The sequence below is a fragment of the Jatropha curcas genome, chromosome 1 (genome assembly GCF_041381405.1).
Source record: "Jatropha curcas cultivar XTBG-Jc1 chromosome 1, XTBG_Jcur_1.0, whole genome shotgun sequence".
Taxonomy (NCBI): Eukaryota; Viridiplantae; Streptophyta; class Magnoliopsida; order Malpighiales; family Euphorbiaceae; genus Jatropha; species Jatropha curcas.
In genome coordinates, this window is record NC_143151.1 from 22,213,908 (window position 1) to 22,285,996 (window position 72,089).

Sequence of the window (72,089 nt, forward strand, 5' to 3'; positions counted from 1 at the left end):
AGATTCTAATGTCTTGAATTGAGTTTCTGTATTCTGCCAAAAACAGAAAGGGTTGAGGTTAACTAGAACCTTTGGAAAATGTAGTGGGATAAAGGGTAAATCTAGGTATTGATCTATTGCCTTGTACTGTTGGTTTGTCTCTTACCCTTGAAAAGAGATAACATAGTTGAGGATCTCAAGATGAGTCTTGGGGAGTGGATGTAGGCGAGTTAGTGCCGAACCACTATAAATCTCTGTGTTGATCTTTTAATTTCTGAAGTTTGCTTGATACTGCTTTTATTCACACTTCTGTTTATATTTTAGAAATGCTAAAGTTGTTAATGTTTCTGATGTTCTAAAACTGGAATAAGCCTTATCTTTTCAGAATATTAGAACTCTAGATTTTTGATAAGTGAATATACCAAGTTCTAATTGCTCTTCTATTCACAATATATTTCACTACTTGGGTTTCTAATTTATTTTCTAAACTTTATAAGGAAGTTCTAATCACAATAGCTTTCCATCATAAAGCAGTTCTGATACTGAATAAGACGTTGTGAAGCAGTTCTAATTTCAATAACTGTCTCTCAAACAGTCTTATATGATTTTCTAAACTTTATGAGGACGTTCTAATTACAATAGCTTTCCGTCATAAAGATGTTCTAATATTGAATAAGACATTGTGAAGCAGTTCTAATCAATAGCTGCACTTTGCATAGTCTTTCTATCTTTTATGAATAGAACTTTGTGAGGTGATTCTAATCCATAATCTATTCTCATAAGTTCTATATTTTTCCGCTGCACTTAGAATTCTATATTCGGTTTTTAAATTCTAAAAGATTTTTAGAAAACCCAATTCACCTCCCCTCTTGGGTTGTGCCATATATATTCAGGACCCACACTTAATGTACATTAATTATTTAATATAGTATTTATAGCATTTTTGGATGGAGTTAAATTAATAATTGTTTTTCGCCAAATACATATAGTACCCCCATGAACTTTTAAAAAAACCCTACGACACCCTTAACTTTGCGGGGGACCAGTTATACATCTCAAATTCATGTTTTGTACCATTTAAGCACTTCTCTACCCTAGCAAATGAGAGCGTGGATACAATCGCCTATTGGAGTGTGAAGTGAATTTAAGAAGACCAACGTCAAGAAATCTAGTCTAGCACGGTATTTTAGTGTAAAAATCTTTCTCTCTGTGTTGTTTAAAGCCATGGCATTGTTGGAGAATCCCCTCAAAATCCGAAAGCTTTACGAGACTCGATTGGAAACACCACCATAGGAGAAACCACTGGAAACCCAGTGCATAGCATCGTAGCTCCACCACCAAGTGAATTCTCTCATCAAAATTCTCATCCTTGTAAAATTCTCTCTTACTTTGAAGTCTCATCTTTTTATAATTCTTTCGTCTAAGTCATTTTTTTCTCTAGCTATTTAATTTAAACTCTACTTCTCCATCTAGCCACTTCCCTTTCTTTCATTAATTATACCCCTTAAAGCTACCTTTGAATGCAACTCTTGATTTGTGTATACATGCTCTGTTTTTTCAATTTTTTTTGTTTGATTCTCTTTCTTAAATATTTTAAGAAAACAATCTGTTTTGAGTTTCTGTTATTGAATCTTTAGACTGTTTCTTGAACAAGCTTATCTCTCTCTCGTTACTAGTTCAAGAGGCAGACCATTTCATTTTAGTTTTTATTTTTTATTTTGACAATTTTCATCATTTTACTTCCATATGTTGAAAATTTTCTATTTTTTGATATGTGCATTATAATTGGTTGACTTGTATACGAGTTTGTAATTGCATCTAATTATTGGCACGATGTAGTGCTTATTTTCATTATTGAGCAACTTAAAAAACTCGTAGATACAAATTTTCGGATTGATATTGATAGTGAAATATTGTTGAACAAATCTTGTATACAAAAGGTGTTCTCTTTCACTTCCCTCTTTCAATTTTCTCTTTTTCAATGTTGCTATTATTGATAGCTAAATTCGCACGATGACAGACAAGCCTTTTCTCCTAGCTCAAAAAGAGAATGTTGGCTGATTCATTTAAGTGAGAGAAATTTTCTCTTCTATGGCTTAAAACGACCCGGAAAATCTTTTTTCAAAAAATTTTCATTCATAAATTTAATTATCAATTCTAAACTAAAGGCATTATAGAACATTGTTATATTTAAAATGAAGTAAATTAACACCCAATGAATTTATTTCAAAAATTAAATGCAAATATATACTTTATATAGTTAAACGAAATAAATAAAAAAAAACTAAACCAATTGGAAATTAATGAACCAATTGAAAACCAAGTAAAATCCTTGATTTGGACCAAAACCAAATTTAATCAAACCCAAATCAGCCTTGGAACCAATTAGAAGGTCTTGGAAAACTTGAAAATTATTGTTTTGTCCCATTTTCTCTCTCTTCTCCCCCATTCCAGTGACCGCCACGTTCCCCCCTCCCCTCGATTTTCGTTCACCGGAGCCCAAGCTACGCCGACTAGACCTTTTCCACATCGCCTCTTCGCCATACTCTCCTCTCCATCATCGTTTTCCAGCTGGCGCAGCGATTGCAAGATGCTGCGATTGTGTTCTGATCGGGAAAGTCGCGTCTCCAACCTTTCCCTCATTTTTCTGGCGACACCAGCCCTTACTGGTCAGTCCACCTTGTCCCCAGCACCTCCGACCACCGCTGCTCCACCTCCGGTCACCTATAGCTCGCAATTTAGTGAGAAAGAGAAGGAACAGCGAGCTACACTTCGTTTTTCTAATCGACAGCCTCCTTCAGCGCTCTCTCTCTATCTCTCTCGCTTTTCCGGCAAGACCAGCTACCATCCAGCGAAACCGGCTCTTCTCTCGTCACCAGCACCTCCCCGTCCTCCATTGCTCTCTCCTCCGGCCAAGCTAGCGTTGATAGAAATGGTCTTTGTGCAAGGGAGATGCTTCCAGTCACTTTAACTAGAAAATCTCAATCTCCAGTGCGTTTTACAGCTGGGCAAGCGGAAATTCAACCTTCTTTGATACATTTAGTGGATTCTTTAAATAATAGTATAGAATTTGATGCATAAATCAAGTTGGATAGAGTTTAAATCCCTAAATTAGCTGCTGCTTATGTGTGAATAATTAGAAACTTCAATTTTACTCTTTAAATTGATATATAAACTGAATTCATACATAGAAGAGGTTAGATTATTGCTTTCATTATAAATTTTTATGAAGAGTCAAGGATTCGTTAGATTGATAGTAGCTAGTTAGTCATATGCTTGATTTTTTTTAGGGAAAATTATTATTTAGTTCCTCAGGTTTTACATAATTAACCAACTAATCCCAAGTTTTGCGCAAATATCTAACTAGTCTCTTAGGTTTAACTCCATCTAATTAAAAGGTCCTTCCATCCGAAAAGTTGGTTTTTTTTTCGTTAATTGAAGAGTAAAAGACTAAAACACCCCTCCCTAACTGACGTGGACCAGTATGACCTTCCAAGCGAGGGAAACGAAAGGTCAGACTGTCCTAGACACCCAACTCTCTCACGCAAAAACGTCTTCATCTCCAGTGGTTTTGTTGAAGAATTTTTTTAGAAAATGATGTTTATTGACAAAACGAAATGAGTGGTCGTAGCATGTAGTGCTTCGTTTGCGTGGAATCACAGTCTTAAAGCTTCGTTTTGAGGTAAATACCACATACTCAGACCCACTTCATTTTTTGCTTGAAAAAAAATTGAAAATCAATATTATTGAGGATGTTTATGATGATGATTTTTGGTATATTGAAATGCTTAAGCATCGTTATGAGTTGTTTTGTGTGTAATGATAATGTATTGAGGGTTTTTGCAGACGGTAATGCCTTTTTTGTAACACATGTGTTAAATTACAATGTAGGAAAACTTGAATTTGATGGCTTTGCCTGAAAGTTACACCATTGGGGTCATATATGAAGGGGATATAGTGTATTTGTATGATGCACAACCTGACAGAATGAGTTACATTGTTGTCTTACAAAACGTATGCAAAGTTCACAAGATAAAAGATGGGAATGTGGATATTACATGTTCTGAAAATTATAGAATAGAGAATGATGCAGATGTTACTCTAATGTTTGAAAGATTCAAGGACACTGATTATATTAAACTGAATTTGGTTAGAAGGCAAGGTGAACCGAGTGTTGTTATGCCAAATGTGTTCCACAGTCAGGTGGCAGATAATATGAGTTTACATAATGAAAATTTACAGCCTAATAGGGAAGTTCCAGGCAATGGTGTTGGGGAGGCAGAAAGTAATATTGGGTCACAAACTGAGATAATTGGGGATGTTGGAGATGTGACCATTATTGAGCAAGAAAATGTAGGTGCTGGGATTGGAAATACAGAGGGTACAGGTAGTGGTAAGGGGAAGGGGGCAGAAATGTTGATAGGATCACAGATGTGGGATATTGTGCTGGCTGACAACACTGAGTATTCAGGCTATGTAAACCAGTTAGGTAGGGGAAAAGGGAGGGGGAGAGGGCGATGTAGAGGCAGGGCAAATGTTCATGAGGCCAATGTGAATAGGGACAATAGGAAGGGGAAAAGAGCAATTGCAGTTGGAGCCTCTTACAGCTTTAGAGATAGAGTACAACAACAACAACCATTGGAGTGGGAGGGGGGGAGAAACAGAAACTGTTGTTGATAGTCAGTCCACAGATGATGACTATGTCTTTTCTGATACTGAAGATGAGAGTAGTGAAGCTGAAACACCTGAGGGAATGGAAACAGACCCAGAAGAGGAAGTTGACTTCAATGATGATGTTGATGATGGTCCCAGTGATGTTGATACTGACAAGGAACAGTCAGCTGAAAGTAGTGACATGGAGGTTGATGCACCAAGAAGGAGAAGACCTAAAAAGAAAGCACGAGATCCTTGGAAGAAAATATATGACAATATATTTGAAACACCAGTTGAAGGTGATATTGAATTCAGAGTTGGGCATGCATTCTTAAGTGTTGATAGTTGTAGGGAAGCTTTAAGGGATTATGCTGTTAGGGGAGGGTTCATACTAAGGATGATCAAGAATGATAGTAGAAGAGTGACAGCAAAATGTAAGGGGGAGGGCTGCACTTTTAGGTTCCATGCTAGTGTGGCTCCAGACTTAGTGAGTTTTGTAGTAAAAACCCTACAACCTGAGCATACATGCACGAGGCCATTAAACAACAAGAATCCCAATGCAACAACAAAGTGGCTGAAGAAGAAACTGGAATCTCAATTGGCTGCTGATCCAGGAATGAGCTATGCTTTAATGCAAGTTGAGTTAAAGGCAAAATGGGGCATTGAGCTTGAATATTGGCAGCTTCATAGGGCAAGGACAGCTGCTAGAGAGCAAGTTGCAGGTTCACACGTTGAGAGCTACAATAAGTTGCATGAATACATTGCACAAGTTCAAATGTAAAACCTTAGAACTTTTATAAAATTTGAATCAATGCCAAGGAATAATTTGGATGAGCGACTTGTCTTTAGCTCCATTTTCATATGTTTTGAACCAATGAAAGTGGGAGTTTTGGAGGGATGTAGGCCTCTCATTGGATTGGATGGATGCTTCCTGAAGGGCCCTTTTGGAGGATGTTTACTGAGTGCTGTTACACTAGATGGGAATAAGGGGGTGTTCCCACTAGCTTTTGCAATTGTTCAAAATGAATGCACTGAAACATGGACCTTCTTCCTTGACTGTCTTAGACAATGCATTGGACCGGGATATGATTCAAAGCCATGGACATTCATTTCAGACAGACAAAAGGTAACTTCCTCCAAAGTATTTCATATTTCACTTTCAACTATTTAGCTAATGATGTTGAATTCTTTTTGAACATAGGGATTGCTTGAGGCTGTGAGGACACAGTTTGAAGGTTCAATCCACAGATATTGTTGTCAATATTTGTTAATGAACTTCAAGAAGCGCTTTCCAGGGGTGATGTTGAGGAAGGAATTTTGGATGGCAGCTAAGTCTAGCCATAGTTATGCATTTAAGCAGCATATGAAGAATGTTGAGGCTAAGAATGAGGGAAGGGCTGCAAAATGGTTACTGGATATTCCTATTTCACATTGGAGTAGACATGCCTTTCATCCAGCAGCTAAAAGCGTTGATGTGACAAATAACATGACAGAGAGTTTCAACAGCTGGCTTGGAAACTTGAGGAACAAACCTATTGTTGAGCTAATAGACTCTATTAGGCAGAAATGCATGGTTATGTTTCATAAAAGGTTTGTAGTGGCTACTGCTTGGGAAGGGAGAGTAACTCCAATATGCAAGAGTGCATTGAACAGATTGATAAAAGAATCTAGACAATGCAAGATACTACCAACTAACAATAATGAGTTTGAGGTGAGAGAGGGGCCTGTGGCTTTTGCTGTTGACATTGGGAAAAGGACATGCACCTGCAATTATTGGGACATTTCAGGTCTTCCATGTAAACATGCTTGCATTGCACTTGGATACATGAGACTAAATCTTAAAGACTTTTGTCACGAGTATTTCATAGTAGAGAAGTATGTAAAGGCCTACAAAGGAGTCATTCATCCAATTCCAAATTACAACATCCCACCACAAACTGACTTTCCATTCCTAAAGCATCCAACCGTTAAAAGGAAGCCTGGCAGACCAAGAGAAAGGAGAAAACTTCAAGAGGAAGAAGCAAATCCAAGCACAGCTAAAAGATCTTGCACAGTTAGGTGTGTGACATGCAAGCAACTAGGCCATAATAAGAGAACATGCGAGCAAGCCCCACTAGCCATATCTCAGGTCAGATTCACTTTTGCAATCTCAATAATTACTATGATGTTTTATAGTATGTGAATACTTACTACGTACCATTTGTTTTGTTAGAGGAACAAACAACTTGTGCAAAGAGGAGGAAAAAATTCATCTGGATCTGATGCTATTGTGGAAAGAGGTGTTGCTGCTGCTATGGGAAGAGGTGTTATTGCAACAAGAGGGAGAGGTGTTGCTGCAACAAGAGACAGAGGTGCTTCTGCTTTGAGAGGGAGAGGTGCTTCTGGTTTGAGAGGGAGAGGTCCTTTTGGTTTGAGAGGGAGAGGAGCATCTGGTTTGAGAGGGAGAGGACATCTTATATCGTGAATATATATATTTTGCTCTATGTTAAGAATGATAGCAGATTTGGTTTTTTGGTTCAAATGTTGAAGATGGTTTTTTTGTGAACTAATATGATGCGGATGTTCTTTTGGGTTGTTGAGGTGTTGCAGATGGTATTTTGGGCTTCACATCTTGCAGTATGGATATCCTGCTATGTGCATTTTGTGTGAAGAGGTGCTGCTGCTGACAACAGATCGCAAAGTTAGGGAGAGCAAGGAATCTTTTGATTTTCTAGCTAGCACAGGAACAAATGTGTAACTTTTTTTTTTCCATTGTGTTTGTCTTTTTCTTGACAGCAAACACGCAAGTGTGGACCAAGTTTGATTTGAGTAGGGTTTTTGTGATGCACATTATGTAAATATGGTGTTTTTGTCTTTTGTGAATTGCAAACATTTGACTAATGACAATGGCACTATTTCTAACCACTCTTCTGCATGGGAGCCAAGTTTGAATTAATATTTTTGCTTTGTAGTTGCTATACTTAAGAAAAAGTTCACATTTCATTGCAGAACGTATATTACATTCAAGTCATCTTCAAATTGATTGTGCCCAGCTGAGCTACTAACATTCAACAACTAACCCACCACATTAACACAGCCAACTACAAAAACAACATAAACTACAAAAAACTAACCAAACTACCCTAAATACATAAAAAAAAAATTTATTATTCACAATCCTCTGTTACCCTTGAATAGCAACATTACAAGTAAGGTGAAAAGCATCATGATAGCCATAAAGCATATGAAAATCAACTTCTTCAAGCTACCAATCTCCGACTCCAAGCACTTCCTTTTTCCACCAATGGTCACAATCTCACTGTACATTTTCATCATCTCCCCCTTCATGTACAACATCTCTTCCTTAAATTCAAACAAGTCAGTAGCTACATTTCTTTGCCTCACTTCGAATTCGCTTCCTTGAGATCGATCTGATGAATCTATAGCTTTACACCAACCAAGAAAAGACCCGCATGCATTTTCAATACAGTAATAATACAGTCGATTTTTGTTTTTTTGTGTCTCTAAGATCCTAATGCCTGCTTTTTTCCCACACTTGCAATACATATTCACATACCTTCCTTCCCATGCTCCATCGGTTGCGCTTGAAGAAGACATGTAGGCTGTCGCTTGTTACCTGCAAATGAAATGGAGATGAGCTTTTGTTTTTTCCCTTTCTTCCTTTCTCTGCGTTTTGTGAGAATGAAATTTCGTCAAACCTTATTCATAGTCATGCACTGTTCAGTAAGGGCATTCTTGGTCATTATAAAATGTCTACCTTTGTTTTGTACTGATTTTAACGGAAAAAAACCAACTTTTCGGATGGAAGGACCTTTTAATTAGACGGAGTTAAACCTGAGGGACTAGTTAGATATTTGTGCAAAACTTGGGATTAGTTGGTTAATTATGTAAAACTTGAGGGACTAAATAATAATTTTCCCTTTTTTTATCATTTCAATTGAACTATCAACTGAAATCATACATATATGAATCAATTATTTAGTTTACAGCAGATTTTGGTGAAAGAAATTAGAAACATTGGATGACAGTAGCCATTTAGCTTTTCCCTTGAACTGTTGCTTTGATATGAATTGTATGATGTTGTAAATTTAAGTTTTTATGAGAAATGAGTTAATTTGTGTATAGTATACAAGTTTAAGTCAAGAAGAATCTATTTCTCTTGGTGGGCAGCATCTAGGTCAGGTAATGGGTGTCCTTTTAGATAAACTAACATAGAAATAGATATATTTTCAATAATTTTTTATGTTGGTTATTATCGATTATTGCTTGATAGCCTTGTTAGTACTAAATAAATGGTTCGATTGTAGACCTTTTCATAATTAGAAATTATATTTCTATGTTAAGATGGAGGAAATTTATGAAGCCTTAGTTGATATATGTTTAAGAGTGAATTAAGTTACTTAGTAGATGTATATGTTGAATTTTTATTTAGCTTAGCATTGGTTCTTAGTGGCTAATTTAGAATTTTAGCAAATGCATAAATATATGTGGTTTATACCTCAATCAAGTGTGATGAAGTAGGCTTGATGAAGAGTTTTATAATAACTAGAGGCTAAGTAACTATTAAATGAGTCATTGAATTTAACATCAATAAAAGTTTTGTTTATATATATATGTATAAAATATTTCATTTATTTGGTAATTAGTTAAACAATAATTAATAATATCATTGGAACAAGCTAAGAGGTTATTGTAATTTGTAAATTAATTGGTGAATGTTGACATGGTCGTTTTGAAAGGAGGATGAGAATTAAATTGTTTGATTGCCCGATGGATAGGCTGTGTATGCAATGGTTGATAGATATTTAAAATTATTTAAATTTGCTATTATTTAAGTAGGTGAATAGTCCTATTTTAGGGGGAGGTTCTGTCAAGATTTCTATAGAATATATTTAATGATTAAGTAGACAAGTTTATTTAGAATATTTTTTTTTTGTTTAACTCGATTTATATAAAATAAAGTTCGGTATTTAATTATGTTCTTTCTTTTCTATTGATATTTTTTCTAGATCATCCGAGTTCATTTATCGCCCTACAAGTCAAAATCCGATTAGAACTTCTCCTCTTCATCACTATGAGTAGTAATAAATAGTGTATTACCGATTGCATTATGCATACATACATTACTATATGATGTTACAGTTTCCTACTTATTTATTTTTATAGCATAAACATTCATTATTTTTATACTTGGTTTATATATGTGTATATTTGAATATTTGCATAAAAATGCTTGTTTATTTAATGTGCTTGCATTTAAATGCAATGCTTGATTAGATGTGTTGTGATGATGATATGCCTTGTTTGTGTGAAATTAGGATGAAGTGGGTCACCATTGGGTTTGTGAGGGCGGTCTACGATACCGTTGGCCATGTATATGGAGATTGGTGCCCTCGTGTGCATATGAATTATATGAAAAAACCACAGAGTGGCCTCCTGTTGGTGATGGAAAAGAAAAGAGATGATGGAAAAACAATGAGAGGGTTGGTAAAGTGAGGATTAGACTGGTCGGCCATGTATGGGGGATCGGCTCCCTGGTGCACACGCCATGAGAGGATGGGCCATGTGTAAGGACGGCTCATCGGGGGTTTCGGTGACGCCAAAGACCAATCTCCACTTGTTTGATTATGTGAAGGTGTACTTGTATGCGGGTGCTGATGTTGTGCCATGTGCTTGATTGAATGAGTGTTCATTTTAGTATTTTAGGGAGCATTTCGTGTAAATGCCAGTGTTATGCATTAATTATTATTCGTTTTAAAATTCACTTCTCTTTTATTTAACTTTACTTGGAAGCCGATTCTTCATTGCCCTGACTAAAGCTCTATTTTCTTCATTGCCCTGGCTAAAGCTCTGTTTTCTTCATTGTAGAGCTAAAAAAGTAATCTATAACTTTAAGTAATCTATAACTTTAGCTGTTATTTAAATTATGTAGCTATATATACCATAACTTATTTATATCTATTTATTTGTGAACTTCGCAATTGTAGAATTATAACCGATGAACTTGTGTGGATGTTTTAATTTTTCATTTACGTGTATGCATGAACCAGTTAGCCCATATTATGGATGTTGTATATCATATTTGGGACTGAGCTATGAAATGTTTGAGACGCGGGATTTGGGCTAAAGTATAAAATAATTATGAGAGTTTTTATGTATGGTAATATAGGTTGACTGTTCTTGAAATACATATTGTTGTGGTTGAATTTAGTAATTCAGGCTTACTACGGGTCTCGGGAGCCTTATGCTTACCTGAGCCTTAGTGCCGGTCCAGCTAATGATTCGGGTTGTGACTTGGCTGTTTTAGTTTTCTACACTTTGAATATAGATGAAGATAAGAGTTATTTTTAACAGAATAACTAAAAAATTTATTCAAAAATTTCAATCTAGCAATTAAAATGGGCCCATTTTAAACTAAGTTATCCTAGTCAGCATTAGTACAAATCACGTGCTAGGGAGTGATTGGAGAAGAGGGTCCTTCGCAAAATTGGGGCGTAGGGTTATTTTTTTAAAGTTGAGGAGGCAATTTTGTATTTGGCATTTTTAAAAAAAAAAAAAAGAAAAAGAAAAGAAAGGAAAGCGGCGCACGTTAGCAATTCTGCGGAACCTTGACTCTACTTGCGGAGTTTTGTAAAAACGCGCAGGTCATTGGAATTCCCAAGAAAAGAATGAAGAAATAATTTTTCTTTTTTAATTTTTAGGTGAAGAGAAAGAAATGAAAATTAACGAATCTGAATGATTAATCAATCATCTGTCTCTCTATTTCAGCAATGAAGCAGTTCTGAAATCGATTGCTGTTCTAACAAAAAAAAAAAAAAAAAAAAAAAGCAAAAAATGGCAAAATTCTCTTGTGATTTCCGGTGCCTACTTATTCCTGCAGCTGTTGCATTCATCTACGTCCAGGTGCTCCTCTCTTTCTGTATGGAAATTTGAAGCTATGAATTTCACTGCAAATGGATAATTTTTTAGTTTGACTTGTTTATATTTAAATTTGTTTCTTGCAGATGCGGCTTTTGGCTACACAGTCAGAGTACGCCGATCGACTCGCTGCAGCTGTGCGTATAGGACCTTACTACTAATCCTTTTTTCTTCTTCTTCTTCTTCTTCTTTTGCTCTCTAAATTTGAATGTAATTTGTCTTCTACTCGTTTGGTGATGCAGTTTTTGCCTTTGTGTTTTGCTATATATTATTATATTGGTTTTTTTAGCTGTTTGATTTTTGTACTATTTTATAATGTCAATCGAAATGAGGTTGGTCAATGTTGTTTTTAAAGTATAAATTGCTCTTTCTTAGCTTTAGCTAGTTTTAAGTTTCTTATTTCATTAGTCAATGACAAAGTTTGAGCTCCAGTGAGATCAATGAACTTTGAGAACAGTCACTTTGATCGAGTGTCGTTAGTATGGAGATAATTTTTCTTTTCTGTTTAATTAATAATCTAGCAATTGGAATTGTTTTTGGGGAATTATGGGCTGACATTTCTTAAGTGGTAGTTATTGATGTAACTGGCATTTTTTTTTATTATTTATTTTTGACAGGTTGAATCGGAGAATCATTGTACAAGTCAAATGCGATTGCTGATTGATCAAATAAGCATGCAGCAAGGACGAATTGTGGCTCTGGAAGGTTTTGCATTGTCTGAAAGTGTTGTGTTGGGCTTTTCTTTTCCATTTTGTTTGCAATGATTCTTTGATTGGTTTTGACTTTTGAGCTCTTGGTTAATGCTATATCTAAAATCTGGATTACTGCCATGCTCAGGGTATTGCAAAATGGAATTACTTCAACCATGTTTTTCGTGGTACTTTACTTAGAAAGGGTACAAATTTTTTAATTTTGACTTTTAAACACCTTTTGGGAAAAACTACCAGTACTAAATAAACTTCTAGGATACTCTCTCTTCATCAAATTTTTGTTTATGTAGTTACAATGCAAAGTTTGGCTCCATTGAGTTGTAAAATTTAGCTTTCTGGCATATGTTCGTTTGTCCATGTTCAATTTCTTCTTTGTGTATCTGTTAACATATAGCTTGTGACCATATATTATTTTGGGAAAGTCCATAATATTGGTAATTTCTTTTATTATGCAAGGCACTTTGTAGTTTGTATTGGGTATGAGGAAAAATATTGCCGTTTAACATTTTTCTATTACATTGTGACTTGAATTAAGCCTATTGAATGCTATTTTTCTACTTACAACCTTTTTGCAACTATTTCAGAAGAAAAGAAACGTCAAGATGAAGAGTGTAGACAACTGAAAGCTCTTGTTGAAGATCTTGAAAGTAAGTCCTCCTGCTTCCTTCTGTATATTTATTCCTTTGGGTCCAATAATATCTGATGGATGATATACTTTGAGCAAAATATTATACTCATTCAAAGAGCAAAATGTTGTTTTGAAGTCGAAGCAATCATCAATGTTACTTGCACTTCTGAAGTAGTCCATCAATTACTGCGGACCTTGATGCATAATAATTTTATTAGATATGATTCACTGGTTTTGCTTTGCATTTTTTCTTTTTCAGCATTTCATATTGACGTGGCTTTGTGTTGGTTGCAAACTTCCTTGATTTAATGGTTATTTCAACGACTGATTTTCTGATATCCTTGACAACAGCTAACCCATTTTTATTGTCGATTAGGAGTTCAAATTTGAGGGAACTATTTGAGTTTGGGGTAACAATTTTTCTAGTGATACTGTACTTATGAAAATATAAAATTGATAGTTAGGAACTCTTGCTTTAGTTTTTGGAGTAACCATAAGCCTGCTTTCTTTTCTTTTTTTTTTTTTCTTAAAAAAAAATGGTGGGGCTTGTCTGGTTTGCTCAAATTATCTGAACATTGTTCAAACTATCCCTTGTCTCAAGGGGAAGAAAAATAAAATGGTTTTTGTACCAATAATTATGTAGGTAGAGCTGGAGCAGCCACCGCACAAACAATAATGAACTGATCTGTGAATGCATTTCTGAATGGTCAAATTAAAACTTTAATGTTTGTTCTTTTGTTGTTACTTTGTGATTTCTATTTTATTTGCGTATTCTAACTGAGAAGAACAGGGCATTCAGCAGGGAGATTTTGAAATTGCAGAAGCTTGGTTCATTTCATTGTTATTTGCTATGAATGTTGTTAATATTTCTTCAGTTACTTCTTTGCAATTAGAATTGATTGATGTAAACATTTCAAAAGACTTACCATTTTCTCTATGCTAATGTTTCAGGCAAAGGCCTCCAAAGAGTGGTTGATAAGGTATAGGTCTATAAAAGATCAGATCTTCCTTTTCTTGTTGCTCTATTGAAGTCATCACTTTGAATTATTTGAGTATGCTTGGTTTTTCAGGTACCAGTGGCAGCAGTTGTGATTATGGCATGCAATCGCGCTGATTATTTGGAAAGGACTATTAAGTCTGTATTGAAGTATGTATCATATTGAACCTTTTTGTGTTTGTGGTAGGGTAAATTTAATTCAACCATACTGATTTCGTTACTTTGATTCAACAGGTATCAGAGCTCCGTTGCTTCAAAGTTCCCACTTTTTGTATCCCAGGTACCCTTTTATATCTATCATTTTATTTTATTATATTTTATGTCATGTTGCAATTTACAATTAAGTTCGTCACACACACACACACACACACACACACACACACACACATATGTGAAAAATAGACTGCATGAGGCGGCCCTGGAGGTAGAACAAATGATTAAGATGGACAGATGAAATGGGGTTTAATATCGCAATTAGTATGGGAGGATTCCGACTCCTTGGGCAGATTTTAAGAGATCCACCCTAAGAAAGTTATGGAGTAATTCGAGACATAGACATAAAACTGAATTGTTTCATTTCTACTTCCTGAAGCTAGAAGAAAGCCTTGCGTTCATTCTTAGAATTTTCAGGGCTCAGAATGATAAGTAAGGATCTTGAAACATGCATCAAATAACTATAAAAAGCCCCATTTTAATAAATCAAATTGAGAATTTAATCATCTTTCACTTATATATTGTGGAGATTCTTTATTAGAATATATTTACAGACTCAATTAATTGACTGAAATCACAGATGAAACCCTTAACACCACAATTACATATCTGATCAATCAAATTTTAAGAATTTTGCTTTCAAAAATCAATAATTATTCAAATTTCAAAGTTCTTGACATGCCAAGAATCTGCAGCATTATCTACCTGTTGGGAAACTTCCCCTGAAGTTTTAACATGTTGGATCAGCAAATCTCAACATTCATGAATGTCATCCATATTATAGGGCAAACAACCTCTTTATCTATTTTGTTCAAGTGAGGACTGGTTATGTTAGGAGACCCATGCTTCCCATGCTATTGGTTTTTGTGGGAATGACTAAATCCATAGTGACATTGCTTTGGTTTGAAGCTTGAATTTTTTCCTTCCGCCTCTCGTTTGACTTCAAACATGTTATTGATATAGCCTTAACACTATACTCGCCCATAATTTTCTATGGCTCAAAATTTGCATGGTTCCGAATTAGTTTGCATTCAACAGACTCTTGGTTGTACTTAGCTTCAGCAAAAGTGAATACATTTGTAAATTAAACTGATTTTTGCAGTCAATTTCTTTCATTATTATCTCTTTCTTGCAATCTTCTGATAGAGCAATCAGAACTCAGAAGCATCAATGAATAGCTTTTGTATCATACATTGAATAGCATAGGATCTTTTACTTTGGTTGTGAGACTAGTAGGCAAGCCAGTTAAGGTCTTTTAGGCATTGATGATACCCTTTATATATCCAATGCACCGACTTGATGAAAATGTCATCGAGTGTTAAGACACCAGCTATTGTTTTCATTTTCTTTTAATAACTCAGTGTGGCTCCCTCAAGAATCTCCCTATTGCAAGTTGTCTAGGTGAGAGGCCGGTTGCAAACAAAGATTGGCAACCTTGCTCTGATACCAAAACTGATGCAGCCATAGACTATTAGGATTTAGAATAAGATAAATGGATTGGAATTTGTGAAATGATCAGTGTTGCAAAGTTGTATGTCGTTTCATAGAAACAGAAGTACAACTTTGCTTAATCAAGCTTCAACCTTTGTTGTCCTAGAAATAAATTAAGTATCCAAATTTCATGTTCCTTGTATTTGGTCTTTCTGAATATATGAATTGCCATCATGGTATCCAGTTTCTCTTCCTCCATTCGGTTTGCTGAATAATTATATTCCAATTTTTAGGATGGATCCAACGCAGATGTTAGAAGCAAGGCTATGAGTTATGATCAGCTAATTTACATGCAGGTAAACTGTATCTCATACATTAATGTCAAACTGTATTTCATACATTAATGTCGAACTGTATTTCAAGGAAATGATTCATTTGAATTGTGTTTTCTTGTTTATTTTTAGTTTCTCCTTTTATTTATTGTCATATTTTGGCACAACGGCTGTGCAGGAATTGTTTTCTCATCCATTTAGCCTCTTTTTTCGATGTGGCAAATTCAATGTTTGAAGAGATATGTAAATTTACTGTAGAAAAATATTTTCTTCTATTTGATTCATCAATAGGGACACATATATACACATACAAGATGCTATAAACCTATTAGGAATCTAACTCCTAATAGAGTACCATTTACAACTAATCCTTAAAACTCCCCCTCAAGTTGGGGCATAGATATTAATCATGCCCAACTTGTTACAAAGATAGTTAATCCGAGGTCCATTTAGAGCTTTTGTAAAAATATCTCCTAACTGTTTACTTGTTTTAATGTGCCCTGTAGAGATAGCACCCTATTGTATCTTTTCACGAATGAAATGACATTCAATGTCGATATGTTTTGTTCGTTCATGGAATACTGGATTTGATGCAATGTGAAGAGCAGCTTGATTATCACAACATAACTTTGCAGGCAAGGATGACTTGAAGCCAATTTCTTCTAACAACTGACGAATCTAAATTAATTCACAAGCAGATTGTGCCATAGGTCGATATTCTGATTCAGCACTCGATCGTGAGACTACATTTTGTTTCTTGCTCCTCCACGATATCAAGTTTTCACCTACAAAGACACAATATCCTGAAGTTGATCTTCGATCAACCTTCGAACCTGCCCAATCCGCATCTAAAAAACACTCAATGTTCAAATGCCTATGATTACTGTAAAGCAGGCCACGACCTGGATTACCTTTCAAGTAGCACAACATCATTCTAAAGCTTCCCAATGGATAACAGTAGGAGAAGACATAAACTGGATTATGACGCTCACAGAGTAAGCAATATGTAGACGTGTTACTGTAAGATAATTCAATTTATCCACTAACCTTTTATACATCTCAGGATCATCAAATAGCTTACCACCAATTGAAAGTTGCAAATTAGGAGTTATTGGCGCACTGCATGGCTTGGCACCCAACTTTCCAATTTCCTTCAGTCAGTCAAGGACATACTTCCTTTGAGATAAGAAGATGCCTCTCTTACACCTAGACACTTCAATACCCAAAAAATACTTCAACAATCTTAAGTCTTTTGTCTGGAACTGGGTTTGGAGAAATGACTTAGAGTGATGTAATGCCGGCTGAATCACTCCCTGTAATAACAATGTCATCAACATAAACCACAAGCAGAATCAAACTAGTCTTAGTACTTCTGAAAAATATAGAATGATCAGACGTACTCTTCTGCATGCCAAATTGATGTACCACATTGCAAAATCTACCAAACCAAGCTCGAGGACTCTGTTTTAGGCCATAAAGAGGTTTTCAAAGTTTACACACTTTACCTGACTCCCCCTGTGCAACAAAGCCTAGTGGTTGCTCCATGTAAACTTCATCCTAAAGATCCCCATGAAGAAAGGCATTCTTAACGTCTAGCTGATGTAAAGGCCAGTCAAAAGTAGCTGCTAAAGAAATAAGTAACGAACAGAAGACAATTTGGCAACAGGAGAAAAAGTATCAGAATAATCAAGGCCATAAATCTAAGAATAGCCCTTTGCAACTAATCGAGCCTCAAGACGAGCAACAGACCTATCAGGATTTACTTTAACGGTGAAAATCCACTTACAACTAATAGCTTTTTTACCTGCTGGGAGAGGCACAAGATCCCAAGTACCATTAGTATCTAAGGCAGTCATCTCCTCTTTCATTGCTGCACACCAACCAGGATGGGATAAAGCTTGAACAACAGTTTTAGGGATAGAGACAGAGTCTAGGTTACTTACAAAACAACGAGATGCAGAAGAAGGATGATCATAACTGATAAAAGAGGAAATAGGGTAGGTACTCTTGTTTTTACCTTTTCGAAGAGTAATGGGAAGGTCAAGGTCTGACTGGAGAGTGGATGGCACAGGCTCAGGTTGAGTGGAGAGAACCGGATCTTCTGTTGAAGGAGCAGGTGGAGGAAGTGAGTCAAGAGTTTCTGGTCTCCTAGAATAAACCTGTTCAGAACGAGGGTGTGCAGATGTTGGTGCAGGAGCAGGAATAGGAGCAGTAGATGCTGGAGTAGGAGCAAATGCAAGTTCAGGAATAGGAGCAGGAGCAGGAGAGTTATGAAATTGCTGGATAGCATAGACTAAAAGCTCATCATCCTCTCCCTCACTCTTATATATAGAAGAAGGAAAAAATGGAGTATTCTCAAAAAATGTGACATCTGCAGAAATAAGATAACGGTCAAGATCGGGAGAGAAACAACGATACCCTTTTTGATGCCGAGAATTCCTAAGGAAAACACAACTAAGGGACTTTGGATCTAATTTGTAAACCTGTGGACGAACATCACGAACAAAACAAGTTCAACCAAAAATATGAGGTTCAATGGGGAATAGAAGCTTAGAAGGAAACATGCAGTAGAGACAGCATCAGCCCAAAAATGTTTAGGGACCTTCATTTGGAATAGAAGTGCCCTAGCAACCTCAAGAAGATGTCGATTTTTTCTTTCTGCAACCCTATTTTGAGAAGGAATATCAACACAAGATGTTTAATGGAAAATACCATTCTGTGACATATAAGATTGGAAGGAACTAGATAGGTATTCTTTAGCATTATCACTGTGCAATATGCAAATAGAGGTATTAAATTGAGTTTTAATTTCAGCATAAAAGGAGCAGAAAATGGAGAATATCTCAGAATGAGTTTTCATTAAAAATAACCAAGTAACACGAGAATAATCATCCACAAAAGTTACAAAATATCGAAAGCCAGTTTTAGAAATAACAGGACATGGACCCCAAACATCAGAATGAACTAACTCAAAAGGGAATGAAACCCGTTTATTGACTCGAGAAACTAAAGGTAAACGATGATGTTTGGCAAATTGACAAGATTCACATTCTAAAATTGATAAAGATTGAAACTGCCTACACAACTTCTTTAAAGTAGACAATGAAGGATGACCCAAATGACAATGAACCTCAAGAGGAGATAGAGCACCAGCACAAGCCAGAGATAATGAAACGTGTTCATCCAGAAGATAAAGGCCACCAGACTCACGTCCTCTACCAATAATTCGCTTCGTCAAAAGATCCTTAAACACACAATATGTAGGATAAAATTTGATATAACAATTCAACATACGAGTAATTTTGCTAATAGATAATAGATTAAACGAAAAACGAGGCAAACAAAAAATAGAAAACAATGGAAGAGATGGAATGGGATTGGCGGTGCCAATACACTTGACAGGAGATGTTGACCCATCAGGTAGAGTAACATGACGATTAAATTGTTCAGGTTCTTTTAATGAGGATAAGAGACTAGGGTTACCTGTCATGTGATCGGTGCAACCAGAATCAATGACCCACTCTGATGAGGTAGACATAAGACATGAAGGAGGAGTACCTGAATTGGCAGCAGCAGCAATTGAGGAATCAGTAGACTTAGAAGAATGGTATCTAGAGAGCTCAGCATACTCCGCAGCAGAAATTGTTAAAATTGTTGTCAGAAGAAGGTATCTGCATAATTTTGAGTTGCCATATTTACCCTTAGTGGCTTATTTATCAGTTCATGGCAATAATGGCAGATAAGAATGCTTGCCTTCCGAGTGATTGGTCCATTACTATGGTTATTTCCTCCTCTTCCTCTGTTTCCTGGCTGTCAAGCTACCTGATTACGACTCAGAAGGGTATTATTATCAGAAGGGGAAGGCGTATGAAAACCTTTAGTACGTAGCAATCTAGCAAAAGTCTCTTGAAGAGAGGTAACATCACTGCCTGAAAGAACTTGTGATTTGGCAGTTTCAAAAACTGGAGCAAGACCTGCAAGAAAACTCATTACAGCCATTTGTTCTCACTGTGTCTGTTGAACCTTAACATCGGGACTAAAAGGCAATAAAACATTAAGTTCCTCATAGATCTTCTTAAAATCCATGAAATAAGCTGTAAGGGGCTTATCTTGCTGGTCGGCCCGATAAAATCCTTTGCAGACCTTATACATACGAGATAGATTATATTTCTCCGAGTACAAGAACTCAAAATATTCCATTAATTCTTTAACAAACTCACAATGATTGATTAACCCAACCACTTCACTGTCAATAGAATTGCGAATTAGTAGAAATAACTTAGCATCTTCCCTGAGCCAACGTGGCCTAGTGTCACCAGTTGGTGGATCATCAATTAGATGGTCATCTTTTTCAACACTTCGCAAATAAATTTGAATTGTCTTACTCCAATCTAAATAATTAGTTCCTTTCAATTTATGTTCTGTGATTTTATTCATTACTGGGATCAATTCAGTAATAGTAGTTTTAGAATCTGTAGGTTCAGGATCCATTATTAATAAAAACTAAACACCCTACCAGCAACGCAGAAAGAGACACCAAAAAAAATAGTCTTTCAATTCAAACAGAAGCGAAAGGTAACCTGAAACGCCAAATTGACAGAACTGAGAATGCCCCTATCAAAACTTTGCCGGATTGGAAAAACAACCGCCTGAGTAGACTGTTGACATAAAAACGAAGCCAGAAAGCAATTTCCGATCGTCGGAAACTGCTGGAAGCGCCGCCATGCGCCGCGCGTGGTACTATAGCAGTAACTTGTATCGGCACATGAGGCCCATGCGCAGGGAATCCGGTGACCGAATTTTGAGGGAACGCTGGTCGGCAGCTGGAGCAGCTCCTGGAGTAGGCGATGAGGCAAAACAGTGACCCTAGAATGGTCACGAACACTGACAGCCACTACGCGCAGGGAATCCGGTGACCGGATGTTGAGGGAACGCCGGAAGTTTCTATGCAAATGGGAAAAATCAAGTTTAAAGAGCCATAGGCTTTGATACCATGTAAATTTAATGTAGAAAAATACTTTCTTCTATTTGATTCATCAATAGGGACACATATATATACACATACAAGATACTATAAACCTATTAGGAATCTAACTCCTAATAACTAATTCTTAACAAGATAAAAAGGGTGCCAAGAGTTAGAAGTTGGCTTATTAGTATGGTGAATGATTGATCTTGCATTTTTGTCAAATAGACCTTTGGAACTCTACTTCTTTTCATGATTCTTCTTGCATCATTTTTGCACATTCCTTGATCTTTCAATTGCAAGAACAGATAATTTTTATTGTGTGCATATTTTAACTTTCTAAGCATATGGGAGAGGATATTTATTTGTATTTGTTTTTTCCTCAGCATTGAGTTTTAGCATTTAGTTTTGGTAGGTTTTAGCATGATGTTGGAAATGGAAGATCCTAGAGTCTTGTGTTTTGAGCTTCATAGAACTAAAACAAAGTATGCGCATTGAGTTTTGTCAATGCATGGGAAAATGAGGTAAGACGAATTAATTTGGATGGCCTAAAGTTCCAAATATGTAGTTTCTATTATACGAAGGGAAGTGAGAGTAAGGATGTCATTAATAGGATAAAAGTGGGAAGATTGAATGCAAGAAATGCATGATCCTCTTGTATAATTGTAAAATCATGTTGAAGAATTTCATCAAGTTTCAATTTGGTTGACAGTTTATGCCTGACATTTGGCTTAGCTCATGCTGGAGGATGCACATGTGTGCATATATAGCTTCTGCATGAGGATTCTCCCTAATGATTGAGATATTGACACCTGGAAAGTTGCAAGGAGCAATTACTGTATTAAAATGAACATAATTTATTAATTTAAGATATTAGAACAAGAGGTTGCTCAGCACTCTGGAATCTTTATCGAGCAAAAACATGTTAGAGCTTCCTATCTAGATTTAATGGAACTAAACTATCGATAAATTGCTTTCATTGTGGAATTATTAAAACAATGGGAATGTTGAAGTGGGAGTGTGTGTGCAAGTACTGATAGATACATAAAAAACTGCAGAGTAATTTTCGTATCTCAGTATAAGGATAACTGAAAATAAAAGAGGTAGGAAGGATTTATATAAAACTTCTCAACCAAACTGAGTTTCTAATGTTTAAAATATACAATTAAAAATTGTCTTAACAGAATCAATCTTCTGATTGCAGCACTTGGATTCTCAACTAGTGTACCCAGAAAGGCCTGGAGAGTTGATTGCATACTACAAGATAGCACGTAAGGAATGCTTTCTTTGCTTAATAGGTTCATGAACTTCTTGCACTTAAACACTTAAATACTTGCATCGTGTAGGGCATTACAAATGGGCATTGGATCAACTATTCTACAAGCATAACTTCAGCCGAGTAATCATACTTGAAGGTTGATTATTCATATCCACTTTTTCATTTTAACCCACTTTATTTACTTGCATAAGCTAGATATATTACATCTATAGTTTTCCTTCCAACTCAGATGATATGGAGATTGCCCCTGATTTTTTCAATTATTTTGAGGCTGCAGCAGATCTTCTTGACAAGGATAAGTATGTTTTATGTATGAAGTCGACCTTATAAGCATTAAATTTCATTTCAGTAAAGTTAGAGATCGTAGTCTTGCAATTACTTTCTTTTTCCCCTCAATTTTTATTTGTCATGATAGGTCCATAATGGCTGTTTCCTCATGGAATGACAATGGACAAAAGCAGTTTGTTTATGATCCTTGTAAGTTTTTTGTTTTTTTTTGTTTTTTTTTTTTGTTTTTTTTGGGGTTTATTCTCCATACTTAAGTTCTTTGTTACAATTAACTGAAACGATTCCTTGGAATTCATTTCTTTGTTATAATTAACTGAAACAATTCCTTGGAATTCTCTGGTTGTTTCCTCTATGTTCATGTCTATTAGCTCATAAGCATCTGTTTATCTTTTTATGGGAAGCTTTTTTGGCTAAACCTACAAAATTACCATCAACTATGCGACTTGTTACAAAATCACTCAAATTTGACCTTTGTACCCCGGCACCCCCATTTTGAAATATAGATATTTTAGCAATCTATTTTTAAATTGGGCTAGGGTTTGAAATAAAATAATAAAAACGTGGGATGGGACCCATAGGTTAAGCTAACCCAAAAGCTCAAAAAACAGTCTTAAATCACCAATATCCTTTTTTAAAAGCAAATCCACAATATAATTCCCATTATCGGTGACAAAGGCTCACCATTTTTACTGTCTCCGTTTCTCCTCAACTTGGCAACCAAACATCTTTCTTGTGTAAATTTCCAACAGAAAGGTAAAGTCTCTGCAGGCTTGATTAGCTCCAATATGAGGAACCAATTTTGACTTGTCAACAAAATTTCAATCATTTTCTCTCTTAATAAAGAACCACCTCGTCCTTTCATCAAATTCAGATAGGAATCGACCTTATCGGTGTTCTCGGTGTCAAGATCGACATTGGGGTGAGAATCAAGATCAGATAAAGGAATACCCAGAGGTAAAGCGTGTTGGTGAGTCTTTTTTGAAGTGGGTATTCCAATACTGTTTTTTTTTTTTTTTTTTTTTCTCCAAGAGATTAGCAATTCGATCGATGACGTATTTGGTGGTGGAGTCGGCACTGAGGCCGAGAACTATACCAGATTGGACGAAGTCGACAACTTCATAAGCTGCAATCTTTTTAAGTTCGTCCTAGGTAAGAATAACTTAAGGCTGGAATATAGGTGTAGTAGGAGATAAAAGGTCCTATCTCTATTGATAACTTTTCTGAGCCAATCAATGGTTGACATGAAATAGCCATTTGTTCCTTCTTGTAAGTTATAAGAAAAAAAAAAAAAAAAAAAATCAGAAGCAGAGACAAAGCAGAGATAGAGACAAAAAGCTTATGCTAGACTATGAAGAACACTCACGATCTGCACAAAAGAGGAGGATGAGGAATCGTTGAAGGAAAGGAGAGGGAATTTTGGGAGAGAGAAATTATCATATCAAACAGTGATTTGAGCCCTTGGTTAAGTTACCCAAGTTCGAGTTATGGGTCCCACGTTTAAATCGTTTTATTCCAAAACTCAGTCTCCATTAAAAAATGTGATGCTAATATATCTATGTTTTAAAATGGGGATGCCTAGGATACAAAGGTCAAATTATAGTGATCTTGCAATAGGTCGTAGTTGAGGGTATCTTTGTAGGTTTACCCAGGCTCACCCCCCCCCCCCCCTCTCTCTCTCTCTCCCAACACACATACACACACCCACCTATTTGGTGGGATAGTGTTGGTCATGGTTGTACAGGTATCTTGTTTGTTCTATTTCTGATTTGTCCTTCATGTGTTGGTGCATGAGTTGTGGGATTCAATGCTTAGTCAAAACATACATGTATTGTCACACAGACAACAAAAAGTTTTAGGAAAGTCAAATTGAGTTAAGAACTAAGTTAAATTAATTTCTCAAAACAGGCAAAGAACAAAATTGAAAGGATTGGTCAAAATTGGCAATTTTCACAATGGTTCATTTTTTTTTTTTTTTTTTTTTTTTTTGTGTAAATTAGAACTTTTAAGTTCATACTCTGTTTGCTTCTTTATTTTTGGGGTGATGGATGTGGGTGATGAGGTACAATCTTTCTACGTTTTGTGGCTTTCTTGAATGGTCTATCTGATTAGTTAGTTGGTAAAGCAATAACTTACCAAGGTGATGATCAATTGCTGGTCTCAGGGGATAACAAAATAAGAATAAAACATTATGTTGAATTTGGATTGAACTGGAAGAAAACAAACTTTGTGTTAAATGTGGAGTGAATTCACAGGTCTTATGGTATTGCCTAATAAGATTACACACGATTACCTGCCATATTTTTGAATCTACATGCATGTCCTCAATCTTGCAATTAAGATGATTCGTGATTGGATAGTCCTTGTACCTGGGGTGAAAAATGTAAGGGCCTTGGCCTAAAATTAAGCCTGAGACTTAGATCTGGGCCAATATTTTTAGGTCTAAGTAAAATTCCAGCCGTTATCAAGTTTAGGAATATCAAATCAGCAGAGTCCCAAAATATGTAAAACTGTATGTATTATTTATATTATGATATGTTTCATAAATTTCATAGATGTGGTCCATTGCATAAAATTGTAGTATATAATACATTAGTTGTACTTGTATTCTCATACAAGAAAAAATAATTTAATTTTTGCATATAATGAAACAATAACTTAAAAAATTCAGGCAAGGACCAAATAAGTTGTTTTGCTATGGTCAGACTTGGGCTTAGATCTATGAGCACAATTGGTCAATGCAACCTTAGCTCTGTGTTCAGACAGTGGTACCTAAGTGCAAAAGGGTTCAGTGCTACTCTGTCTAAGCTTCCTGTAAAGGGTCATTGGAATTCTCTCTCAGTCATTCCACTTGTCTAACTCAACATCTTTGTTTTACTTGCACTTTTTCTATAAACAGATTTTTGTCACTTCTGATGTCTCTCTGTCTCTCTCTAAAATGTTTCTATGTCCATATAAACATAAATTTAACTTGCATTGAGCATGAGCCATATATGTTTGGAAAAATTTGCATTGTAATTTTAAAACCAAATTTTATGTCACCTTCATTCTCTGATCTAATGTGTAGTAATGCGTTCTGCAGATACACTTTATCGGTCAGATTTCTTTCCTGGACTGGGATGGATGCTTACTAGACCAATATGGGATGAACTATCCCCTAAATGGCCAAAAGCATATCCTTTTTGGTTTTACAGTATTCTTTATTTATTTGTTTATTTTGTCAGGCTTTGTCAATTGGTTTGTTGCATCTCTAAAAAATTTCCCTTGACTAAAAGCTCACTTACTGGGATGACTGGTTGAGGTTGAAAGAGAATCACAAAGGTCGACAATTTATTCGTCCAGAAGTGTGCAGAACGTATAACTTCGGTGAGCATGTATGTTCCATATATCTTGAGAATACAGACTGAGCTTGCGATACAAGTGTTGATCCTTGTTAATCCATCAATGATCATTTAGTCATTTATTTATGTTTGTGCACTATTTATTTGGGCTGTTAACGGAAAGTGAACACAAACCTGTCCGAGTTTCATGACTCCTGTCGCTACAGGAGATTGTCCTTGACTCTTAAAGTAGTTCATTACATTAACAAGGATACATACATCGGGTATACTTGCAACATGAATTTATTTTCATAAGCCCTAAACTCTAGGTCATTGCAGTGAAGTGCTCCAAAATATAACATACTGTCTCACTATTAGTATTCTGGATTGGTAATGGCAGGGTTCTAGTTTGGGCCAGTTTTTCAAACAATATCTTGAGCCTATTAAGTTGAACGATGTCCAGGTAATACTAATTTCTGTTCCATATTCTTATTTCTACTTTGAAATTTTGCATTTAATTTTTTAATGATCAGGATTTTGTACATTTTCCTTGTGCAAAAGGTTGACTGGAAGTCCATGGATTTGAGGTACCTGATGGAGGTAATAAATTTAATATTTCATATAAAAAGTTGAAGAATCATTTTTTTCAACTTTGTTCAATGAAGTGTATTTTCTCTTCCTAGGATGAGTATCCAAAGTATTATGCCAACATTTTGAAAAAAGCTAAAGCTGTCCATGGAAATGATGCTGTTCTGAAGGCGTATAACATAGAAGGCGATGTGCGTATCCAATACAAAGACCAATCAGACTTCGAACGAATTGCACGCCAGTTTGGTATTTTTGAGGAATGGAAGGTATTTCTTTCTCTTTTGACTGTAGCTTGAATTTATGCAAAATGGACAGGTAAATTATTTGTTTTAATTTGGTGTTGTTGCATGTAAATGTCTTCATTTTTTCTGGTCGTTTCAGTTATGGTTGTGGCTTATTATGTAGTTCAATGTGATTTTAACTTTGAGATAAAATAAAACAAAGGTTATCATAATTATTAGGAACGTATTGTTTTTTTTTTTTTTTTAATATTTTGGACCATGTTTGGATCAAAAGTAAATAAAATGAACAGGTAAACAAAGAAAATTTAGTTTCATTTTTAAACAAACTAAAATTTTGCCTTGCATTTTTTTATCCCATTTTAGTCACAACAGCACCCATACAGGTAAATGCTATTAGAGAAATCATGCATGCCTATTGAGTCAACAATGTGATAAACTTTTCTCTATTAATTCCAGACCAAATTTATATACTTAAGCCTTATATACAACTATTGAAACAATTGTGCCCTTCTTTATTTAATTTTCTCTTTCACCTCTTATTTATATACCTATACCTTTTTTTTTTTCATCATTTTTTTAGGATGGAGTACCGAGGACAGCATATAAGGGAATCGTTGTTTTCCGATATCAAACGCAAAGACGTGTCTTCCTTGTGGGTCCTGATTCACTGAGGCAGCTTGGTATTGAAGATGCTTGATGCTAATGTTTAAATGAGGTAGATAACATGCATTATTTGTATTGTATTGCAGTTATCTTTTATCGAACTCGATCATAAGGCCAAATAAAAAAAATAAAAAAAATAAAAAAAAAAAAAAGAAAAGAAAGAAGAAAGAAGCCTTCAACTTCAGTGTTTTTCCATAACAAACTTTTGATTTGGACAGATTTGTCTTTGACTGAGATTTGATGAATGATAAAATTGCAAAAATATATTGCTTAAATTTATGCAAATTAAAAGCTCGTACTAGAATTTAAAAGAATGATAAAGTTAGACATCATTTTTTCAGCATCGGTTTTGATATCTGTTCTGTTTCTTCTATGTTATTAGATATCAGGGTTTCTAAGGATTTATGAACTGGGTGGATTGACAAGCCAGGGTGAAATGATTCGTCGATACGGTTTGGTTATTCAGGTAGCAGTCTCGTACATGCTTTTCCTCGCCAGTTTTTCCAATTTTTTTTGTCCCATTTCTGCATTGATAATATATTGGAAGCTAATTCTTGTGACTTGGCACCGTGTGTTCAGTTGTTCACTGCATAATGTTTTCACTGCATACAGGTAAGATTTCATTAGGAATTTTGTAGATCTAAACTTTCTAACTCTTGCCAATTTATGATGTAAGGCTCTTTCTCAATGTATGGTAAATCCAAAGTTGAATTGATGTCCAACTCTTTTCTTTTTTTCTCTTTTTGAAAAGGAAAAGAAATTTTCTATTGAGAAAATACTTTTATTAAACCCCTCTTATTTGCTATGTTCTTGTAGTTTGTAACTTAGCTTTGCTAATGTCAAATCATAGTATTCTGGTATTTGTGATGAGAAGTTGTTTTGATAGGAGAATGTGTGTTGGTGTGTTTTTTTTTTGGTTTATTTTTTTCCCAAAGATAAATTACTATTTTAATTCTCAACGGTAAAGAGTTCACTTTTGAAAGGAAAGACCCGATGACAGGACGGAAGCAAAAATTAGAAATGTTAGTTATTTCTCATATTTATTGAAAGTAGTGGGATGAGTATTTTCCTTTAACACACTATTATTACTGTTCAGTTTGAGACAAATTTCTCTCTATCATTCTACTTTTTAACACAAATTTTGTATTATAGAGAAGGGCTTGATATAGACAGATTATATAATATCATTTTATATTCATACATCTAAATGTTATATACTGTGAGAATATGTAATGTACACAAGCTCCGAAGGAGTCGTAGGAAACAAAAGATAGGTGGTAGTTGTTGCCAAGACATAGTAATTATAATCTATGGTTTTATGCTTTTTGATTCAATGGAAGGTTTAATGGGCCGAAATAATAATGTGGGTTACATATCAGGGGTGGTCTTTTTTCGACTCACCAAATTGATGAAAGCACTTATGGTTGAAAATGATTCGATTTTGAGAAAACCAATCAGATTACACTTGATTGACATCTATGGTTCTATGTTGATATTTTCAAAGCGAAAAATGTTATTAGTGAAGCAAAGTTTGGCCGAATATATAAATTCACTTTTGAACTTTGTTACTTTAATGTTGTGGTATCATCAACTTTCACTTTGACCCATCAAATATTTTAATTTATAAAATTACTCTTATTAAAAATTTAAAATTAAAATTTATTTTATTAAACACTTTAACTTGTAAAATTAGATCAATTAAACACTTATTAAAAAGTTGAAAATTATAAAAATTATTGTTTCAAAAGTCATGTTATGACATATCAATTGATATTTTGCAGATAAAAGCTGAAATCCGTAAAAAATTTTAATATTAGTGTCGAAAATTGTGTAATATTATTAAAATGTACAAATTCAATTGTATGATAAGTCATTCGTAAAATTTAGGGTGCCACAAGATTAAAGTTGTAAAGTTCAAGGTGAATTTATGTGTTTAGCCTGCAAAGTTTATTACGTGGACAAAATTAATATTTTCATCCACTCTACTCATTTCTTGCCTCTTTTGAAGAATTACTTCCATTGAGAATCTGGGTCTAAACCCTGTGTGAAAATCAATAATAGATATTGTCAAACACGAGGCTCTTGCAATCAAACAAATTAGTATTACTAAGCTTGATTGCAGAAGATTTTAGTCGAATCCAATGGTCTGTTTATTTAAAATCAAGGAGTTGGGTGCTTTGAAATTTTTTCTTAGACTTTAAATAGTCAAATCTAGAGCTGGCACTTCAACTTGTCAGCGCAAATATGCTTTACAACTTTCGTTTGACATTAGCTACTTGGCCTTTTAACCGAGAGAAACCCCTATGAGTTTGCATCTCAAGCTTAGCACCAATACTGCAGATCACATATCGGATTCTTCATCATACAGAAGGCTAGTTGGAAAATTGCTTTATCTAACAACAGGAAGCCCAAACATTACAATTGTTGTCACTTAGCTTAGTCGATTTCTTTCTAAACCTACTACCATTCATGAACAAGCATTGCACAGCGTATTACTCTTAACAAAGGTTTATTTTTCTCTCTCCATCTCCATTTCGTCTTAAAGCTTTTAGGGACTCAGATTGGATTGGTTGTATCAACACATGATGGCCCATTACAGGGTTTAATGTGTATCTTGGATAGTTCTTTATCAGTTGGAAGTCCAAAAAGCAACCAACTGTTTCAAATCATCTTCAGAAGCCAAATATCGTGTATCTTCTTCATGATCTCCACATTTCTGACCTTTTGCTGGCTATGATAATAAATCAATATGCTCCTTAACATTGCAACAATCCAACTTTCCATGAACGTACAAAATATATTTTGAACGTGGTTTCACATTGTTCGTGAGAGAGTTTTATCTAGTCTTTTTCATCTGCTGCCAATTTTCTGTAATGCTCAATTGGCTAATATTTACACTGCTCTTGCTTTTCCATGATTTTAGAGTCTACTGCTCTTGCGGGGAATGCTCCATATATATTCTCCAAGTTGGGTGGGGGCGTTCCTGTCAGAGAAGCATGCGGAAGAAGAAAGTTATATTAGCTAGATAGTTAGGTTAGATGGTTTAATTAAATTGTTGAGAAGTTTGCTTTGCTGAGTTTTCCCCGCCAAATGCTATTAATGTTTTTCCAGATTAACATTTCCTTTACCAACTTTTCCTTGATGGGTTATCTCTTCCTTGTTGGAGCCTCTTGATAGAATAAGGAACTCTAAGTTTAGAGCAAGAGCAAGCCATATCAATTGACTATGAAACTTTGCAAATAAAATTGAAGTCTCTTAACTCCTTAAATTTCATTTCTTTCAAATATGTAATCAAAATCAGGTAATCTAGATACAAATGATAAAGAGGTAGAACCTAGATGCTTGTCTGACACTTGGCCAAGCTACCAAATCTTTCAAGAGACATGAAAATGCGCTAGATGTGATCCGAAGAAGTATAATAATATTCTTAATTCATTCAAATTTGAAAATCCTATTTAGTTTTGTGTTACGCATATTCAAATATGGGAAATTAATGCATTATTTATTTTACAGGTAGTGACAAACACATGATTTAGATTTAACGGTAAACTATACACTTAAATTTATATTGGGATTACTTTTTACTTTGTTTTATATTGATATAAATTGTTCCCGTGCATGTGAAACTTTGGGTTTTAAGGCATTTTCTCTTTTTTTTTTTTTTTTTTTTTTTTTTTTTGAAGTTAAAATGAGAAGATTTTATTACGAAATCAAGAAATCAAGTAGAACAGGAGGTGGTACAGAATTTCAATCCCCCAAGCTTGCTTTGGAATGTGTTCCAACTGCTAATGTATGTGCAACCACATTCGCAGATCTATAAACAAAATTACATTTTGCGACTGGTATCTCAAACAAAAGAGATTAACAGTCCTGAATTATCAAACCAAAAGCAGACGCGTCATTCGTAGTAACATTATTGATTGAATTTGCAACTGACTGAGAATCAGTTTCCAATAAAATATAATTTCACCCGTGATCCTTGATCCAGCTCAAAACTTCTCTCGCGGCTATGGCCTCAGCCACCTTAGCATTGAAAAAACCCGAAAATCTCCACGTTTTACCAGCACTAAACTCAGAGGTTGAATTCCTAACTACTGTGCCAATTGCCACATAACTAGGAGCGCCTCTAGTTGAAGCATCCGTGTTCACTTTTAACCAATTAAACGGGGGTGGACTCCATGTACGATTTGAGTTTGCTGGAGAAGGAACTACCAAACCATGAAGCTTAGCTTCCTTCCATGTGTGCCAAACACTCATAGCTAGCAAAATTACTGCCCTTGGATTCCTGATTTTTTGACGCTAGACCATATCATACCTGGTGACCCATTACGCCCAACACACCATAGAAACATAACTCAAATTCTCCAAAGTCAAGGAAGTTGAGGCTTGCTGAAACCACTCCCCAAAAGACATAGCTGAAGACCACCGAAACCCAAGATGGGAAAGAGTCCAAACTTGTCTTGAAAAAGGGCAGTTGACAAGAATATGAAGATTAGTTTCAGAATATCCAAGACATAGAGGGCAAATATCTTGAATGTCCACCTTCCGAGATCATAAATTCCTCCTACAAGGTAGAACATCACATACAGCACGCCAAATGAAATTAGTAACTTCGAGTGGAATCTTCATCTTCCACAGCTGAGTACAACTTACAGTAGACATAAATTGTGACGCAAGAGGGTTATGCAGAAGTAACCTGCAAGCACTCTTGATTGTGTATGCACCTTTTGTGTCAAATTTCCAGCAAACTCAGTCATCTCCCATGTGATTACTTAAAGGAATAGAAAGGATACAAGCAACATCTCTTTCATTGAATAATCGTCGAATTCGCTCGACATCCCATCTTCGTTGCACAATAAGATCCAAAACCAGGAAAGCATTACTGTCGTGTGGTCTAGGAGTGGAGATAAAAGAACACTCTTTGTCAGATAGCCAAGGAGAATCCCAAATAAATATGTTGGAACCACTACCAACCCGCAAATATAATCCTCCTTGAATCAAACTCTTAGACTCCCAAATGCTTCGCCAAACATAACTCGGATTTGAGCCAAGATCAGCTTTCAGAAAACTACAATTCGAAAAATTCTTTGCTTTCAAAACACGTGCAGCCAATGAATCTGGGCTTACCATGAGTTTCCAGCCCTATTTACCTAGAAGAGCTATATTAAATTCATGAATTTTTCGAAATCCTAGCCCTCCGAACACCTTTGGGATAACCATTTTGTTCCAAGCAAGCCAATGAATGCCCTGAGAATAATTCCCCGCACTTCCCCACCAGAATAGATTCAGGATACGTTCCAATTCCGTACATAAAGTCTTGGGTAATAAGAAAAGACTCATAAGATAATTAGGTAAAGCATGAAGAACCGCTTTTAATAGAATTTCTCTTCCCGCACGGGAGAGAGACTTTAGCTCCCACGAGTTTAAACGCTTCCACATTCAGTCCTTAATGTAATTAAAAACCTCCTTCCTATTCCGACCCATATGTGACGGTAAACCCAAGTAAGTACCTAAAGTATCCTTTTCCGTAACCTGTAGTAGGGAACATATTTGATTTCTGGAGTGCCGAAGGGTATTAGCACTGAAAGTAATGGAAGACTTATTTAAATTTATCTGCTGCCCTGATTCTGCCTCATACAAAGCTAAAATATGTTTGAGGGATTGTGATTCTTGAACCGAAGCCTTCAAAAACACCAAACTGTCATCATCGAAAAATAGATGAGAAATTAATGGTCCACCCCGACAAACTTGAAAACCACTCAGATTACCATTCTGAATCGACATCCGAATCATGTTTGATAAGCCTTCAGCACAGATGATGAACAAGTACGGGGATAGAGGGACTCCCTGTCGCAAACACCGAGTGGGGATAATGGGCCCAAGCTCTCTGTTATTCTACAAAATTCAGTACTTAATCGAAGTTAGACTAGACATGATAAGATTAATCCATAGGGCATGAAAACCCAACTTAGTTAGTATTTGACGAAGAAAGGACCACTCCATTCTGTCGTATGCTTTGCTGATGTCCATTTTGACAGCTGTAGAAAAATTAGAACCCCTAGTCTTCCTATGAAATGCATGTAAAGCTTCAAAAGCAAGAATACAATTATCTTGAATATTTCTACCCGCAACAAAGGCACTCCGGCTTTCCAAAATCAGAAGCGGAAGAATATTGCGAAGATGATTTGCTAGCAGCTTAGTAATGATTTTTAATAGAACATTGCAAAGGGCAATCGGTCTCAAATCAGTCATAGATTCGGGGGATGATTTCTTAGGAATCAAAACCAAACCAATCACATTCAGATGATCAGGAATAGACCCGCTGTGAATTATCTCAATACAGTTCTGAGCAATATCATTACCTATAATGTCCCAGTAGCCTTGGTAAAAACCAGGATTGAACCAGTCAAGTCCCGAGGCTTTGTCGGCCTTCATGTCAAACACTGTTGCCCGAACATCCTCAATTGAGTAAGGAGCTAATAAGAACTCATTTTGCTCCTCAGTGATAACAGGCTAAGTAAAATCGGAAACCAACGTAGAGGTGCAACTTTGGGAAGCAAACACATTAGTAAAATAACGAACCATATGATCCTCTAACCCGGAGTTCAAGTAACAACAGTTTCCAGATTCATCTCTCAAAGAAGAAATCCGATTCTGTTGCTGACGGGCTGAAGCTCTTCGATGGAAGAAACGGGTATTAGCATCACCTTCCTGCAACCAGAACTCTTTGGCATGTTGTTTCCAAAAAATTTCCTTCTGTAACAAATAATTCTTGATACCTATTTTTTGCCTCCAGAAACCGGACATTATCCCTTGTGGTACGAGAACTTCTTGTAGCAGCCAGGACAGCCATGCAAGTCGCAAATTCCCCTTTTTGATAATGGCGAAGTTCTTCCCCCCAGACCTCAAGAAGTGCTTTGCAACGAGAAATCCTTTCAGATAAAGCCATACCCGCTGTCTCTAACCAACAACCCTTAATCAGATCCTTACAAACAGCCTCCCTCCTCCAGCTATTCTCGAAATGGAATCGTCTAGCCTGAGCCCTAGGCACAAAGTGGCGTATTTCAAGGTAAATTGGAAGATGGTCGGATGAAGACTTATCAAGAACCATAGCCCGGGCTTGAGAGAAATTTCGTCGCCAAGAGTTAGTGGCCAGAACATGATCAAGTTTTTCCTCAATTAAATTGCCGCTAGAGCGACCATGTTCCCAAGTGAAGGCATAACCAGACATAGGAAAATCAGTCAAATGTGCATCCGAGATAGCAGCTTAGAATCCCCAAATAAGATGATTAAGCTGAGCCCTACCCCCTCTCTTTTTAGACGAAGCAAGAATATCATTAAAGCCTCCTAAACACAACCAACGCAAGTCGCTATGAGAAGCTAAAACACGAAGTAACTACCAAGAATTATTTCTTCTGGATCTATTTGGGTCACCATAGAAACCCGTGAGCCACCAAACACCAAAACAGGGCAAATCCACTTCAACATCTATATATCTAGAACTGAAACTAATAAGATTTACTGACGAAACACCCTTTCAGAGTAATGCCAAACCACCACTATGGCCAACACAATCAACATTAACAAAACCGTCATAATCTAATAAAGATTGTATTTCCACAACTTTATTAGAAGCACAAAAGGTCTCAATAAGAAAAATAAAATTTGGCTTTTTATTACTAATGATAACCCGTAAAGTACGTACTGCTTGTGGATTGCCAAGTCCACGACAGTTCCAGCTTATAGTACTCATGTCTGATGGCGGGTCGGACTCACAGAACCTGCCAGTAGCCCCATTTTTTGAACTTGAATTGTTGTAGAGAGCTCTTCATCTTTTTCAAAAACAAGTCTATCCTCTTCCTCAACGTTGACTGATAAGTTAGCCACCTCCCCCGAAATTTGGTCTTCATCCTCCATCAGAAAACTTGTCAACGACAAGACCTAAACCAGAAGAACTCTCCAGGAAGAGGGACGAAAACTCTCTAGGAAGAGAGACGAAACAACTGCAGAACCAAAACTGCAGAATATTAGAAGTGAGAAAGGTAGCTTGCAACGCGTTCACGTTCATAATTTAGCTCCTTATTCACTCTGTCATTTTCACAAACACTTGGCAGGCACATATTTCCTACCGAAGATATAATTACTTTCTCCGTCTAAACCAAATCTCTAGTTTTCAACTGCTCTTAACAAGCAAAAGCAACAGACCTCTACCTCAAATTTACCATTCCCACGGTACAGAAGCAACGGCACAACATTTCAACCGACTCCAAATGAATGATAATGCAGTTTGAAAGCCAGAAAGAAACTACTCACAATTCGATTCCCTTTAACACGGACAACTACCTGAATACTGCTCAAAAAAGCCGCATTTGAAGGATTTAACAGAGCTTCTGTCTCGTTGACATCATTATTATTATTAGTCTGCAAGATTATTAAGCTCTAGCTATATAAAGAGCAAAACATTAGAGAAGGAAATGAACAGCGCTAGTTCAACCGTTGAATACTTCAGTTTGAGCAGAGCTTGTCAGTCATGGAGCGAGAATCAGGCGAAGCAAAAAGGACATTGCATTCAGCCGTTTGAAGTGCTACAATCGGTGCATCACATATAATATTTCTTAAATATATAATAACGTAAAAATACTGTGCAAAACGAGGTTGGGATATTCTTTCTGGTTAACTTAAAGAGGAATCTGAAGGCATTTTCTCTTAAAAGTGTATTTTAGTCAATTTCATACCTTTTGATTTGAGCCTATTGTGGGGTATGGTTTGAGCCATTTTTAACGTCGGATTGATGTTTGCAGTTGTTTGGATGCGTTCTTTAAGCATTTACTTTATAGGGGTAAAATGGTTAGCGTGATGCATGTAATATGAGGTCCATATTGGATTAGTATTAAGCAATTTAACATGAATATAGTAGATGGAGTTCATTTGAAGATTTTGATAATGATTTTGCCCTATGACGATCTTAGGGCATTTTGGTTATTTTTTGCTATTTTGATAAAAAGTTCATGTTTGATGTATTTTGGTATATTGGAAGTCATTATAGAGTTTGAAAATTAATTTAAAAATTAATTTAAGGCATTTTGAGGATAATTTGACTTGAAATGGTGCTAAGAGTGTATATTTTGGTTATTATTATGCAATTATAATTTTAAATGTAAATTTGGTGAAAATTTGGTTTATTTAAAGTTAGGAAAAATTATAATTGTACCACCTATATTTTTATATAGAAAAAAAAATACTATACTATTGTCTTTCCAAAAATAGATTATAATACCCTCATAGTAAATTTTTAGACTAGATTACCCTTTTGTGTAATATTTACAATTTTAGACGTTAAATATATATAAAATGATATAATTGACCTATATTTCACGTACCCCGATCTCTAATTATCTCCTCCTTCAAAACTTTCTCAAAACTCTAAATTTCAATTGGCACTAAATGAATATATTACACAGTATTGTAATAAGAACTACAACATTAAACAACACTGTAGCAACAAGCAGCTTCAAAAAATATTACAACAAGAATTCAAAGAATTAATCTAATAAATTGGCACTTTGTGGTTGAATCCGCTATTGTTGAAGAAGTCCAAAGTTGTTGAGAAAGCAACTAACGTTGGCAGGAATGGGAGCTGCTCTTGCGAGCGAATCAGCTGTAATTGGAATGCTTTCAATGGCTAGAAAGCCTATAAGGTGCATGCGAAGCGAGTCATTAACCAGGAAGCGACCGACGAATTCTGTATTAAGCCCTATTGCCAAATGGAGTTAGCTCATAGTGTTTTTCAAACACTTGAGCATATTGCATTCTTGATTTCATAGAATTCTTGGTCATGAAAAGCAGTTTCTTCCTCAGAATTATACAGTACATCCATTTCCATTGATAAAAATAAAGATTTACAAATCAAACAAAAGTGACAAATGAAAAGACTGCGAGATGCCTTAGAGTGAAGCAATTCAAGTGTTTGAGATATGCCATCAAAAGAGCCCTGATATTATGAGAAGAGAGGAGCTGGATAGCTTTTATTTTTTGTTCATTGTAAAAAAATATTTGAGGAGAACGGTTTGTAGTATAAGAGACGAAGGGAAAGAGGGTATTTTAGTGAAAAATTCCTTCTTTCTCTTTAGACTATCAAGTGTTCCTCAGCCTTGTACTTTAAAATTACAAATAGTAGACGAAAGAGCAATCTAATATGATAGATTCAAAATACGTAGTTATAACAATCTATTTTTAAAAAGATAAAGTGTAAAGTATTTTTTTTTTTTAGCCAAAATATAGGGATACGATTATAATTTTCCCTTAAAGTCAAAATGGAAGTTGAATTTAATTCGATATTATAGGCATAAATTTGTTAGCCGCCATTGTTGAAAACAAAAGAAAAAAAGATATAAAAAAATTTGTTTAGCTCAATCCCACATCGGGGAGAAGAGCTTATGAAGGATAGTAGATTGGCTATAAAAGGAAGTAAGGTTTAAGTTTCTAAACACACCAAAAACACTTGAATGTGTTTTATATTAGGGAGTCTCTTGGAATCCCCTGGAGTATAAAATATTTGAGGTGTTTTTGAGGGTGTCGGGTAGAAAAATATTTTGTAATTGTGGTCGTAACAATTTGCCACATAGTGAATATTTTTCTTGATTGTCGTTTGGCAACGGCCGTGGTTTTTCTCCACTTGGGGGGTTTTCCACATTAAACTATCGTGTTCTCTTTAATTTCTCAGTCATTATTTTATTTTCTCATTTGTTCCTGCTTGAAGCCGATCCGAAGGGCGGGAAAATAGCGATTTTTCCCAACAAAATTGGTCTTGTAATGAGCATACAACTATGTTTGATAATTTTACATGCTTAGAGGTCGGTTAAAAGTGAATTTTATGTTTTCGGGATGTGCATAGTGTTTTGGAGGTTATTCAGATTATTTTGAATATAGTATCACCATTGTTAAGGTATTCTAGTAATTTTAGAGGTTTTTAATCAGTATTTTTATTATGAAATGTATTACCGTTTCATATGAATTAGAATGATTATGGGGTGTTAAATTGAAATTTAATTGTCAATGGTGGTAAATGACATAAATGGACGTTTGTGCTACACCCTGAAGTAGGGGTATTTTAGTCTTCTCATATCTAATTTTAAGGTTTAAAGTACCATAGAAATAGTCTCTTTTATCCCTAAAAATTAAGGGAAGCCATAAATTGTATTGGATAAGAGGAAAACTTAAAACGAAAAACGAATGGTTTTGATTGGGTTTTATATGATTTTGGGCTGCTGAGTGCAAGGGAGGTTGGACCTCTCATGGCTGTATCACTTGGCATGTAATGCCTGTCATCAGGCACGCCACCGTAGTGAGCCATAGGTTGTTCAGGGTGTTAGTCAAAAGGGCACGTCTAACACTGAGGCAGATTTGCATTTTTGAGGTTTTTGAATGTTTGCGTGGTTTTTCTTAGCCATTTTCACTCCAAATTAAAGTAAGGCAACCTCATTATTTTGTATTTCTATCAATTTAAATTAAATGAATGACGAAGATTTTAATTAAAAATATAAAAAAATCATGGCTATAACTTTAAGTGTATATTTTGAGTCCTAACTTGATTTTCTTTGATCCAAATGATCTTATTGATGAGAAATTATTGCATGATTCATGAAAAATTTTTATTTTTATGTTTTGAGTTTAAAAATATTGGGATTTAATCAAGTTTTTTTATGAGCTTTTAGTTTTATTTTTTGTTTAATTGAAAAAAATTTGGATTTATATGTGTAAATGCATGATTGGAGTTCCTAGGGAATTTAGGTGAATTCTACAGAGTTCCTTGATGAGGTATTGTTGTGGTTTAAATTCGCCCTATCTTGGGTAGATTTCATTTTAAGAATAAATTTTGCGTCTGTCTTAGCAAATTTCAGTTTAAATCTTGCACCCTAAATTGGGTAAATTCACTTATTTTCAGATCAAACCTTTTTCCCTGTCTTGGAAAATTTCACTTGCTTTCAAAATATAATTTGCCCCCTGTCTTGGGCAAATTCCATTTATTTTAAAAATAAAATTTGCTGAGCCTTGACACAGTACTGAGCCATTTTTTTAAGCGAAAGCCCATACAGGGTCCTCCTCATCTCACTTAATTTAATGATTTTTAATCTAACAATATGTATCGGCTACATTCAAGTATGGGCTAATTATTTTTCTTTTGGCCAAAACTTGAAACTAATCTTAATTAATTAAGCTAACTTCTAATCATGAGCTAGTATTAACCTTTAACAATTTTTAGACCCAACAATTTTATTCTCTACAAAACCCCAAATATAGAAAAATTATAAACCGACCAATCCGGAAAATTACCAACATTAAATTAATTAGAGAACTAAAGGATTTTCGTCATCGAGCATAAGGGTACAAATCAAGCGTTAACATGAACTATGATGATGAAATAATAATGCCCCATGATATGAAATATTGTGAATGAAATGATGATGATGGATGCTTATGATTATAAAAAGGTTATGATGTGAATTGTGATATATAAATTATACTCCCTCTGCCCCATTGTGTTGGCATGGTTTGAGAAACACGCATTTTAAGAATTTACTCAATAAAAACTATTTTACCCTTTGTTATCCTTAAATATTAATAAAAATTTTTCATTTAATGAACAATTATAAAGGTTATTAGAGGAAAAATAATTGTTTAAATATACAAATTTAGAAACCTTGCAACTATTTTTGAACATCCATAAAAGGAATAACAAACAAACAAAATGGGATGGAGAGAGTACTTATTAATGTTAATGCACATATTTTTATTGATGTGGCATGAAATAAACTCTTTGGAGTATCCCGCAATGCATAATTCTCATTGAATATATTTAGGTTGTTCACTTTTCTACTATTTCAATTTTGCATGTTTTTATGAATTTTGGTGAGACTTCTTTCTTTCCTCTAAGCCAAGTTATTTTTAACTACATTTAATTCAAGAGACTACTAGATGACATGAAATTTATAGGTTATCTTTATGCTAACTTACGTGTGTGAGATTCAATTCATGAAAGCTTGTATTCTTGTTGTCATGTTTCTTAATGCATTTCTTCGTTTTACCTTGAAAAAAAAAAAAAAAAAAAAAAAAGCCCAAGGAATTGATTATGTTGTATTATTGTAGAATGCTTTAATATTATATATGAGAAAAGAAATGTTCATATTCATAATTTTGTATGTATGGATGTTCGAAGAGTAATTTAAGTAGTGGAGACTGGTGCGATTAGGCTATACTCTTACTGGATATTGATCCATACATGGATTTAAACCGTGACAACCATGAGCTGCACATGAATTTTAAGGTAAAAATAAATATATATTTTGCTCTAAATTATTGCATTATTGTCATTGCTCTATATATATGACATTGTTGTAATTCCCAATGTTCTAAGAACCGGAACGACCAGTGAACTGTGAATGTAGGAGTTCATTGAATCGTAGGGTGCAATCGAGTTTAATACAGTTCAACCAGATTTTTGTATATAATATTTTAAAATATATTTATTAAATAAAATTGAAAATATAGGTAAAAAAAAAACTTTCATATCAAATAAAAAACAATGTCAAATTTGGCTTTTACAAAAATATAAAAAAATTAGTAAATAATTTTAAACAAAAAGAATAAAATATTACTAAATTTAATACTAAAAAAATTAATTAATTACCATAAAATATATTATAATTTTTGACATGTGGTTTTAAATTTAGGCAATTTAATTTTTTTAATTAAAATATTAGGACTTTGGGTTTAGATATAAAGAGCTTCAAAAACTAAAAAATTAGTGCTCCCAATTTTCAAGACGCCTAAATTTTAAAAAGGCCCACATATTTCAAAACAACAAAGAATTTGAATCGAACCAGTTTTTAACCGTCCTGTTTTCATCGGTTCACTCGGTTAAGCCTGCTGGTTTTCTTATGTAATCTGGACCGGACTACATTTCAATTTCCAATTAAACTGGTCGAACCGATAGGTCCGGTCCATAGAACAATGATGATACTTGAATTTTTAATTAAAAAATTTTTAAAATAAATTTTTTTATAAATAGTTAGTTCTAAATTAGAAAACTTATTTCAAGTTTAGGCATATAAAATTAAAGAATATTTTATATTAAAAATTAAATTAATAAAAAATATGAAATGTGTTTAAAAGCTACTTTCCATCCCTCTCTCACCAAATATCCCTCTCGGTCTATTTAACATTGAAAAACACTAAACAAAAGAGGTCAAATAATTCAATGCTCTTACCAATAATAGCATTTGTAGTAATAAATTTGAATCTGCTTCATTCTTATATTAACAAACTACAATAGAATATGTAATTCAGGCTTACAGGGGCCCAAAAATTCAGGCTTCTCATGTGGTAATGAGAAGCTGCTTTTATTTGCAAATACATGGAAAATCCAAATTTCTTACTGGTTTGGTGCAACAAACATTCCTGGAGAATTTTTGGTCTAAATGCTTGTCATAAATTCAATAAATACATATCCAAATCGAACTCACTGTCTTTTATTCATAAGCAAACTTCAAACCTTGGCATATCTAAACTAAGTTTACCTATTACTTGTTAAGGGAATAGACGACCAAATAACAACTTGGAGAAAGTATCATACACAAAGTAATAACATGACAACACAAACTGCTCAGTGTGATGAAAAAGCCTTCCTCGCCAATAAGGATTGACATGAAGAATAGTGATGACCCCCACAAAGAAAATTGCAAAAGATACTGAAAAACTTGTGAAAAGAACCAAACGGTCAATCTCGTGCCATTTTCCATCTTCCAGTTCTGCATGTACCATTGGTGGTGAATTTGGTAACTCATTATTGCATTTTTTCCCTATCTGAGGTCCGCAGAGAAATGGATTGCCTTCGTAGCTGCTATTATCGAAAGTACTGAATTGCGCCTTCATGTCTGGAATCCTGCCTGATAAGTTATTATAAGCCACAGTGAACACCTCTAGGAAGTGGAGATCTATTAAACTGAAAGGAATCTCTCCACTTAAATGATTATAAGACAAGTCTAAGCTCTCTAATGCTGTAAGATTCGAGAATGTTTCCGGAATCGATCCTATCAATTGATTATAGGATAAGTTCAAGGCATGAATCTGAAATAGCTTCCCTAGCTCAAATGGAATCTTACCTGTTAGTTTATTTTGCGACAAATCTAATCCAGACATGAGGTTGAGAATATGACCCATATAATTGTAAGGCATATATTTTGTAACAAACTCAATTTTTGGGTCGACACTGATATAATTTTGTTGCTCTCCATATAAATGAGTTTCGCCCAGGGCATCTATACTAATGTAAACGTAATAAAATAGGTGACCAAACAATAATTGTGTTTCAAAAAGATCACCATCAACTTTCGTCCTTCCAAAGGAGAGATTATATAAACAGTTGGGTATGGAGCCAGAAAAAGAGTTTCTTGAAAGATCTAAGAAGTTAAGCTCATTTAGTTCACACAGCCAATTCGGAACGCAACCATTTAAATAATTTCCTCCCAATAGAAGAGCCCGTAATTTTGGAAATGTACCGAATTTATTGGGAATGCTGCCTGAGAGGCTGTTATCTTTCAAGTTTAATACCAACAGTCTTGATTGGTTGAGAAAATCATCTGGTATTGATCCAGTCAACCTGTTACCTTGCAAATTTATGTACCTTGTTTTTTTAAATTTTGAAGGAATCTTGAAACAAGAAGGCAATGATCCAGAAAAGTTGTTATAGGAGAGGTCTACGTAAATAGCTGAAAAAAATTTACATGATACTTCACCTCTGAAAGAATTATGAGAAAGGTTTACATGAAGCAAAGTTGTGATGCTGTTCATGCTGCGTGGAATCTCACCATGAAATCTATTGTTACTCAGATCTAATACTGATAGCTTAGAGAACTGGTTGATTGAAATGCTTGATAGAGTTCCCATAAAACTATTGTCATTCAAATGCAAAGACCATAAGGAAGTAAGGTTAAATTGGGCAGTGAATATTTTGCCGTGGAAGTTATTATGAGATAGCTTTATAATTTCCAAAGAAGTGCAACTCGAAATCATTTTCTCCGGTACTTCACCTGAGAAGCTGTTAAAAGACAAATCCAAGCTTGTCAATTTACAGTTGTCGCCGGGCGAGAAAAGAAAATCGCCTTGAAAATGATTTTTAGATAAATTGAGAACCATAATGTTGGGAAACATGCTTTCGCCAATTTCTTGAAGCTGTCCATTGAAGTAATTATCCGAGACATCCAAACTAGAAATATTGAAGCTAGAGTTTGATGGTAGATGAAATGGACCAATGAAACTATTGTTCTTTAGGATTAGATGGGCAAGTTCTGTATTGTTGTCAAGCAACCAAGTGGGAAACCTTTGGTGTATTTTATTTTTAGACAAGTCGACCATTTGTAACCTGAACTGGTGATGGAGGAACTTAGGAATACGAGAGAGATGACAATTTTGCAAGACAAGAACCTTTAGCTGAAATGGTGGAACCCAACCCGAATACTTTGTCTCAAACATAATTTTGTTGTCACTGAAGTCGACCAGCTCAAGACTAGAATGGTTAGCAAACAAGTCGAAAGAGAATAACCCTTCAAAAAGATTATGTCGAATATTAATATAATTGAGGGATTTGAGACTAGATAGCCAAGATGAAGGAATCTGCCCACTGAAATTGTTATAGGATAGATCTAAGTATCTGAAGGATGTCAAATTATGTAGACAAAGAGGGAAATTGCCTCCAAACATATTCTTGGCTAGGTCTAATTTTTCAAGTCTCTTCAAACCGCACAAACCTGTTAAAGTAATAAGATTAACCATGTTAAAGTAATAAGATTAACCATCTCTGTTGTGATTAAATTAAGTCTCTCAAATGTTGAATAAATAAATAAAAAAGATAATTTTATCCAATGGATGCTGTTCAATTAAATGCGGGAATCAGATTTGAGTTGTTATAGATTTCACATAAATTTAAGCAATCACCAATAATTCAAGTCTAGTTAAAATTTAAGTTTATCTTACTTTACTTCCAAACCCTTCAAATAACCTTTAAGAGTTTATGGAGGAAAGTAATTTTAAATATGAATAGAAACTAATCTTTTAAGTTTATTAGTATTTTTAAACGTGGCTTGCATATGTTTATATAGAACCCCTATATGAGCCCATTCATAAATGAAACTAATTAAAATAAATATTTTTTAAAAATTATTCTCAACAATATCCTTTTTGTTCAGTGAATGGTTAAAATATTCTCATTTCAATAAAAAATTATTCCATCCATCCCATTTTATAAAAAATAGTTCTATTAATCTACAAATGGCTTTCTATATATTTGGGAATTATAAGATGAAATGTGAAGATTTAATTAGTATTAAATCCATTGTGGGAGGAGTTATTCTCATCTACTCTCTCTATATATTACATTGACTATTTTAAATTCTATTTTCATTAAATTTAACCCTTTAATTTCTAAGAGCAAACGGAAATAGACAAAATAGTAACGGGACATAAGAAAATTTCAACCCCATTTGAAAATTTCAATCCTATAAATAAAAAACAAAATAAAGAAGAGAATGACGTCAAATTCTTCACTGAAAATTTTAAAAGCATGTGTAAAATTAATTGCTTTATAAATTATGCAAATGTAATTTGCAATCAGTTCATCTAATTTACCGAATTTGATGGGAATGGGACCTTTACTTTATACTAACATTTAGACGGGAAAATGAAAAATATTAAAAGATTAGCCATAAGCTAAGAGATCTTTAATATACTTACTTGATAAGGAGCCTTGAAACTTGTTGCCACCTAAAGATAATGCCTTGAGAGAAGGAGGTGCCCACATATATGGTGGAAGAGTAGTACCATTCATATCATTCCAACTTAAATCTAAAATCTCCAAACTTTTAAAAGCTATAAAATCTGAAAAAATAAAGTAAAAAATAATTAAAATATCTAAGGTATTAAGTACTTAAATGGAATTTTAATGTTCTGATACTAATGTAGATCATTTTTCCTAATACACATTATTATCTCTCAAAAACTTTATTTACTATAATTTTTACAATTTACTTATGATGATAATCAGATATCAAAGTGGCTTAGAGAGTTATGTGAATATTTTGAAAGACTTATTAAGTCCAAATATTAAACAAAAAAAAAAAAAATTGATATGCATGATATAAATATTTGTTTTTTTCCTCCTTATTCTATCCCGTCTCTTGCATGCAAAGTGATTAAAAACTCAATTGTCAATTGAATATTGCTTTCAAAAGCCAAATAATATGATAATAAGCTAATAACAATCTGCAATCATATATGGAATCTAATATTTACCTGGTATTGTTAAGGTGCAATTGAATCTATTGTCACTGAGATCCAATTTTTTCAAGTTTTGCAAGCTAGCCAGCTCTGAAACATGCGATGGGAAAAAAAAATTAAAATTTTAGAAAAAGAGAAAAATTATTACTATTGTTGTTACATTTTAAAAAGATTATACTAAACAGCAACAAGAAAAAAAAAAGAAAATGAAGGCATACTAAACAATTAGATTTGAATTTCTAATTTCTCAATGAGGGAACTCCAATATTATTTAACAAAAGCTTTTATTTAATTATTCTTTTAAATTAATTTGACATTTTGTTGAAAATAGAATTTTTGTTATATTAAAAAATTGGGAAGAATTTTTTTGAAAAGTGGGTAATATACTTTTATAATATATAGGTTGTCATAGATCCTTGTACTCCTTAATGAACAAGGCAGAGGAAGCTCAAAACGGTTTTGCAATAATATACAAGTGGGCATGCTTTTGCAATAATATAAGTATGAACTAAAGAATATGAAAGAGAAGGGCTATTCAGAAAACTATGTTTAAAATTATATGGGTTGTTATAGGCCTAGCAATGATTTTGGTGGAAAAAAAAAATATGTTTAAAATTTTTAGAAATTATGGATTAATAGAATTCTAGATTTTTGTTTATGATTTCTCCAGCTCTAACATATCCTAATGCATTTTGAAGAAATCTGAATTTGAGTTATAGTTAATGTTCTAATCTTTTATAACCTTATGAGGAAGTTTTAATTGCAATAACTGACTCTCATAAAAATTTTATACTTCTGCTGCTTTGGAATTTTGACTTGAGTTTTAAAAGTTAAATTTTTATAAAATCTAATTTGCCTCCTCTTAGGCTATGTTATATAAAACAGGATCCACATATATATACACACATATATTAGCACTTCAGGCCAATATATAACTTTTATTTTGGACTTATAATGAAATTATTACAATAATTTTTTTTATTGCAATGATTAATCTTTTATTTGATTCTTTTTTTCGTTTTCATGTACTTAATTAGATTTATATTTCAATTTATGTAAAATATAATAAATAGGAATGCATTATTTATATGGTGAAAAATTAATTTTTCCTTAATACTATACCAAATGCTGAAAAATTACTATTTTTAAGTGATTTTCTATGTAATAGCCAAATATTAGAAATTAATGATTTTTCTAAAAAAAAAATTTCTAATAAAGTATTTTCTAGTGAGTTATTTTCTGGAAACTAACTAAGCATAAAAAATACAATTATCTATAAGATTAAAATCCTAAAACAAACTTATCTATTGCTATAAGACAAAAAAAAAAATGCTTGAACTTTAAATATCAAAGTCGATGCTAAAAATTAATTCGTATAATTTAAATTAAGAAAGAAATTAAATAATTTTTATCGTTAAGCAGCACTAGAACGCCTTTGTTGACGATCCTTTACTCTGACAACATCTAGGGTTCCTCGAATAATGTGATATCGCATACGGGCGACATGGTACTAAAGAGTGGATAATATTATCAAACATTGTTTATTTATCTTCTGTTCTTTCATTTATTTAAACTAGTATTTTTTTGTGACATGCGTTGCATGTTGTTATTTATTCGGTATTACTTATTGTTTATACTCATTAATTTATTCTTATATAGTATTAAGTATGATTATAATTTTTGTCTTATATTCTCTAGATATTTATATAATATTAAGACATGATTTTCTATATGACAATCTTAAATTAAAATTTATCTCTATTTAAGTAATATTCATATTACAAGTGAATAATATTTTTCTTAAACTTATTTAAATATGATAGGATAACTAAGTATATTTAATAAAATAATTATAGAAGATAACTCAAAAATTATTATTAATTATAAGATTAGACTTCAAATTTTTTGAAAACGATAAGGTTAGACTTTAATTAGCATCGATTTCTTTAAAAAAAACTAAATAGTATGAACATATGTTATTGAATGTTGATTTGAGTTCATGAAAATCAAATAAAAGAAACAAAACTTTAAAATAAATAATAATAAAAAAGAACTCAAATATACGCGAACTTCTATGTCAACAAATTTCAATCAGTAAAAAAATAATCGTTTTGACTTTAGATTCGATGAATTGAAAGCTTTGAGGACCACATTACATCTGGTTTTGATTTTTTTTCTTTTAGAGTATTTTGTTTTGATTAATTTATATTGAGATATAAAGATATATAGATATCTTAAAATCCTATAGTATGTGCAGTTTTTCTGTTTATAGAAGAAAATCGTCCAACCTGTTTTGTAGGAATTGAAAATGATGTAATATTATATGATATTTTGACAACCAATATTCACAAAAAAAAAATAAAAATTAAAGTGTTGCCTCCATAAATGTAAAAATTGAAAAACTTAAATATAGATAAATAGGTATAAATAAAAAAATTTTAAATTTTAAAAGTGATATATATATATATATATATATATATATATATATAGAACATGTGAAACATATTTTGTATAGATATTTTTATTTATTTATTTATTTTGATTTTTTGAAGTTTATTTTAAAATTAAAATAATATTTTTTTTAAACAATTAATATCATAAATAATCAATAATTGAAAATTCAATTAGAATAATATATTGAAATAATATAATAACATATTTATTTTAATGAATAAATAAAAAAAGTATTAAAAAAAACTCTAATTTATCAATTATTAAAAACTGAAACTATTATCAATTAACCAATGACTAAGAATATTTTAGAATTTCTAAACTCTCAATAAGGTTATTAAAGGCGATCACATTATCTTCTCTCTCTCCTCATTCTCACTTTTATATTTAGTATAAATAGATAGTCAATCCCAGTATTCTCCCTTCCCCTTCCTCCCCTCATTTCCACTTTTATATATAGTATAAATAGATAGATTATCTCTTAATCTAGAACTCGCTTCACCAATTAACACGAAAATAAGTTCAAATTACCAATACACCACATCAACTAATTATTCATATTTAAAAAATTTCTAAAAGTAAAGAGATATATTATAATGGTAAACTTAACTGCTACGATTAATAACTCTTATTATAATGATAAAAATATATAATAAATGGGTGGATCTAAATTTGAAAAAAATTTGTATATGAATAAAATTGTAAATTGTTTATAATTTTTCTAGTGCTATAAATATTTATTTGATCGATATTTAAATAAATTAATTAAAACATACTCTATGTATTTCACTTTCAAATACATACCTAAACAAGAATAAAAGGCTCCTAAACATTGCTCCAGAGAGATCTTTCTTAAAAAAAAAAAAAAAAAGAAAAAAATCTTATGATACTACCATCACCACCTTCTAATTTCCCACTTCTTTTCTTTAACTCTTGCACTCTTTTATTCAATATAGAAAGACTATAATTTAAGTAACCTTCTCATAAAAATCAAAATATTTATTTAAACCGAGAAAACCACATTCAAAGAAATCAGCTGAAATCTTCATAAATCCAAAATCGAAATAAAATCTTTAATAATAGGTTGGGATATAAAGATGTCCATCAATTGTAGAAACCATCGTTTATTTGTGATTCAATCTATTTTTGAATGGTTGAGCTTTGAAACCCTGACCCAAACACTATTTTTATATCTTCGTGGAAGACACTAAGCTCCTCACGGACTACGATCAACGTAGAAAAGACGAAAGGGCTTTAGTTTTTGTTATGGTTGCTTTTTAAAGAAAGCGCCATGGAGGAAGAGTGATTGTATAAACCGAGAGAGATTTGAATCTGGAAAAGAAATTAGAGCTTTGATTTTCTGATAATCATATGCTGCATTTTATTCATTAATTTTAGGAGCTTGGATTAAGATAACCCAAACTAGTTTTGTGGGCCCTACTTTTATATTATTATATTATAATTAAATGCTAGATCAAATTTGAATTTAGAGTGAAAATATGTCTAATTTTATAAATTGGAGTGCCGGAGGAACAAAGATCATCTTAGAGTGATCTTGCAACAAGCCGCGAAGTTCATAGAGTTTTTGTAGATTAACCTTTTTTTTTTTTTTTTTTTGAGCATTTTAAAGTTTTAATTTTTGTTATAGTTTAAATATAGTGGGATGGTTAGATAAATAAAAATGATAATTTTAAGATTCTTTTCCCTTCTAATAATTTGAAATCTCAATAAAGGTTACTCTTTTGCAATTCAGAATCAGAAAGCTATTCTAAGCCCTACCCTACCTTTGTAGAATCTTAGATAAGTAAAACCTAAACAGAATTAGAGGAGGCTTGTTTTAATCAATGGCGGACAATGAAAATTCGATTGTGTGCTATTGCACTTTGATACCGCCTCTCGCTTTTCATCTCTCTTCATCGAACTCTTTCTTTTTCTCTTCATTTTTGAGTTGAGGAACAAAATTCACAATTTGAATCTTCTAGCTAACATATTTTGGCCCACAATTATACATATTATAATTTTTACAACTTTCAATTGAATTTATATGATTTTTGCTAATATTTATTGCATTTAAAATATATGATAGAAAATTTTAAAAAATATTAGTTGTGATAACAGTCAAATGAAAGCATACCTTGATAAGGGAAGAAACCTTCTATTGAATCTATTGTAGCTAAGGTCTAAAACGTTTTATTTCTTCAAATTTGATAATCTTTCCAAAATGTTTATCTCTATATATTCCTATATACCGATATAGATATGTTTATCTCTATATATTATTTTTGCAGCTCTAAAATGGGACCTTCGTTTTAATATATCACTAATAAGGTTCCCTCTATCCCTTCATATATATATATATATATATATATATATATAAATATATCCCATTTATGCATCAATTTATATCCCATTTCTTATAAGCTTATTGGTATGATTTATTTTCCTTGTTTAATATATGTTAAATTATTGGTAAAATTTCTAGTGATAATAAAATGCATTTTAGACTAATCAATAATCACAATATCAATGTTGCTAGGTTGATATATGCTAGTAATCCAAGTAAGAATGGAACTTATGGATTTCCGGATTTTGGGGTGTGTATTCATCCCAAATTAGTGAAACTTCTAGATAAATGTTGGCGGCCGAAAACATTTGTGTTTAGCTTTTGTGATAAAGTTGTGTTGTAAGGAGTATCAAGCAACCTTCTCCATTAGTGAGATTCTAATGTCTTAAATTTGCGTTTTCTATTTTCTGTAAAACAGAAGGGTAGAGGTTAACTAGATACTTTGTAAATCTAGTGGGTTAAAGGTAATTAGGTCTAGGTATATGATCTATTTTCTTTATAAAGTTGTTTGTCTCTTACCCTTTAAAAGAGACAATATAGTGGAGAATTTCAAAATGAGTATCGAGGAGTGGATATAGGTGGATTATGCCGAACCACTACAAATCTTGTGCTAATCTTCCTTTAATTTCTAACATCTTGCTTGATTGCACTTGCTCTATTTTCACATTTGTTTTATGTTTTCTGAAATACAAAGTTGTTTATATTATTCTAATTCTGAAAGTGTAAAATCTCCATCTTTATAGATTAATAGAATTCTAGATTTTTGTTTATGAGTTCTCCAGTTCTAACATATCCTAATACATTTTGAAGAAATCTGAATTTGAGTTATAATTAGTTTTCTAACCTTTTATAGCCTTATGAGAAAGTTCTAATTGCAATAACTAACTCTCATAAAATTTTATACTTCTTTTGCTTTAGAATTCTGACTTGAGTTTTAAAAGTTGAATTTTTAGAAAACCAAATTCACCCCCTCTTAGGCTATGTTATATAAAACGGGATCCACATATATACACATATATTAGCACTTGAGGCCAATATATAACTTTTATTTTGGACTTAAAATGAAATTATTACAATAATTTTTTTATTGCAATGAATAATCTTTTATTTGATTCTTTTTTTCGTTTTCATGTACTTAATTAGATTTATATTTCAATTTATGTAAAATATAATAAATAGGAATGCATTATTTATATAGTGAAAAATTAATTTTTTTCTTAATATTTTACCAAATGTTGAAAATTACTATATTTAAGTGATTTTCTAAGTAATAGCCAAATATTAGATATTAATGTATTTTTCAAAAAAAAAAAGTTTTCCAGTAAATTATTTTCTGGAAACTATCGAAGCATAAAAATTACAATTAAATACATGATTAAAATCCTAAAACAAACTTATCCGTTGCTATAAGACAAAAAAAAAAAAAAAGTAATGCTTGAACTTTAATATTTAAAGTCGATGCTAAAAATTAATTAGTATAATTAAAATTAAGAAAGAAATTAAATAATTTTTATCGGGAGAATCATATATATATATATATATATTCCAATTATGTTAAGCAGCAATAGAATGCCCTTATTGACAATCCTTTACTCCGGCGGCATTTAGGGTTACTCGAACATTGTGATATCTCACACGGGCAACATGGTATTAAAGAGTGGAGTCTTGATGCATTCACATTATCAAACATTGTTTATTTATCTTTAGGTCTTTTATTTATTTGAACAATTTTTTTTTTTTTGTGACATGCGTTGCATGTTGTTATCTATTCAATATTACTTGTTGTTTATACTCATTAATTTATTCTTTTATAGTATTAAGTATGATTATAATTTTTCTTTTATATTTTCTAGATATTTATATAATGTTAAGACATGATTTTCTATATAACAACCTTAAATTAAAATTTTATCTCTATTTAAGTAATATTCATATTATAAGTGAATAATTTTTTTCTTAAACTTATTTTAATATGATAGGATAACATTAAAAGCCAAGTATATTTAATAAAATAATTATAGACGATAAAATAAAAAATAATTATTAATTATAAGATTAGACTTCAAATTTTTTGAAAATGATAAGGTTAGACTTTAATTAGCATCGATTTCTTTAAAAAAAAACTAAATAATATGATCATATGTTATTGGATGTTGATTTGAGTTCACGAAAATCAAATAAAAGAAACAAAACTCTAAAATAAATAATAATAAAAAAGAACTCAAATATACCTGAACCTCCACATGAATAAATTTCAATCAGTAAAAAAATGATCGTTTTGATTTTGGATTTGATACCTATTTAGATTAATAGAATTGAGATCTGCAAATTTCGATGAATTGATAACTTGAGGATCACATTATTTTTAGAGTATTTTTGATTAATAGAACTCAAATGTGTAGTTTTTCTGTTTATAGAAGAAAATCGTTAAACCTGTTTTGCATGAATTGAAAATGATATAAAATATTATATGATATTTTGACAACCAATATTCACAAAAAAAAAAAAAAAAAGAAAAATTAAAGTGTTGCCTTTATTGAAAAACTTAGATATAGATAAATACATATAAATAAATTTTTAAAAGTAATATACATATATATATATACAAACACACACACACACACACACACATATATATATATATATAGAGAGAGAGAGAGAGAGAGAAGGTGTGAAACACATTTTTTATAGATGTTTTTATTTATTTTTTTTTTCATTTTGAAGTTTATTTTAAAATTAAAATAATAATCTATTTTTTGAAACAATTAATATCGTAAATAATCAATAATTGAATATTCAATTAGAATAATATATTAAAATAATATAATAGTGTATTTATTTTAATCAATTAATAAAAAGGTATTAAAAAAAACTATAATTTATCAATTATTAAAAACTGAAACTATTATCAATTAACCAATGACTAATGATATTTTAGAATTTCTAAACTCTTACTAAGGTTATTATAGGCGATTCCATTATCCTTTCTCCTCCCTCTTTCCCACTTTTATATATAGTATAAATATATAGGCAATCTCATTATTCTCCCCTTCTCCCTCATACTTTTATATATAGTATTAAGTTAAAATTTTAAACTGGAACCAATCACATCAGTTTGGGTAAAACTGGAACCTACCAAATCAGTTTGGGTTAACTTAACCTAAGCTTCTAAATTAATGAAACACAACATTTTGTTATTGGAAATTAAAGCTCTGATTTCTCTCTAATATGGAAAGAAAAAATAATTTTGTACTTACACAGTAACTTTTATAATAATTTCGTAAGAAACTAATTTCACTTGGTTTATGATTTCCTTAAGGTGCAAAAAGAAACTCAGAGATAATAATAGCCACAAAATCCACCCATTAAAGAAGTGAAAACGAGAACTTTAATCACATAAAAGACAACAGAGCAATTGAAAGCCATACAAACAAATCCCAATGAGAATTCAAACTGAAAGGGAGAAAAAAAAATTAAAAATCCAAACAAAGAATGTTATCTCGGAAGCGAAAGGACTGAAGGCATTGAGCTCCTCACGGACAAGATCAACATAGAAAAGACGAAAGGGCTTTAGTTTTGGATATGGTTGCTTTTTAAAGAAAGCACCATGAAGGAAGAGTGATTGTATAAAGCGGGAGAGATTTGAATCTGGAAAAGAAATTAGAGCTTTGATTTTCCAATAATCATATGCTACATTTTATTCATTAATTTTAGGAGCTTGGGTTAAGATAACCCAAACTAGTTTTGTGGACCCTATTTTTATATTATTATATTATAATTAAATCCTAGATCAAATTTAAATTTAGGATGAAAATATGTCTAAGTTTATAAATTGGAGTGCCGGAGGAACAAAGATCATCTTAGAGTGATCTTGCAATAAGCCGCGAAGTTCATAGAGTTTTTGTAGATTAACCTTCTTTTTTTTTTTTTTTTTTGAGGATTTTAAAGTTTTAATTTTTGTAATAGTTTAAATATAGTGGGATGGTTAGATAAATAAAAATGATAATTTTAAGATTCTTTTCTATTCTAATAATTTGAAATCTCACTTCTTTGTAAAATCTTAGATAAGTAAAATCTAAACAAAATTAGAGGAGGCTTATTTTAATCAACTGCAGGCAATGAAAATTCGATTGGGTGCTATTGCACTTTGATACCAACTTTCACTTTTCATCTCTCTTCATTGAACTCTTTCTTTTTCTCTTCATGTTTGAGTTGAGGAACAAAATTCACAATTTGAATCTTCTAGCTAACATATTTTGGCCCACAATTATATATATTATAATTTTTACAACTTTCAATTGAATTTATATTTATTGCATTTAAAATATATGATAGAAAATTTTCAAAAATATTAGTTGTGAGGTAGATTAAAGAATTGTGTGAACTCTTTAAAATTTTTTTAATAAAGTCCAGAATTTAACACTTGAATAATATAACTAACATCAAATCTCTTGCGCGAACTCAATGATTGGTTGATTGTTATTTTCAAAAGTCAAATCATATGACAATAAGCTAATAACAAACACCAAGCAGAAGGATTAGCATATATTTACCTTGCATGGGTAGGGTGCCATTGAAATCATTGTCACTTAGATCCAATACTTCCAAGTTTTGCAATATAATTAGCTCTAAACCATGCAATGGAGAAATAAGTTAAAATTTTAGAAAAAGAGAAAAAATTACTGTGAACAAAAATAATAGAAATTAAAAATGAAAGCATACCTTGACAAGGGAAAGAACCTTCTATGTAATTTGACCCCAAATTCAAAATCTTAATGGATGTCATACGAGTTACCCATGATAATATGCCTCTATTAAATCTATTGAAGCGAAGGTCTAAAACCTTTAATTTCTTCAAATTTGATAATCTTTCCAAACCTGCAATTGTAATTTTTGAGTTATTAGCCAACAAAATCAATGAATAATAATTTAAAAATATAAATATTTAATTTTACTTGTTTAATTATGCTATTGGAATTGAATATCTAATCTAACAATTCAAAAACTTTAATATTATTGTTAATAGTAGCTTCTATATAAAACATGTCTTACAAGTTGTTAATAGTTCCTTGTACAAACTCTATGATTCAATTTTATTATATAATTTTTTTTTTTATTTATACATTGTAATTGAGGCTCCGTTTGTTGTATTTTCTTTTTTCATTTATCTTGTTTCCTTTTTTCGGAGTAAATAATAATATTTTTCAATAAATACATTACATTTAATTTGATCTTGATATAAATAAAATTAAAATATTGAATACTAATATAAGGGTATATTAGGAAAAGTAAAAAGTTTAGTGTGATTATATTAACTAAATTTTATTAATCATATCTAGAAAAAAAATTATAGGATGAAAGAAGTTTTTTTTTTTTTTTTATGCCCTTAAAGAATCCAATCGTAAAACTACCGATAACAAGACACGTTTAATAAAGGCAAATTGGAGAAATAATAAAATAATAAAAGTATAACTTAGAACAGATGAAAATAGAAAGCAAATTTATATATGAGATTGTCTGACTTTTATATCTAATGATTTTAGTTTTATTTTTAATGTCAAATAACCATAAAAGTTAGCTGTATTATTAAAAAAAATTACTAGTGAGGTAAAAAAAAAAAAAAAGATATAGGCATTATTAGAAGCAATGAACTGAATCCTTGAAGGTAAAAAAAAAAAAAAAAAAAAAAAAAAAAAAAAAAAAAAAAAAAAAAAAAAAAAAAAAAAAAAAAACAAAACAAAACAAAACAAAACAAAACAAAACAAAACAAAACGTAGCTTATGTTGTTTATATTTAATTCGCAAAATACTCTATTAAATGGTACATAAACTGTAATTACTGATTGAGAATAAAATCAATAATAATTAAAATATAATCTCAAAAATACACCCTCTCGGTTTCAAAATAAGTATCATTTTTTTTTTTTTTGCCTTTTATTGTTCCAAAATAAGTATCATTTTTATAATTTTGGGACTTGATTAATTTTTTCTTTCTTAATCCACCCTTATTGATTTATTATTCTACTCACATTAGTAATTATGTTTCATTTAATTAGATGATAAAATAGACACTTTATAAATAAATTTTTATAAAATTTAAATTATTAATTGCATTCCTTAATCCATATACTAAGTCAAAAAACGATACTTATTTTGAAACGAAGGAAGTATATAAAACTACATATATTTATTTCCTCTAATACACATGCTAACTTAACATTTTATGTTCCAAGTTGCAATTAATAGCTCTTTAATTTCATGTATGAAAAAAGAAAAAACTATAACTTATAGATATGGAGAATTAAGGTAAAGGAGTAGGATACCTTCTTTCTCAACAAAAGCACCGAAATTATTGTAGGATAAGTTGAGGCTTCTGAGCTCCTTAAAATGCTGGAAAATGGACACTTTTAGATCATAAATGGTTTCATCATCATAGACTTCCGTTCCATCGTAGTTCCATATATTGTCGAGAGAAAGATGAATGACATGAGCTGAAATAGAATTGCAAGAGACTCTCTCCCATTCGCAACAGTTATTTTCTGGTTCATCAATCCATGAAGGGAGAATTGGAAACTTGGAACCATACTCATGGGATTCAAGAGATGCTTTGAATTGTAAGAGAGCTAATCTTTCTTCTTCAAAGCAACCATTATTTCCTATGACTTGAAACCAAAGGATCAAACATATGAGTAACCACTTCAACTCCATTTGCTTATGTTCTTATGGTGTTATTTTCGTTAAAACCTCTCAAGCTTATTTATATCAAAATGAGTATAATTCATAATTTTCTCAATTGACCAAGAAGTCAATTTTGCATGAAGGAGTCCATACACTAATTTCTCTAATGAGTGTACTGTAACCAATAATGACTTTGATATGAAAATTAATATAATATGTAATATAAGTGAAAACCACGTTGCTAGACTAATGGATGGGTGGCTTGACTATCATGTCCCTTCCTATACGGCCCTTTCACTTATTGCAGATTACTTCCTATTCTAGTTAGAACTCTTCTTTTGTTTATTTGACATTTACCTAAGTCTTGTGTCGCCGAAAATTATTAAATTCTGCTGATCACTTGACTTGACTTGTAATGTCTTTTTTTTTCAATCTCCAAACAAATGGAAAATCGATGTTTGTTGATGGAAATGCTGACAGTGATTTTCGCAAGTGTACGAAATCGCTACAAGTAATATAGAATGAGTAGAGTATCATATCCACAGGGATTGTATACCAAGTATCAAAATTATGTTAACCCATTATTATTTAAACAATAAATGAGGAAATTGTTTATAGAAATTAAATTCAACAAGTAAAAATAAGAAGTTCAGCAAGCAATTATTGATTAAAGAAATCAAGGATTTAAAACTACTAGGGGTTTTGATTTCACTTAATTCTATCCAATTTATTTCATTAGTTCATTGATCAATTTAATTATTCAAGTAGGGGAAACAATTCTGAATTCACTAACAAGCTCTTCCGATGTATTGCTAGCTATTTTAATTCCATTTAATTACCTATCTTCCAATAGCGCAATCAAATATGAATTAAATCATTAAGTTATGTAGTTGTTTATGAATTTACAATTTAAGGTTGTAAATCATATTTAAGCTAATTTTTATGTTAAGTCAAAGAATTATGTTAAGTCAAAAATTAAAATTTAAGCTAAAAAATAATTAACTTCGAATAACAATTAATTTAATCAATGGTTAATGAATTATGATAATTTTTAAACTTGCTCACAATTATTCCAAACACATTAAACTTACGAAATAAACAAACAAAAAAAATAAAATTTTAACTAAAAATTTCCTTTCCTCAACTTAATCGAGCACATTATCCCCAATGTGTGCAAAAATAAGATAGACTGAAAATGGGAAGGAATAACATAACACAATAATAATAATAATAATAATAATAATAATAATAATAATAATAATAATAATAATAATATAGACCTAATTGTTAAGAAGAAAAAAAATTGAAATAAAAAAATCCTAATTAAAAGCAAATAAAAAAAAAAGAAATGAATGTGAGTCTTTTTTTTTTTTAAAGAAAGAAAAGAAAAAAAAATTGAATCATTAAAAGCAAATGATTAAAGAAGAAGAAAGAAAAAAAAATGTGAACGATAAGTCAAAAAAGAAAGGAAGAAAAAATGCAAAAGTGGGTAGAGTAGGACCATAGGAAGTAAGAAAAAAAAAATAGAGTAAAACAAAAAAAAAAAAAAAGAAAGAAAGAAAAAGTAGGTAGAGTAAAAAATAAATAATAATAATTAAAAGTAAAGTAAAGCTGACCGTGCTGCCCGGGAGTGCTAGGTAGCACGGGAGTGCTGTGTAGCACGGGGGTGCTGGATAGCACGGTCTGGAGGGTGCTAGAGCCTGACTATGAGTGTACTTTTCTGTGGAGGCAGCACGGGGGTGCTAGATAGCACGGCCTAGGGGTGCTAGAGCCTGACTCTTGCAGTTTCAATCAGTTTTCAAGCCTTTTAAATTTTTTTTTTTGACCTGCAATATGAGTATAAAACACCAAAATAAAAGAAAATAATGATTTAAAGATGGGAGAACAAAATGAAAAATATAAGTAAAAATAAATAAAATAAAATAAAAATTTGCAAAGGAGGAGAAAGAAAAGGATGGGTTGCCTCCCATTAGCGTTTTGTTTAAAGTCTTTAAACTCGACTTTTGAGAAGTTTATCAAATAACGGCATTCGCCCATAGTATGTGTCATGTAGTATCACACATGGGTCTTGGTTGAAAATGCCCTCAAGATTGGCTAGTTTGAGAAAATTTATGCTCGTCATACCAACAACATCTTGCTTTGAAGGATGAACTTGGGGAAAAACCTGTATTAGATCATGGAGAACACAATTTATTAAATGTGGTATTATTGGAAAGAAAGGATCTTATGGTGGTGTATACATAAAGACTATTGATGAGCTCAAATCAATAGTCTCAATTATTTCTTCATCCACCAATGTTGCTTTCTGCTTATTTTCATTTAAACTTTCATCCAATGTCCCTTCCAATTGTACCTCACATTTTTCATGGTCATTAATAATCATATCTGAAAATAAGAAATTGAGATTTAATTCGTCTTCAAAGGAGTTGCATTTTTCACATGTAGGCTTTACTTCTTCTGAATATGCAATTTCCCATGAAGTTTCCTCAAAAGTGCACTCCTTATCTCGATATCCATTAATTGCCATGGTTATCAATTTTGCTGCTTGTACCTCCAAATTCTCTATTGCTATTTGTTGGATTTTAAAACTCTCACGAGTTTCATTCATAAATTCAATGTGAGATTTAGTAAGGGCAGCAATCAAATCCTCGAAATTCTTTTGCTTTTCTTCTTCATACTCAAAATTTGGAGGATATTGGTGATTCCAACCCTGCAGTGAAGGATCCCAATGACAACGGTAGTCAAAATCTGCCATATCATTTAATATGCAAAGTAATCTTCATAACTACTTTCCAGAAGGTGAATATTGGTTGTTGAAAATCCATTATCTACCCAATTTCTAGTTTCTTCATTTAATCCATAATAGAATATGTAAGTGAGATATTTATTAGTAAAATTATGACAATGAAATCTCTCCAACAATTCATTAAATCTTGCCCAAGCTGCATAAAATGGCTCCAAATGTAGTTGATTAAAATTTGCAACTATTTGTTGATAATACATCTCAAATAATTTGCAAGAAAATGATGAAAAAGAAAATAAAAAAAAAACAAAGAAAAAAAATACAAATAATATAAACAAATATTTTGATTAACAAAAAAAAAATGTCTAAATTAATAATAGGATTATTTATATTGATATTGGTAATGCCAATCCCCGGCAACGACGCCAAAAACTTGACAGTGATTTTCGCAAGTGTACGAAATCGCTACAAGTAATATAGAATGAGTAGAGTATCGTATCCACAGGGATTGTATACCAAGTACCAAAATTATGTTAACCCATTATTATTTAAACAATAAATGAGGAAATTGTTTATAGAAATTAAATTCAACAAGTAAAAATAAGAAGTTAATCAAACAATTATTCATTAAAGAAATCAAGGATTTAAAACAACTAGGGGTTTTGATTTCACTTAATTCTATCCAATTTATTTCATTAGTTCATTGATCAATCTAATTATTCAAGTAGGGGAAACAATTCTGAATTCACTAACAAGCTCTTCCGATGTATTGCTAGCTATTTTAATTCCATTTAACTACCTATCTTCCAATAGCGCAATCAAATATGAATTAAATCATTAAGTTATGTAGTTGTTTATGAATTTACAATTTAAGGTTGATAAATCATAAAAACCCCCCATGAGTCAAACCATATAGCTTCCGCATCAAGTTATTATTCTCATGTGTTTTATTAACCTTTTCTTATCAAAGATCCTTATCAAAGATCCTTCTTCCGATAGTGATAATTGAAATAAATCAATCTAGGGGAAAATTCTGCCTAGAAGCATTAAGTTTATTAATAAATCATAACTTGAATAAGGAAAAATAAATCTAATTGAATAAATTGGAAAAGAGATTAAGCTACATCAAACCCTTAGTATAAGAATTTAGTTATACATAGCACTTAAATAAAACCCAATAATACTTGATAAGTATTTCATGATCAATAAGGATAATGAAAGAAATAAACAAGATTAATAGTTTAGAAATAAGAACTAGTGACAAATTGCTTGGATGGCTTCCTTGAAACTTTGCACAACTCTTGAATACTTAACTTGTAAAAATAAACTATATACAAAGCTATAAAATGAGAGAAAGAATAGATGTAGAATGGAGTGTAGTGTAATGTGTGGGATGCTTTTACAATGCATCCTTCCTCTCTTTATATAGACTTTTTGGGAGAGAACTTTTACATTGTTGAGGGAATAAATTCCACCTTGTTTGTGGAATAAAGTTCTCAATCAAGCCTTGAATTTCTCTCAATCATGTCTTCCATGTGCATAAATTAAGTCTTGATTTTTATGTGAAGAAAGTTGTCCAAGATTAGCTCTTGAAATTGGTAGGAATTTGTTGGCAAATTTTGACTAAATTTAAGCTCTTTATCTTTGGCACGGGCGTGCTGCTTAGCATGGGTTGGGGCGTGCGCGCCTCTGACTGTTTGCTTGTTTTACCTTGTTCTTAGCACGGGCGTGCTGATTGGCACGCCCTAGGCCGTGCTAATTTAGTTTTTGCCTTATTTTTGTCATTTTCTTGCAAAACCCTACAAATTTTCTCAAGATCAAGTGAGTTGTGTTTCAAGGAAGCTTTTAAATAAAAACATAATAAAATTAAATAAAAACTAATTTAAATAAATTAAAAATACTTAAAATTTTAATAAAAATTACATTAAAAATACTATAAAAATATCACCCATCAAACGCAATTTTCATTTTCGTTGCCTTTTAATTAACTATGGAAAAATAAAAACAGTTTTTCGGCCAATAAATAAAAAATATTTTAAAAAATTAGATCCTAAGTCCATAAAACTAATATTGCCAGAATATATTATTCAAAATAATTTAAAATGGTGTATTTTCGTAATTTGAGTAATTTGGGTTAAGTTAACTTTGAGTTAGAGTGGGTTTCACAAAAATGAATAATTTTGAGTTAGAGTGCAAGGCGACAAAATATCATAATTGGGGTAAAATTGATACAAATATTAAAATAGAGTAAACTTGCAAAAAAATGCAAAATCATCGGATGTTTTAATATATTGAACATTTAACTTGTGTAGATTTGGTTTAAAGCTCAGTTTATGGATCAAATTAATAAAAATAATTTTTTTAAATTATCTTTTTTGTCTTTTTTTTCCCTAATAAATGGGGAGAAATACTCTTTTTGGAAATTTATTTTTTCTAAATTTAAAAAAAACTGATTTAGTCCATATAACTGGCCATGGATCGGATCAAGACAGTTCAATGTCAAAGAAAAAAGCAATAATTCATTAACTCATTATACAAAAACACAAAAGTCGGTATGTGAAACGTGGAAATATATACAACCACATGCAGAAAATTTTTGAAGTGAATGTTGGGAAAGAATTTAAGTTATGCATTACCCTTTTTTTTATCAGTAAAAAAATTAAATTTTATTAACTCATAATGTCAAAATATATATATATATATATATATATATATATATTAACCCGAGCTAATAGGCCTCTGTATATATCTAACCTAACTTAAATAACTTAAGTAAAACAACCAGATCAAAACATCAATAGTAGCTAAAACTAAATACAACATAAATTCAAAACTATTAACATTATTTAAAGTAATATATTACAATGGATATTAATTGGCTATTATAATAGATTCTATTAAAATAACAGATTATATAACATCTATCTAATATATTTTAATAATAATTATTAATGTTTTAATTTATTGTTGATGTTATATTCTAAATAAATAATCTAATGAGTAATAAAAAGTGTAGCTAGCCCTAATATAATGTTTTCTTTCTCAAGTAGTAATTGAAATTGAAAAAAAGTTCCATTTCAAATGTACAATTATATACATGAAAAATAAATTTGGCCCAAATCGGTTAGGCACAACCTTCACTAAGTTCATGCAATGGATTTTGATCGCAATAGACATACAAGGGCATTTTAGATATTTTAATCTGCTACAGTAAAAGTTGTGTCAAGTTTAATTTAGATCATTTAGCACCGCTTAATTATATACATATATATAGATGAAATTATTATAAAAATGAAAGCTACATACATATGCGTGGTCTGAAATTAAGAATTTATATTATTTAGACGACTTGACTAAGTTTGTTTTATGTCTTCTAATGAAAATTTGAAACTTAAATTATCAATGAGAAGACATAAACCTAATTGATGTATAAATGAAAAACTAGAGGTCACAAGAAATGTGCATAGGTTTAGCCGCATGCTCCTGTTTTCGTACTGCGCCCCCCGGGTGACTCGAAAACATCCTTTTTATCTTATTATTTTTTGTTTGTTTATTTTATTTTGATGTGGAAAGTAATCTTATTATGAAAAGTGGTGATAAAACATTTTATTGGATACGATGCCGATAAATTGGTCTTATAAACAGTTTTTTAAGTCGCCACCCATTATTTCGGCAATGGGACCGTTTTCAATTTTATTTTATATAAAAAAGTGACTCCATTTTAAATCCAATTTTATTTAAGGCCAAATTATTAAAAAGACTGGTCAGGCGCACCAATGCGATTCTGGGTAAGGGAATTGGGTACGCCGGCCTGTTGGAAGCCGACGCCGGGAAAAACTGGCCTCTTTTAACCTATGATTTCTAATTTATTTTAGTTAGAAAAGCCAAATTATTCATTTACTTAAACCCAACCCAAATGAATCGGATCGAGTTCTTATATGAAAAATTACTTAATCGCCCCAATCAAATCCGATTATCACATTTATAATCATTCAAACCAAAGCGATTAAATCGAATAAATAAAAGACCTGCTCTTGCCTTATGGTTCAAGGCGGGCAACAAACCGAACCTAAAATACATTCTACCCGATTCAAAATTAAACCCAGAAACCAAAAACCAAAATCATGCATAATTATTATTTAGAACCTAAATCACATTTTATTTTTTAATTTAATCTTAAACATGCAAAATTTCATTTTTCATTCAACCTAAAATTGTAAAATTCATACCAGTAAATACGCAAAATTACATTTTAGTACTCTAAACTTAATTAAATTGTAATCTGTTCATAATTGGACATCTTCAGATTTATTAGAGAAATTAAACTTTATTTTGTGCAAAATTTATTATTATTTAAAAAAAAAATTATTTCTGGAATCTTAGAACAGCTGTGTCACGGATCTTATAGTTCCGTGACGGATCTGTTCCTAAAACTCCAGATCCATTAGAAACTTATTTTAAATCCACAATCTAGAAAATAAAACACTGGGTATAGAAATGAAATTTTAGATATGAACAGATCTGTCACGCATCTTCCAGATCCGTTACAGATCCGTTGGAAAACAAAAATTATTTCTGGAATCTTAGAACAGCTACGTCACGGATCTTATAGTTCCGTGATGGATCTGTCTGTAAAACTCCAGATCCATTAGAAACTTATTTTAAATCCACAATCTACAAATAGAACACTGGGTATCGAAATGAAATTTTGGATATGAACAGATCCGTCACGCATCTTCCAAATCCGTTGCGGATCCGTTGGTTACGTGACGCAACTGCTCTGGCCCAAGCTTATTTTTCAAATGATTTGTTTAGATCATTTTTTTTAATCTAAATATGCTTTAAGAAAATCTAAAATGACCAAAGATGAATAGAATACAGTTTAAAGAAGCTTAAACTACTAAAACCACAAAAGTAAATAAAAATACAAAGAAGGGTAAAGGAGTTACCTAATCCTCAGATTGAGGATTGTAAGTGGCTTAAATGCCTTAACAAATGATAGTTAAGGTCTCCCAGAAGCTTTATCACTAAGGATTCAAACACTTATTCTTTTCTCTCTTGATTTTTTCCTTTTTTTATGATTTTGTTTTTACCTAAATTGATATCTAGTGGCAATTTTTCTTCAAATGAACTCAGAAGAGTCTCTGGAGAAAAATATAGCCGAAAGTGAGTTTTCCTAAAACCCTCCCCAAACGAGAGAAAAAGATCAATTTGTGGATGTAGGGCAGCAGAGATAGCTGCGTCACGCAGCTTACGGCTAGGTGACGGATCTAGTTAGATGCGTGACGCAGCTTCCTTTCTGGACCACAACCACGTGTCGCTTAGACAGAATAAAAAATCGTTATGTCGTCATTTTTGGTGACGTCATACAAATTTGAATTGCATTTGGGTTAGAGTTGCGTGACGCAGCTTACAGTGTTGTCACGAGCCTTCTAAGCTGCGTGACGGAACTCTGACCCAACCAGAAACTTAAAATCGGTTTAATTTAAATCCTTGGATTAAAAGACTTCTAGATAGCATTAACCCTTCATTCCGCATCCTCGTATCCTCATCAGATCAGGCGGGGGCATAAAGACACGAGTCAACAGTTTGGCCCCCCACTTTATCATTAATCGTGTAAACACTTAATGTTAAAGTGGCTCACTGACGCGCCTTCAATCTTGGGTTGAATGAAGTAGTTGTCTTGATCATTTGGTCACGTCCAAAGCTCATTCTGATATGCTTTGTTTGCTCTAGTCAGATCTGTAATCATCTCCAAAGCTCGGTCTAATTGGCTTTGAAGTCACCTCTGAAGCTCGGTCTGATTGGCTCAAAGGATTTTAGTTATGTCCAAAGCTCGGTCTGATCGGCTTTGTTGTTCACCTCCTCAGCTCAGTCTGATCGGCTTTAGAGGGCTTGGTTGAGTTGACTTGAATGCTCCTTTCGGACTACATCAACGTTCTAAGCGTCAGCAGTCATCTGGTCATGTCCAAGGTTCTATTGACCAACCAGTTTCGTAATGCATCATCACTAATTGGTATTGAGATTGTCCTGATCAGCTTCGTAATACACCATCACTAATCAGGATTAGAGTCAGCTTCGAAAAATTATCACTGACTCGATTAAGGATTGACTCGATCAGTTTCGTAATGCATCATCACTAATCGAGAAAAGGATCCAAACAGCTTCGCAATACACCATCACTGCTTGGTGGGACTAAAAGGCTTCGAGAAACCATCACCTGTTAGCCTGAAAATATTTTCAAGAGAAAAGAGCAATTTCTATGTACAAACAGATCTCGCCTTTGTTAAATGTTGGAGCGTCACATGCCCCCATGCATTAATAAGCATAAACTTTGAAATTTCAAATTTGAAATTTTGCATCAAGGCAAAAGATTTTATTTTTGCCCCCATTCTAGAATTCCGTCCCGAGACCAAAAATATTATCTTTTAAGCAAACCTTGAAAACCTTATTTTTATTTATTTATCTATTATTTTATTATTTATTATTTTTTTATTCATTGCAAAAATTTTAGCAAAAATTTTGTTACATTTTCCTAGTCCTAAATTTTCAGGTATACTCTTCCTGATGCAGTGTTGAAAGAAAACTTACCTGAGGGTATTTTGGTAAATTTGATGATTTTGCCCCTTGTGTGGCGAGTAGATGGAATTATTAAAGTAGACGAGCCGCACACCGACTCCAAATTGCTTAAGACTTTGCTTTATTCCTGCATAAAGAAAACAAAACCACAGAAACAAAAAGGAGGCATTCCACTCACTTGCAAGAATGGTCTACATTGTTAACGCAGGCATAAATGCCCATCTACTTTATTCCAAAATTGACAAAAGACAATAAAATGGAAGCTAGAATTGACACAAAATAAGAGTTACCGCTTTATTCGGATGCCAATTGCCCATCTGTTGTATCTCCGGATGCTTCCACCGCTACTTTTTCCATCGCTACTTTTTCCTATTTGACTCCTTGTAATGGCGAATCCACACCCTATCACCATTGAAAGCAGATGCCAGCCAGCTAGTGATGAGCATCATTTTCAACCCAGTAAGCCCTTTCCCGTCTTATAAATAAGAATTCCATTCTCTCCTCATTCCACCGCATTCGAAACAAACTATTTTAACAACCCTTTTCTTCCATGGCTTTTAGAAATCAAGTCTCATCTTTTGTTCAATCACTTCCTGATAAACTGTGGGAGATCCACCCCATGAATCAACTAGCCTGGCTAAAATACTTCAAAGACTTGAAGCCTGACCATGGTTTCTTGTCCTGGCTCGTAAGGCACTTCAACCCCAATACTATGGTTTTTTTATTTGATGATTCTGAAGTGACGCCGACCTATGAGGAGATGTGCGCCATAATGGGTCACCACCCTGAACAAGATGAAACTTCAACTTTGCCCCCAGGCCCAAGATATGATCTGACTGAGGTTGCTGCTCTATGTCCGATTTACCTTCTTGGTGGAATAGATCCGGACCAAGGCCTTCGCTTAGAGCCTTTCCTGAGTAGGGTTCTGTCCATGGATGTGAACCCCTTTTGGGTTCGGGCTTGTTGTTTCCTGTTGCTAAACATGTATGCTATGAAAAATTGCTAACCTGGAATTGGAGATTTCCGACTACTGACCGTCGTTCGAGACATGCAGGTGTATCATCGCACCGTCTTCATGATGATCATGGGAGAGACCATGTGCTGGGTTAGGGACATTGCCCTTCAGGTCACCAACTTCAACGTTCACCATCGGGGTTGCCTGATGTTACTGCAAGCCTAGACTTTAGATAAACTGAGCATGATTCCTCCAGTCCCAGCTCGTTCAATCCCAACTTATGGTCCTGCCAGTTTTCGCACCTGCTCCCGAGGAAACTTTTATTTTGGAGATAACCCTGTGATTCGGTGGACTTGCCCTTGGTGGAGGATTGGACTGGTCACTGCCAAGAGCATGAACCTCAATTATGTGCTATATGCCAGTCTTGATCGCTCCATGGCCTACTTTCCAGACAGAGTCAACCGTCAGTATGGTGGCGTTCAGCACGCTCCCAGAGTCCATTACTTCGATAGCAGTCCCATGATGCAGAGTCTGTTGACCAACCTAGCTGATCGTTGGCGGAATCGAAATACCTAGTACATGGGTTAGGGGGTGATGCATGACACTGTGACACCCGAGTATGCTGATTGGTTTTATTCCTAGTGATGAAACTGGGTCTTGGACGAAGTAGAACTTGTGGGCTTCAAGACATATTCGGCCACATGAAAATTGGTGAATGGATCTTTTTGTTTCAAAACAGACATCTTCTCCACCTTATCCTTCAATTCTGCTAACTGCTTTATCAGATCGTTCTCAACCGGACCAACATTACCAACTGATGCTTGGTTAGCCAAAGTGGGTTTTGGAGCCTCCCATTCCACAACTACAGGGGAAGATGGTTGATTACTTGAAGAAGGAGGAACTTGATTCTGTGCCCCCTCTTGAGCAAAAGCAGTGGCTATTATATCAGATATAGTCTTTAACTGGGCCGGAGAAAAACCGGTCTCATTCACACCACTGTCAGCCATCTCAACTACAACCAGATCTAAACCAGAAACTGAACCAGACAAACTTGAACTAACCACAGAACTAACCGGAGCACGCTCGGGGATTGGGGACACTCTGACCAGACGTTGACCAGGATGTCGGTGCCAAACTCCTGAAGTGATTTCCCGGGACGGATCAATTCTGGCTGATAGATAGAAGGACCTGAGTTGAAGGGGGTTCTGCATGTATGCATGAATAATATAGGCACATAGGATGAGAAATGCAAATCTAATGTGCTAATAACCAGTATGGAAATAAGATCTTGTTTTTGACGACTGGACCTAAAATTCGGCATGAATAACATAGCAATAATTTACTTTGCACTCAAACATTTTCGGCATTATCTGTCGTCGACCGTTCCTTTTGGATTTTAAAGTCGGCTATTTTCTCTCGAGTCCCTAATTTTTGCCTTGGAATGAAAGAATTTCCAAGTGGGATATTTTTTATTATTATTTTTGTTTTTGTGTCCTTACTTTTTGCCTTGGAACAGATGGTCCCAAGTAGGATCTTATTTTGATTAATTACAAATTTTTTGCAATCTCATGCTTACTTTCAAATAACGCGAGAAATGTGAAAATTCAAAGGAATTGCAACACCCTTATAACTCCCTTTTCTTTTGGGTATCAATTCACTATAAACTATTGCATTATGTTATTCAAAATGAATTAGAGGTCCACTCTCAAAATCAAGATGAAACGTCCATACCGAAAATTAGCTCTTATTAATGCATGGCTGAAACGAAAATATCACGTGTTGCATGAATGTCACAGCATATGAATAGTTTATAACACGCAGGGAACGAGAGTTGAGAAATGCATGCCTTCCAACCTTATCTCTCCTGCACACGAATTCCGTTGGTAAAAATTTCGACTTCTGCTTCCTAGGATTTGGTCTAATCTCGACAACCACAGGGGGTTTTGAGATTGGGCGATATAAACTCTCGGAATGAATGTGATAGAACAACAGCAAACGGACTCAGCTTTTCCTTATGGGGAAGTGACTAGGGCTTTCAACTACATGCATGGGCTTTGGTCCATCGGGCTTACAAGGTCTGGGTTCCGCGAACAGGATTCGGGCTTTCACGTGGGCCAACTCCTTTTGACGTACCTTTTAAGGTATTGGGCTTGTGATTGGTAAAATTGCTAATTCTCAGGGTGGATGTGCCTAAAACGCAAGGTTTAGGCTGGATCCACCACCGAACTTAACAACAATACTGCGGGATAATTTTCGGTAGAAAGTGGTGAGAAGAAAGGAATGCAGTATAGATGCAAGAACTTAGAAAGAAAAAAAAAAGGAAAGCAAATAAATAAACAAGGACGATTAAAATTAAAAATAACCGGGGATTAGCGGGTGCATTCTCCAGCAGAGTCGCAATCTGTTTTCGTACCGCGCCTCCCGGGTGACTCGAAAACATCCTTTTTATCTTATTATTTTTTGTTTGTTTACTTTATTTTGATGTGGAAAGTAATCTTATTATGAAAAATGGTGATAAAACATTTTATTGGATACGATGCCGATAAATCGGTCTTATAAACAGTTTTTTGAGTCGCCACCCATTATTCCGGCAATGGGACCGTTTTCAATTTTATTTTATATAAAAAAGTGACTCCATTTTAAACCCAATTTTATTTAAGGCCAAATTATTAAAAAGACTGGTCAGGCGCACCAATGCGATTCTGGGTAAGGGAATTGGGTACGCCGGCCCGTTGGAAGCTGACGCCCGGAAAAACTGGCCTCTTTTAACCTATGATTTCTAATTTATTTTAGTTAGAAAAGCCAAATTATTTATTTACTTAAACCCAACCCAAATGAATCGGACCGAGTTCTGATATGGAAAATTACTTAATCGCCCCAATTAAATCCGATTATCACATTTATAATCATTCAAACCAAAGCGATTAAATCGAATAAATAAAAGACGTGCTCTTGCCTTATGGTTCAAGGCGGGCAACAAACCGAACCTAAAATACATTCTACCCGATTCAAAATTAAACCTAGAAACCAAAAACCAAAATCATGCATAATTATTATTTAGCACCTAAATCATATTTTATTTTTTAATTTAATCTTAAACATGCAAATCACTAACAAACCCATAAATGTAATTTCATTTTCATTCAACCTAAAATTGTAAAATTCATACACGTAAATACGTGAAATTACATTTTAGTACTTTAAACTTAATTAAATAGCAATCTGTTCATAATTGGACATCTTCAGATTTATTGGAAAAATTAAACTTTATTTTGTGCAAAATTTATTATTATTTTTTTAAAAAATAAAAATTATTTTTGGAATCTTAGAACAGCTACGTCACGGATCTTGTAGTTAAGTGACGGATCCGTTCCTAAAACTCCAGATCCATTAGAAACTTATTTTAAATCCACAATCTAGAAAATAAAACCCTGGGTATAGAAATGAAATTTTAGATATGAACAGATCCGTCACGCATCTTCCAGATCTGTTGGAAAGCAAAAATTATTTCTGGAATCTTAGAACAGCTGCGTCACGGATCTTATAGTTCTGTGACGGATCTGTTCCTAAAACTCCAGATCCATTAGAAACTTATTTTAAATCCACAATCTAGAAAATAGAACACTGGGTATAGAAATGAAATTTTGGATATGAACAAATCCGTCACTTATCTTCCAGATCTGTTACGGATCCGTTGGTTGCGTGACGCAACTGCTCTGGCCTAAGCTTATTTTTCAAATGATTTGTTTAGATCATTTTTTTTATCTAAATATGTTTTAAGAAAATCTAAAATGACCAAAGATGAACATAATACAATTTAAAGAAGCTTAAACTACTAAAACCACAAAAGTAAATAAAAATACAAAGAAGGGTAAAGGAGTTACCTGATCCTCATATTGAGGATTGTAAGTGGCTTAAATGCCTTAACAAATGGTAGTTAAGGCCTCCCAGAAGCTTTATCACCAAGGATTCAAACACTTATTCTTTTCTCTCTTGATTTTTTCCTTTTTTTATGATTTTGTTTTTACTTAAATTGGTATCTAATGGCAATTTTTCTTCAAATGAACTCAGAAGAGTCTCTGGAGAAAAATATAGCCGAAAGTGAGTTTTTCCAAAAGCCTCCCCAAACGAGAGAAAAAGATCAATTTATAAATGTAGGGCAGCAGAGATAGCTACGTCACGCAGCTTACGGCTAGGTGACGGATTTAGTTAGATGCGTAACACAGTTTCCTTTCTGGACCACAGCCACGTGTCGCTCAGACAGAATAAAAAATCGTTATGTCGTCATTTTTTGTGATGTCATACAAATCCAAATTGCATTTGGGTTAGAGCTGCGTGATGCAGCTTACAGTGCCGTCACGCGCCTTCTTAGCTGCGTGACGCAACTCTGACCCAACCAGAAACTTAAAATCGGTTTAATTTAAATCCTTGGATTTAAAGACTTCTAGATAGCATTAACCCTTCATTCCGCATCCTTATATCCTCATCGGATTAGGCGGGGGCATAAAGACACGCGTCAATCCCCATTTCTCCATTCAAATTTTCTTTCATTTTCTCCATTCAAACACAGAAACTAAGCATGTAGATATGAGGAGGGCTGATTTTTATCTCTTGTGATAACCCTTCCTTATTATTTTTGGTTTTATTTTGCAAATTTTTTTATGTTTTAGTTAAATAAATTACAAATCTATGTCTATTTAACATAAATCTATGTTATTTATGTTTTTGCTATTTTTTGTGGTTTATCTCCATCTAGTATGGAGTTTAGATCTCTCCATTTTATGTGGAGTATTTGTTTCGTTTTTT

At 33.0% G+C, this 72,089-nt stretch overlaps 3 protein-coding genes and 1 pseudogene across 5 annotated transcripts; 1 reads left to right on the top strand and 3 right to left on the bottom strand.

Annotated features, from left to right (window-relative positions):
* Positions 1 to 11,153: 11,153 nt before the first annotated feature.
* Positions 11,154 to 28,002, top strand: CGL1 (alpha-1,3-mannosyl-glycoprotein beta-1,2-N-acetylglucosaminyltransferase). 3 transcript variants are annotated; one of them, XM_089722803.1, is made up of 20 exons: positions 11,154 to 11,276; positions 11,401 to 11,535; positions 11,637 to 11,687; positions 12,168 to 12,255; positions 12,845 to 12,907; positions 13,840 to 13,868; positions 13,959 to 14,035; positions 14,120 to 14,165; positions 15,823 to 15,885; positions 22,032 to 22,098; positions 22,174 to 22,242; positions 22,336 to 22,405; positions 22,522 to 22,583; positions 25,474 to 25,563; positions 25,671 to 25,765; positions 26,112 to 26,174; positions 26,273 to 26,311; positions 26,395 to 26,565; positions 27,122 to 27,256; positions 27,587 to 28,002. In XM_089722803.1, exons 2-19 carry the CDS (start codon positions 11,467 to 11,469, stop codon positions 27,236 to 27,238), a joined length of 1,329 nt encoding a protein of 442 aa, XP_089578929.1. In that variant the 5' UTR covers positions 11,154 to 11,276; positions 11,401 to 11,466; the 3' UTR covers positions 27,239 to 27,256; positions 27,587 to 28,002. The 3 variants fall into 3 exon arrangements, 2 of the variants coding, with proteins under 2 accessions (XP_089578929.1, XP_089578926.1); XR_016321303.1 differs by having other exon boundaries at positions 11,276 to 11,535; positions 27,587 to 27,670; positions 27,784 to 28,002; XM_089722800.1 differs by having other exon boundaries at positions 11,276 to 11,535.
* LOC149499152 (putative ribose-5-phosphate isomerase 2 pseudogene) lies at positions 22,979 to 24,711 on the bottom strand (annotated as a pseudogene).
* A 3,951-nt stretch (positions 28,003 to 31,953) lies between the features above and the next one.
* LOC149499153 (uncharacterized) lies at positions 31,954 to 32,988 on the bottom strand. The gene is made up of 2 exons (XM_089722113.1): positions 32,668 to 32,988; positions 31,954 to 32,346 (listed from the first exon to the last, which is right to left on the bottom strand). The coding sequence occupies exons 1-2, from the start codon at positions 32,986 to 32,988 to the stop codon at positions 31,954 to 31,956; spliced, it is 714 nt and encodes a 237-aa protein (XP_089578239.1).
* Positions 32,989 to 41,676: 8,688 nt separating this feature from the next.
* Positions 41,677 to 57,036, bottom strand: LOC149499154 (cuscuta receptor 1-like). The gene is made up of 5 exons (XM_089722117.1): positions 56,652 to 57,036; positions 55,052 to 55,207; positions 54,883 to 54,957; positions 44,992 to 45,135; positions 41,677 to 44,009 (listed from the first exon to the last, which is right to left on the bottom strand). Exons 1-5 carry the CDS (start codon positions 57,034 to 57,036, stop codon positions 41,791 to 41,793), a joined length of 2,979 nt encoding a protein of 992 aa, XP_089578243.1. The 3' UTR covers positions 41,677 to 41,790.
* Between the last annotated feature and the right edge of the window lie 15,053 nt (positions 57,037 to 72,089).

What these genes read in the sequence shown, in the direction of transcription:
- CGL1 (XM_089722803.1), top strand. Translation starts at nt 11,467, where the DNA reads ATGGCAAAATTCTCTTGTGATTTCCGGTGCCTACTTATTCCTGCAGCT. An exon ending in CCGATCGACTCGCTGCAGCT is followed by an intron (nt 11,688 to 12,167) that starts GTGCGTATAGGA and finishes TATTTTTGACAG; the next exon opens with GTTGAATCGGAGAATCATTG. An exon ending in GATCTTCTTGACAAGGATAA is followed by an intron (nt 22,406 to 22,521) that starts GTATGTTTTATG and finishes TTGTCATGATAG; the next exon opens with GTCCATAATGGCTGTTTCCT.
- LOC149499153 (XM_089722113.1), bottom strand. Translation starts at nt 32,988, where the DNA reads ATGTCGATTCAGAATGGTAATCTGAGTGGTTTTCAAGTTTGTCGGGGT. An exon ending in TGGGTCGGAATAGGAAGGAG is followed by an intron (nt 32,347 to 32,667) that starts GTTTTTAATTAC and finishes CTAGGTAAATAG; the next exon opens with GGCTGGAAACTCATGGTAAG.
- LOC149499154 (XM_089722117.1), bottom strand. Translation starts at nt 57,036, where the DNA reads ATGGAGTTGAAGTGGTTACTCATATGTTTGATCCTTTGGTTTCAAGTC. An exon ending in TGCTTTTGTTGAGAAAGAAG is followed by an intron (nt 55,208 to 56,651) that starts GTATCCTACTCC and finishes TTACAATTGCAG; the next exon opens with GTTTGGAAAGATTATCAAAT. An exon ending in TGGCACCCTACCCATGCAAG is followed by an intron (nt 45,136 to 54,882) that starts GTAAATATATGC and finishes TTATTTTTTCAG; the next exon opens with ATTTTATAGCTTTTAAAAGT.